The sequence below is a fragment of the Nicotiana tomentosiformis genome, chromosome 3 (genome assembly GCF_000390325.3).
Source record: "Nicotiana tomentosiformis chromosome 3, ASM39032v3, whole genome shotgun sequence".
Classification (NCBI taxonomy): Eukaryota; Viridiplantae; Streptophyta; class Magnoliopsida; order Solanales; family Solanaceae; genus Nicotiana; species Nicotiana tomentosiformis.
In genome coordinates, this window is record NC_090814.1 from 134,747,863 (window position 1) to 134,819,951 (window position 72,089).

The 72,089-nt window shown below is 36.6% G+C and overlaps 5 protein-coding genes across 9 annotated transcripts; 3 read left to right on the forward strand and 2 right to left on the reverse strand.

Annotated features, from left to right (window-relative positions):
• Positions 1–14,268: 14,268 nt before the first annotated feature.
• LOC138908534 (uncharacterized) lies at positions 14,269–15,063 on the forward strand. Its single transcript, XM_070199210.1, has one exon. It carries the CDS (start codon positions 14,269–14,271, stop codon positions 15,061–15,063), a length of 795 nt encoding a protein of 264 aa, XP_070055311.1.
• A 1,146-nt stretch (positions 15,064–16,209) lies between these two features.
• On the forward strand, positions 16,210–21,475 carry LOC104119363 (uncharacterized). Of its 2 annotated transcripts, XM_070197666.1 has the most exons (4): positions 16,210–16,314; positions 16,366–17,941; positions 20,631–20,806; positions 20,896–21,475. In XM_070197666.1, the coding sequence occupies exons 1-4, from the start codon at positions 16,210–16,212 to the stop codon at positions 21,316–21,318; spliced, it is 2,280 nt and encodes a 759-aa protein (XP_070053767.1). In that variant the 3' UTR covers positions 21,319–21,475. The 2 variants fall into 2 exon arrangements, with proteins under 2 accessions (XP_070053767.1, XP_009629148.2); XM_009630853.3 differs by having other exon boundaries at positions 16,210–17,941.
• Positions 21,476–21,829: 354 nt separating this feature from the next.
• On the forward strand, positions 21,830–26,091 carry LOC104119362 (U2 small nuclear ribonucleoprotein A'). The gene is made up of 8 exons (XM_009630852.4): positions 21,830–22,128; positions 22,245–22,285; positions 22,368–22,497; positions 22,611–22,816; positions 23,861–24,034; positions 24,908–24,958; positions 25,094–25,270; positions 25,788–26,091. The coding sequence occupies exons 1-8, from the start codon at positions 22,047–22,049 to the stop codon at positions 25,791–25,793; spliced, it is 867 nt and encodes a 288-aa protein (XP_009629147.1). The 5' UTR covers positions 21,830–22,046; the 3' UTR covers positions 25,794–26,091.
• A 230-nt stretch (positions 26,092–26,321) lies between these two features.
• LOC104119361 (chaperone protein ClpD, chloroplastic) lies at positions 26,322–32,815 on the reverse strand. Of its 4 annotated transcripts, none has more exons than XM_009630849.4 (12): positions 31,819–32,815; positions 30,756–30,913; positions 30,450–30,679; positions 30,192–30,300; positions 29,988–30,118; positions 29,789–29,890; positions 29,426–29,707; positions 29,216–29,322; positions 28,841–29,135; positions 27,300–27,533; positions 26,952–27,188; positions 26,322–26,808 (listed from the first exon to the last, which is right to left on the reverse strand). In XM_009630849.4, the coding sequence occupies exons 1-12, from the start codon at positions 32,514–32,516 to the stop codon at positions 26,482–26,484; spliced, it is 2,910 nt and encodes a 969-aa protein (XP_009629144.1). In that variant the 5' UTR covers positions 32,517–32,815; the 3' UTR covers positions 26,322–26,481. The 4 variants fall into 4 exon arrangements, with proteins under 4 accessions (XP_009629144.1, XP_009629145.1, XP_009629143.1 ...); XM_009630850.4 differs by having other exon boundaries at positions 29,216–29,319; positions 31,819–32,814; XM_009630848.4 differs by having other exon boundaries at positions 29,216–29,319; positions 30,450–30,682; positions 31,819–32,814.
• Positions 32,816–42,088: 9,273 nt separating this feature from the next.
• LOC104119360 (uncharacterized) lies at positions 42,089–50,430 on the reverse strand. The gene is made up of 12 exons (XM_009630846.4): positions 49,057–50,430; positions 48,695–48,829; positions 48,411–48,555; positions 47,547–47,846; positions 46,262–46,520; positions 45,632–45,798; positions 45,428–45,538; positions 44,432–44,483; positions 44,232–44,338; positions 44,018–44,146; positions 43,741–43,830; positions 42,089–42,949 (listed from the first exon to the last, which is right to left on the reverse strand). Exons 1-12 carry the CDS (start codon positions 50,262–50,264, stop codon positions 42,422–42,424), a joined length of 3,231 nt encoding a protein of 1,076 aa, XP_009629141.1. The 5' UTR covers positions 50,265–50,430; the 3' UTR covers positions 42,089–42,421.
• Between the last annotated feature and the right edge of the window lie 21,659 nt (positions 50,431–72,089).

Genomic DNA, 72,089 nt, shown 5'->3' on the forward strand with positions numbered 1-72,089 from the left:
TTATGATACGAAAGATATGTTATACTGGTACTCGGTTAAGTAAGGCACCAGGTACCCGTCGCGGCCCATCAGTTTGGATCGTGACAAAACATCCTTGAAATCAATTGCTTTACCTCCACGAATCCTAGCAGATCCTAGCCAAAAATGGAATAGATTGAGTGAAGCTTTCTGTTGAGTCCGGTTCTAGATTTTCGAGAGCTTCGTTTGAGTTTGTCGGCAAGGCTGTCCGGTCGAGTTTTGAAGAAAGATCCATGGCCATTATTTTCGTTGTATTACACATCCATCAATAAAGGTCTGATTTCTCCATATTTATCTCTTTGTTACGGGTTTCTTTAAGTTATTCTACTTTTGATATCAAACGAATGAAAGTCTTACTTTGAGTGTTCATTTCGATTTGTATTATGCTTGTGATTGTACCGTCTCTGATTGTTGAGTTGTTTATTTGTGAATTTATTAGGTATGTAGATGGACTTATTTTGTCTTTTATTAATACTTTCTGTTGATTTGAAAAAATTCATGTGGTTTACAAAGTTTCCTTGATTTTGGGTCTTAAGTTCTTGAAGTAAAATAATATTTTCCTTATTGTGGCAAGAATTTAAAATTGTTAACTTTAACGGACCACGATACTTGCAATGAACCGTAAAAATTGCATGGCGCGTCCTATTTGGTCGTCACATTTAATCTATATTCATATTTTTAAAATTACTTAATATATACTCTAATTTTAACAACTTCAGATCCTGCGACCTATGCACTCCTTTCTTCCTCCTCTTCTTTTTCTCTTCTTCTTCTTCTTTTCTCTCTCAAACATGTTATCCTGTAAGTTACATATGTTATCGTTTCTAAAAATTGAACAAAGCGACAAATCAAGAAGAAAAAAGGCTCGTCACTGCCTCTCAAATATTAATACATCCCAACACAAAGTACGTAAATAATAAAATAAGAGTTTATTGTCAAAATTCGAAGAAGCATCAACTGAAGTTTGGGACTGCAAAGACAAACTTCAGACATTACCAGGTTAAATTTTGTCTGAAGTTTGCAACTATCATGCCAGAAAAAATTATCTGAAACTCAAATATAACAAGATAATTTTATCTGAAGTTTGTACTACAAACTAAAGAACTTCAGACTAATTTGTCTGAAGTTTCAACTACAAACTGAAGAACTTCAGAGTAATTTGTCTGAAGTTTGCACCCCAACACAAAATGCATAAATAATAAAATAAGAGTTTATTGTTAAAACTCGAAGAAGCATCAACTGAAGTTTGGGACTGCAGGGCCAAATTTCAGACATTACCAAGTTAAATTTTGTCTGAAGTTTGCAACTATCATGCAGGGAAAAATTATCTGAAGTTCAAATATAACAAGCTGATTTTGTCTTAAGTTTGCACTACAAACTGAAGAATTTCAGAATAATTTGTCTGAAGTTTGCACTACGAACTGAAATTTTTTTGATTGCTTTTGCAAGTCAGGCCAAACTTCAGACGAAAATATCTGAAGTTTTACTTTGATAAGGTCACACTTCAGGCAAAAAATTCTGAAGTTCAAACTTCAGACATAAATTCTTGTTACTTCAGGCCCCGTATATCTAAAGTTACTCGAAACGTGGGTACGCTTGTAATTATTTTGCAAAGCGGGTATAAATTAAATTGTGATCCAAAAACTGAGTATAGATGCAAGTCCCCAATTAACTTGGTCTAGAATGATATTCGTTACTCTTGGGTTGTTTGATTGTAAATTGCAAATTGCTTATGTTTTTCTCGTGCTAATTGATTCATGTTACTGTGACCTTGTGATTTAGCATTTCTAATTCAAGACAAACCCTCCAGTAGTAACAATAAATACATAGATATTAAATAAGTTTGTCCTTTCTGTAAAAGTACACATAATTTGGATTGTTAGATAAGAATTAATATGCCATCAGCAACTAATGTTGTTGTAAGCCCTCCATATTCCTTGCATAGATAATCTTTAGATAATTCAATCGCTAGTTGCTTTAGGCACGTCTAATAAATATAATTGCCCTGGCTATGGATACGGTTTTCGTGGCATAGCCATGACACATAACTCCAAATTCAAGTGCACGCTCGCGTGACTTGATCTTACAACTTCAAATAATAATAAAATAAACATGTTGTAAATCGCGAGTTCATTTCACGTGGCGTGATTTGCAATATGTAACAAAATAACGAGTGCGCGACATCGCAACTTGTACGTAATTGTTAAAAGCGGTAACACATCAAGGTTTTAAACATATAATAAATCAGATAATTATGTCAAGTATTAATTGTTAAGCGATCCTGCTAAAACCACGGAACTCGGGAGTGCCTCACACCTTATCCCGAGTTAACAGAATTCCTTATCCGGTCTTCTGTGTTCGCAGATCATAAATAGAGTCAACTTTTCTCGATTTGGGATCTTAAAATAAACCGATAACTTGGGACACCATAATAATTATCTCAAGTGGTGACTCTGAATTAAATAAATAATTTTATTTCGAATAATGTTACTTTAATCGAGAAAACTCTCTTTTTTTCGAAAAAAAGAAGGTGCAACAATCACTTTATGTAATGACTTATTTGGTTTGCCTCTTACATGCAGCCAATTATGGCAATGTACAACTAATTAATGCAGCTGAGTGAGTGCTTTGGGCTACGCAGCTCGTTCTCCCTCCTTTAAGAAGCTCACCTAGGGATTATTGTTGAGTTCTCTCCAACGTGAAAAATAAAAATTCACATAGTTAGAGTTCAACTTGAGGACACACCAAGAATTAAAAGCGTGTCTCGGTTACTTTATTTTATTTTATTTGTGACTACAAAAAAATATGATCGACCCTATATTTTAGAGAAATTTTATTTTATGTTTCACACGCCACATCATAAGACTCTTTAGTATTTGACAATTGAACTTGTAGGTCCTATTTGTTTACTTTAAAGATATAAAACTAAAAAAGGCATTTTAAAGTTTCATACTTTTCCTATTTGATATCCGTAAAGTAAGGACAAAAAGAAGTACTAATAAAATAATAATAGTAATAATAATAATAATAATAAATAAATAAATAAAAATTGTCTTTTAGAAGCTAATTAACGTGTGCTCAATAGCTGCCGATGTGAACTTTGAGCGATCAAGTAAGACTTCAATATCTTGGAATTGTATTTAATTTACTACAAAAAATTTTAAGTGTGCTCATTGATTTAGATAATGATAAATACTTAATCTAACATATATAAGTGTACTCGGGCTATGAATTAGAACTAGTTTAGAATTATCAGAATATGGTTTTTCATTTATTTTTTTTGTGAGTTCTGAGATTATTGTTATACAAAATTTTGTTTTCATGCCAAAAATAAATAAATTATCATTTACCATAATAAGCTTCTGAAACACAAGCGCCGATCGGAAGGGAATCTATACACGTTAATTAGCTTCTAGAAGACAAATATTTTATTACCATTATTATTAGTAGTAGTAGTACTTCTTTTTGTCCTTAGGTTAAGGATATCAAATAGGAAAAGTATGAAACTTTAAACTGGCCTTTTTAGCTTTATCTTTAAATAAAGTAAACAAACGGGGCCCATAAGTCCAATTGTCAAATAATAAAGAGCATCGTACGAGTATGATGTGCCATGTGAAACATAAATTAGCACTCGCGTATATGCGCGGACACTAATCATGTCAAATATTTGAGTTATTTGGATTATATATAAATAATCTTATAATTTAAATATTCTCGATAAATATAGATAATCATTGAATATTAATTAAGAAACACTAAATAAAAAATATTAACCATTTCTCAAATCTCCTAATTATAATTCTATTTTTCTTTTGAGTATAATTCTTGTTGGTGTCATTGAATCTCAAAAATAGTAAGAAATTAAAATAATAACTCATACTTATGGCAAAACAATCAAAGGTTGAGACTATGAAGGACACATTGGATACGACTTGCCTCTTTTACTATTACTTGAACTCTTATTTGGTGTGTTAATATCTTTCAAAAAATATTTTTATTTTAAAATTTCAGTTTCTAAAACTTTATTTGTCAATAATAATTATTTTTATAATAATGTAAGTGAAAATATTATCCTTAATTCAAAACTCATTTTAGTACTCGGCTATCTAAAAAAATTTAAAAACAAAAATTTAGCCAATGAATTTTTTTTCAGTATGACTCTATTTTGATATTTGACATTAACCATTAAATATCTATGTTATTTGAATTATATGTAAATAGCCTTAAAATTTAAACCTTCTAAATAATTATAGATAATCATTAGTTATTAATTAAGAAACGCTACATGAAAAAAGGCTAACATTTTTTTCTAATCTCGTATTGATAATTTATTTTTGCATCATTCTCATTGGTGTCATTGGAACCTAAAGTTCCACAAAGTAAAATAATAACTCGTATTTATGGCAAAGCACAAAGGTTGACACAATATGAAAGATTCTTTGGTAACGACACGACTCTTTTACTACGACTTGAACTCTTATTTGGTATGTTATTATTTTTTAAAAAAGTATTTATATTTTAAATTTCAATCTCTAAAACTTTATATATTTCAATAATGATTATCTTTATGATGATGCAAGTGAAAATATTATCCTTAATTTAAAATTCACTTTAATCAACTATCTAAAAATTTAAATAATTCTTTAGTCGGTAAAACTTTATTTCAGTATGATTCCATTTTGAGTTTATCGATATCTCTAGCCACAGATTTTGAATTTTGAATATCATATATATATAAATTTTTAAAAATACTTTTTGTTACGCTTGAAAATCGTTATAGAAACTATCATTTAAAAATCAATATCTCTCTTTTTGAATTCGAGAAAAAAAACCTTTCATATAATCTAATGATTCAAAACTAATATTCTTTAATGAAAAAAATATTATACCCTTGCAATGTTGGCGTGAACCAGTTTCAACTTATACCCTTCAATTCCTTGAAGGTGCTAAATTGAAATTAATGATAGCAATTGTATAGCCAAAGTTTTGTTATTTGTTTGATGTTCATTTATGCAAATTGACTCTTTAAACAAATATTCTTCAAAAAGGAAAAAAATAATTTTTTTGAATATTGACTGATTTTTGTGATGTTTCTTTCTCTAGCATGTAGGTTTACTTTATTATATATGTAAGTAAACTTTTATTCTATTTTTAAACTCTTTTTTGGTTATTTGGATAAACATAGACGTGTACCCTATATATTACATTTATTTTAAAAGAAATTCACTTTATTCAAATCTAACTATAGTGTTTTAAAGAACTATAATTATATGGTTTTAAATATGAAATGATTTTATAGTTATATGTATTTTTTTTTATGCCAAAGGCAAAGTAGTATTTAAATAATTAGAAAAGATAACAAAAGCTTCTAACATGACTACACATGATCATTAACCGAATTAAGTATGATAACAAAATATTTATTTTTAATTTTAATTCAAATTAAAAAACTTTATCTATAAATTCAAAATTATCCTTTAGTTCAAAACTAACTTTTTTCTCAAATCTCGCAGTGATAATTTTATTTTTGCCCCATTCTCATCGGTTTCATTGGAACCTAAAAATAGCCACAAAGCGAAATAATAAGTATTTATGAAAAAGCACAAAGGTTGACACAATATGAACGATTCTTTGGTTACGACGCGACTCTTTTACTACGACTTGAACTCTTATTTGGTATGTTATTATGTTTTTAAAAAAGTGTTTCTATTTTGAAATTTCAATTTCTAAAACTTTATATATATTTCAATGATAATTATCTTTATAATGATGCAAGTGAAGATATTATCCTTAATTTAAAATTCACTTTAATCGACTATCTAAAAAATTAAATGATTCTTTATCCGGTAAAACTTTATTTCAGTATGACTCCATTTTGAGTTTATCGATATCTCTAGCCACAAATTTTGAATTTTGAATACCCAATATATACATATATTTTTGTTCTTTGAATCGTTAAATATTAAATTAGTTGATTGTTATTATATAACATTACATATATTGTCTTAAAATTGCCAAGTATTTTTTCTCGACACCATATTTGGTTTAACCTCATGGCAAACTACTCAAATTGCATTTAAATTCAAATTTGAATATCATAGCAGTTTGTTAGTAATAGTAATTTTTTTTTTAAAATGACACACAGTGTAAATTAAAAAATATATATTATGGGATATCCTTATCTTATAATCTATGTATTTGAGTTGAAAATAATATTTGAAATCGATAAGATCAGCTTCCAAATTTTTATACTCAATAAAGATGAAACATAAGAAGAAATGCGTTGTCATCTGTTATTTCTGGCTTTTAGATTTTTCATATATTTTTTCCATATTTATTTTCTTTTATCTAATTTTTGCTATCTTTCTTTCTTTTGTTACAAAAAAAATTAATTTATTTCACTATAAAAGGATGAGTTTTAATTGAAATTGTCTACATAAGTACTTTATTTATATTTTAGTCTTTGGTTGAAATTCTTTCATATTTTTATTTTGGCTCTATCTAATCAACCTAAATGGGTGTTCGCCAAACCACTTAAATTAAAAAATCGAATGATGTGTAACTTATATATAATCCATATATAATATGTGTATAATTATGTGTTGTCGATATATCATCTATGTATATTAGCTATAAAAAAAATAATTAATTTGGCCGGATATTTATGTAAATATTCCATAAGATTTTGTTTTTATTTTATTTTATCCATGATATGACTTCTATTATAATAATTGTAAAAACTCTCTACTAAAATTGAAAAATATCTTATCTTTTTATTTTTAAAATTACATTATATTTAAAAAATAATCCATTTCAAAATAATTTGTTTATATATTTTTTTTTTAAAATTCACTGTCATACCATTTTTTTTTTAAATATACTTTATGTTACACTTGAAAACCGCTATAGAAAATATCAATTAGAAAACCAATATCTCTCTTGTTGAATTCGAGAAAAAAACCTTTCACATAATCTAAATTCTTCAACGACACCGAGGGGAACTCAGTCCAGAGAAGAAAGCGTCAGTTAGGAAAGAGTCAAAAAAATATTATAGCCTTGCTATGTTGGCTTGACTGCAGCTAAATGAAGATGTTTCAGCTTATACCCTTCAATTTCCTGAATGTGCTAAATTAAAATATATGATAGCAATTGTATAGCCAACGTTTTATTTTTTGTTTGATGTCCATTTATACAAATTGACTCTTCAAACAAACATTCTTCAAAAAGGAAAAAAATAATTATTTTTTAATATCGACTGATTTTTGTGATGTTTCTTTCTCCAGCATGTAGGTTTATTTTATTATATATGTAAGTAAACTTTTATTCGATTTTTAATTTTTTTTTATCTGCAAAACATAGACGTGTAGCCTATATATTACATTTATTTTAAAAGAAATTCGCCTATTCAAATCTAGCTATAGTGTTTTAAAGAACTATAATTATAGGGTTTTAAACGTGAAAGGATTTTATAGTTATATGCATTTCTTTTTGCCAGAGGCGAAATAGCATTTAAATAATAAAAAAAGATAATAAAAGTTCCTAACATGATTGCATATATATATATATATATATATATATATATATATATATATATATATATATATAGAGAGAGAGAGAGAGAGAGAGAGAGAGAGAGAGAGAAAGATTTCTCTATATTTTAAATACATTGCAACATTTTAAACAGCACAACTAAACATGCTACTGGTGCGAATAACCTCACACCTTGAAATGAACATTACTTCTAATGAAAAACATTAAAAAGATTTTATTTGCTGTTTTACAAATTATTTTTTAGTAATATTAATACTTAATTGAAGCTCGTCTTCTCTCATGCTTTCAGCTCACGTTAGCTAAACGTGCGCTGGTTGCATCCGCCATGGGAAGGAGGCGAGGTAGAGGAAGACCAAAAAATATTCCTAAAACGCCGATCTCAACAACTGGAAGCTCAATTAGTAACAATTCTAAAGCTGGAAAGGCAATTCAAGGGGCAAGGTCATGAGCTGAAAATGCCATAACAACAAGGATTAGTTATGACCGGAAGTGATGAGATTACTCCTTCGACTAGCTCGGAGGTTAACAGGAAATTGACTCTAAGTACACCAGCTCAAATTGATCAAAGTGAAGCGAGTGTTAATCCCATGGTTGACGGAAACTCTAATGGAACAGTAACTGATGTAGCAACCCCTTTGGGAGGATGCTACTTACGAAACAAATCTAATTTACTACTTACAACATTAAGAAGATATTAATTAAAAAATATTCAGAATAATTTAGTAGCGGAAATAGGCCCATGCGATGAGGTTCAAAATGCAATATTTTTATTTTCGAAAATACTCTTCATAATTTTTATTTTATTTTTTTAAAATAAAATACAATGTCAAAATTTCAACATAAGGTGATATAACCCTTCTTGAATAATCAACACGTTAAAGCAACTTCCTAACAAAATTATACTTTCTTTCAAAATCACTGCAAGTTTGTATTGTACATAAATTTCAAACTATCGGGTATAAAAAGGAAAACTAGTTTTCTCCTTTGTACATATATATAAGACAAAGCGTAAATTTAACATATTACAAGACTTGAGTTATTAACACACCTTAAAACAGCAAAATAAGTTACCAAATTCAAGTTACAAGATTTTGGTCTTAATATCTAAGCCTCCAAAGAACATACATAAGTGTGACATATATATCATATACAAGTCCCAAAACTATACAAAACCATGGTGCATATGCAAATGTGATCTCTATAAGTGCTCCCAAAAAGACTACTTCATAAGGCCGTCTTCAAATTTCATCCCGTACATTACCTACGATAGAAAATAACTATCGCTAAGCATAAAGCTTAGTGGCGTATAAACTTTAGGGGCTTGGAGCCATTAATTTCTCCAATTCTCATTTTTAGTCATAGGTATCTCAAATGAAATATAATTTAAAATAAATAAACAAATATATCAAAAGTATCAAATATCAACCCTTGAAGTGTTTTCAATTATCAATAACTATGTTCAAGATTCAAGAGTTGAGAAAGTGTATACTATCAATCCAAGAAAGCTTGTCAAAAATATATTTTTTTCGCCCAATATGTATGTCATGCCATCACACTAAGCAAAATCAGATATCAAGATGGACCAAAATCCAAAATCAAGTAGGGTCAAAACCAACAGTCAAGAGAATCAAGAACTATATTAAAAATGGCTTCCTAGTTCGTACTTAACACGGACAAGTTCCATAATTTAAGACGAACTACAAATCCAAAGTCAAGATGGCAAAAGATCCAAATCAAGAGGCATGCCAAGATGAGTGACAACGTCACTGCCACAAGAAGGACAAAGTCCCAACAAGAATGCAAAATGATCAAATAATCCGTACGAGTGGGCGATTTAGCAAATATCTTGCAATACTTGATATAACACGAATACAATGCTATTAATTGAAGAGAAGAAAAATAAAATATCAGGTTATTTTAAAATATTCCAGCAAGTAAAGAGAGTACAAAGTTTATACACAACTCTTGGTATTTTATCACAAAATAGTTCAACCACAACTTGAGGACGTTCGAATCGTCTACGACCTAGATAAACCAAATCCGTCCACTTCCTCAAACACTTCTCCTTAGCTTTTATAAGGATGTATATACCTTAAATACATAATAAAATATCTATATAATTTTAGTAATTTAATATGTCAAACTAAACATGATATTGGTAAAAATTACAAAAAATGTTTGAAACAGAAATTCTGGACAGTATCACTGTCTCGTGTTGTGACTCAGATTTGAAGATTAAAAAGGACAAACTAGACTATGTGGTCTTCTTTATAGTTGTAGATATGTGTCTTAGAGTTTCAGAACATCTTGAATTACCCCCATATCAATTTTGTACAAAACGTTATGCTAAACTTACTAACAGTAGTACAAGGAGGGTTTGTAAAATAGAAAATCTGGGCAGCACCTGCCCTGTACTTCATCACCTATATTCGGGTAAATAAAGGACAAATCAGATTTTGATTCCTTCATAAGAGTTATATATCTATGAAATAGCTTTCCAGAAAGTCCTAGATCACTTAAAACGGATCTCTATACAACAAGATATGAAGAAAACCCTAATAGCTATCTAGTGTAAAAATGAGTTTAGTATCTTACCACAAAAGAGAAGAGCAACTTGAGCTTCACCAAGAACGAATTTTGCTGGTTGGTTTATTGAAAATTTATGGTGGTTTCCATGAAGTTTTCAGGTGATAAAAGGAGAGATGGTAGGGGTGTTTTTCCTTTTCTTGAAAGAATAAAAATGGGGAGTTTATGGAAGACTAAGTCAATCAAAGTTGTCTTTAAAATTTTTGGATAAATATGAAATAAAAATGGCTGCCCTACTACTAAATATCCTTAGATAAATACAAAAGAGTGACAATCCAAAAACTTAATTATAATGTATTTAACAATAATTCATCAAAATAATATTAAGTGTTACGCATAGCCACACCATGAAACTTCTTTGTCAGTATTAACATAACCTAGAGTAAGGAATTTTTATGTATTATAAATTTCACGCTTAGGAAGTGCGAAGTAAAAATATTTCCTCATTATAAAGATGCTCAATCGAAAATGCAAATATTAGTAAAAATTTGGGGTGTTACAACTGAGCTGAACACTAAGGACATGCAGGGGGAGCTAGGCAAAGAGGTTACGGTAGATCAAATTGAAGCTACTATGGGAGCTATTGAGCAGGTGGCTCTGGACTCTAAGGTGGTGAATCCTGTAGATTGAAAAACAGAGCCAAAAACATGGACCAAATTGTTTCAGCAAAATCGAGTAGCTACTCATAGAATGGCTCTCAGGTATGTTCCTCCTCAGACTATAGAAGGTCAAACTGTGGTGAAACTAGATTTGCAAGATGTGAAAGAAGCAGAAGAGAGATAGAGTGCTGCGTTGATAACCTATATTGTAGGTGATAATCCTGGATATAATGCTATGAGGAGGTATATTGTTCAGCATTGACTTGATGTTGCTGAGCCAGATCTATTTCTTCATGAGGATGGATATTATGTGATAAAATTTCAAAACCTAACTGATATACATCGAGTGTTTTATGCCGAGCCTCATTCTATCAGAAATAGACCAATAATCCTCAAGCCATAGTCTCTAGATTTTGATCTAAGTAAAGAGTTTCTATCTGATATACCACTGAGGGTGATTTTTCCTAAATTGCCAATGAGTTGCTGGGGTAGTAATGCCTTGAGCAAAATTGCTAGTGCTATTGGGAAACCCCTATTTGCTGATGAGTGCACCACTAAACAAACACGAATTTTCTATGCAAGGATGCTGATTGAAGTGAATGTTACAAAAGCAATGCCTACCGAGATTATGGTGATGGATCCTAGAGGAAGGGTATTTCAACAGGACTTGGTGTATGAGTGGAAGCCAGTATACTGTGACAAATGCCAGGTTATTGGTCATGTGTGTCGTACTCAATAAGGGCCAAGAGAACAGAATGAAGAGTAACTAAAGAGAAGAAGAGAAACAAAGAAAGTAACATATGAATGGAGGACTAAAGGTCCTATCACTAATGCAGCAGGTAACATAAAAAATGTGCAGAAAGAAGCAAGTGGTATAGAGATCTATAAGACAGATGAAGTAACTGATAAGCAAAATGGGATTGTCCAGGAGAAAACTCAACACTGTTTACCAGTGGAGACAAGGCAGTCCAATCATAATCAAAGTGAAGGAGGTATAGAGAACAATGGAGCGGCTGCAATAGACAAAGGCAAGAAGCAAGTGTTAGATTTTAGCCTTGAAAATTTTCCTATGCTAACACCTTTGTCTAGTAAAAATGGATCTAAAATTGGAACAATAGTTCCTAGTAGGAGCTTTACCTTGCCTCATGATAGGGGTGGGGGAATTAACTCAATCAATGAAGTGGTTACTATGGAATGTCAGGGGTATTAATAAGTGGTATAAGAGGAAGGAGCTGAAAAACTACTTGAAGACCAAAAACATCAAATTTGCATGTATGATTGAAACTAGAGTAAAGGAGCAGAAAGCTAAAGGAGTCAGCCACCACATTGCCCCTGGCTGAGAGATGCTATACAATTACAATGTTGCAGTAAATGGAAGAATATGGGTGATACAGGATACTAGTTACTACTCAGTCAAGTTAATCAAGGCAGAAGCACATGTTATCCATTGTGTTGTTAAAGACATCAGGAAGGACCACGAGTATGCAGTATCAACAGTCTGTGGATTTAACGCAGTAGAAAAAAGGAAGCAGTTATGGGAAAACCTGATAGAGATAGATCAAATGACATCCATTCCATGGGTGATTGGGGGGATTTTAATGATGTCCTACAATTGTAAGATAGGATGCATGGAAATCCAGTTACTATGGCTGAAACTCAAGACTTCAGCAGGTGTATACAAGACCTAAGACTTAGTGAATTGACTTGGGAAGGTGAGTACTATCCATGGTCTAATAAACAAGATGGCTGTGACAGGATATGGAGCAGAATTGGCAAGAGTTTTGGAAATTATGAATGGATGATGCAATGGAGGCATATTTCTACTTTATATAAGATGCCTTTCATTTCTGATGATGCACCTATGAGCTTAACTTTCAATGATAACCAAAGAAGCAGGAAAACTCCATTCAATTTCTTTAATGTCTGGGCAGACCATGAGAGGTTCTTAACTGATGTTCAGCAAATTTGGCAATAAAGATTTCATAGGCAGAAGATCCAAGATGTGTGGATGAAACTCAAAGCATTAAGGCCAGTACTGAGAAAGCTTAATGTTGAGGAGTTTAAGTTCATTAGACAGAAGATAGAGATAGCCAGAATTGAACTTGAAAAGGTACAAAGAAGCATGGATACAAACTGCTCTGTTGAGATGTTGCTGAAGGAAAATGAGATGGTACAAAATCTGGAAAAGTGGGATATGATTGAAGAAGGAATTCTGAAACAAAAAGCTAGAGCAAAGTGGATACAGCTAGGTGATTCCAATACTAAATATTTCTCAAATGTCATGAAAGAAAGGAGCCAAAGGAAGCAAATATTAGAGCTGCATTCTATCACTGGTAACAGAATAACTGACTCAGAAAACATCAAAAGGGAGATAGTAGAATTCTATAAGTCACTGATGGGCGTTGATGCTCAATCACTTCCTGCTATAGATAAAATGGTTCTGCACAAGGGGCCTAAACTTAATCAACAACAAAGGATTGAATTGTGTAAAGATGTGACTCCAGAAGAAATTTATGAGGGTCTGTGTTCTATTGGTGATGATAAGGCACCTGGTGTTGATGGGTACAATGTATGCTTCTTTAAGAAAGCATGATCCATTATCAAAGATGAAGTCACTGAAGCTGTACTGGAGTTTTTTACCACTAGAAAATTGTATAGGGCTATAAATTGCACAGCCATCACCTTGGTTCCTAAGGTTTCTAAGCCTAAAACTGTAAAAGAGTTCAGACCTATTGCATGTTGCACTATGCTATACAAAATGATATCCAAGATTCTAGCAGCAAGGATACAAGGCATCATTAGTACAATCATCAATGAAGCTCAAGCGGGGTTTATACCTGGGAGAAAGATTGCAGATAATATACTACTGGCACATGAGTTGGTGAAGGCTTATTCTAGGAAGAACATTTCTCATAGGTGTATGATAAAGATAGACTTACAGAAAGCTTATGATTATGTTGAATGGCCATATATGAGGCAAGTTATGGAATAGTTGGGATTTCCTCAGCTATTCACATCTTGGGTTATGGAATGTATACAGATAGTTAACTATTCTATTATTGTTAATGGTGAGCCAACAAAACCATTCAATGCTGCTAAGGGATTGAGACAGGGTGATCCTATGTCACCTTTTTTGTTTGCCATAGCAATGGAGTACTTAAGTAGGAACCTGGCTAACCTTAAGATGGTGGATGAGTTTAAATATCACCCTAAGTGTGCCAAGCTAGGGATCACTCACCTAAGCTTTGTTGATGACTTGTTGTTATTTGCCAGAGGAGATCTGAAGTTAGTTCAAGTAGTGCAACAAAAATTTTATCAGTTCACTCAGGTTTCTGGGCTCTAAGCAAACCTCAACAAGAGTGAAACATATTTTGGAGGAGTTCCTATAGAAGATAGACAACAAATCCTTTAACTTTTGGGCCTTTCTACTCGAGAACTACCCTTCAAATACCTAGGTGTGCCTCTATCTACTAAGAAACTGAGTATACTTCAATGGCAGCCCCTCATTGATAAAATGACTGCAAAGATTACTTCATGGACTGCAAAGACCTTGTCATATATAGGAAGAGTACAGATAGTTCAAAGTATATTGTTTGGTATCCAGGCTTTCTGGGCACAATTATTTATACTCCCAACAAAAGTGATCAAGATTGTGGAGGGGATATGTAGATCTTATATATGGTCCGGAGCAAATGAAATCACAAAGAAGGCTCTGCTGGCCTGGGACAGAGTATGTCTACCTAAAGCTGGAGGTGGCCTTAATATTACCAATTTTAAGTTATGGAACAAAGTAGCCATTGCTAAGACCAGCTGGGACTTAGCACATAAGCAAGACAAGCAATGGATCCGATGGATTCATACATATTACATTAAAAATCAACAGATGAACACAATGCCAATACCACAACAAGCTTGTTGGATGGTGAGAAAAGTAATTGAGGCAAAGGAGATACTGGAAGCTAGACACTTTGTACAACTTCACAACAGAAGCTTGATCAGACAAATCTACTTGCACTTGCTTGGTGATTACAACAGGGTGGAATGGAAAAGCTTGATATTTAATAATACAGCAAGACCAAAAGCAAAATTCATAATATGGCTTATGATGCATGGAAGATTGACGACATGTGACAGATTGAGCAGTTGGAAGATTATTGTTGATACTCAGTGTGTAATGTGCAGAAAACAAGTGGAAACCAGAGATCATCTATTCGTACAATGTGAATATACTAAGCAGATTTGGAGTAAACTGTGCAACTGGATGCAAAAGCAGTACCTGGGATTTATTGATTGGCACCAGTTCCTATAATAGGTAGTAATGTGCGCTAAAGGAAAATCTCAGCATGCACAGGTCTTTAAAGTGGTCTATGCGGAAGTTGCTTATCAAATTTGGATTGAAAGGAACAAGCGTATTTTTGAACAAAAAAATAGAGTATGGGAGCAGACTGCAAAGGAAATAGCTTATGTTGTTAGTGTTCGAGTTACTCCTAGAAACAAGTCTTTTGTGTATAGTAGGGGTGTTCATAAAAACCCGAAAAATCGAACCAAACCGACTAAAAAAATCAATACTTTTTAGGTTTGGTTTGGTTTTGGTTTTAAATTTTAAAAACCGATCAAATTTGGTTTGGTTTTGGTTTTAATAAAAAAATAACCGAAAAAACTGAACCAAACCGACTATAAAAAGTAGCTATATAAATTTATTATTACACCTATATATATGTTTATTTTTATATAAAGTTTCTGAAATTTTATGGTACATATTAGTCATTTGTATTTTTAGTCTAGTTCTTTGCTATTATAATAATCTAATTCTTTGCCTTCTAGTTTGATTGGTAGTTTTCTTTTGCTAAGTACAAGAATTTATTTCATGCTAAAAATAATCGATTTTTAATTGAGCACTTAAATTATTCATCACTATTTGAGTCAATTATCATCAATATATCTTGTTAAATGATATATTTCTCAAAGAGCAATTAGTTTGATAGTGCTATATTAAAAATGTAGTCGCCGAAATATATGTTTGGTAGTGTATGTCTATTTAAGAAAAACCGATAAATAACCGAAAAAATCGAAAAACCAACAAAAACCGAATCGATAAAACACCGACTTAATTGGTTTGGTTCTAATATTTGAAAAATCGACTTAGTTGGTTTAGTTTCTTTTTAGGAAAAAATCGACTCAAACCGAACCATAAACACCCCTAGGGTATAACTTATGTTTCTAGATAGTAGAGTATGAAATGTCCATAGTATGATAGCAAACTGTGTTTTGTAATTGCTATAGTTTTGTAATTGCTATTTGGTGATTAGTTACCAAAAAAAAATGAAGGCGAGGATTGCAGTAAGAAGCGTCCGTTTATGAATTGTGCAATCAACAATCGGAAACGGCGACGCATTAGGGGATTCTTATACTCCGTCTATTCTCAATTCTCCGGTTCTCCACTTCTAAACCGACGATGAGTAAACCGGTAAATATCGCCGCAACCGCCACGTCTCAGTCACAGCCACCGTTGGCCACTCAAGTCCAAGCACAAACAGCAAACGATTCGCTGCAGAATTACCTAACCAAACAATCGGAATTTCAGCAACCACCATTACATTCCCAGGATGACTCAATTTCCAATCTCCGCCAAATCTCCGGTGCCCTTTTGGCGGTCCATCGCTGCCTCACTGAGCTACAACAACACGTTGATTCCATCCGGACCTCAATCGACTCTATGCTACCCCCACATACAACTAATACCGCTCCTTTAACCACGTCATCACCACAAGCAGCGGCTTCCCCAGCCCCAGCCGCAGACACAACATCAACCCCAGTCCCAGTCCCTGAATCATCTTGGGAATCCGACCCATCTGAAGAAGAAGAAGAAGAGGAAGAAGTGAGATCCTCTCCTCGTTCAGAGCTGATATCCACTCATCGTTCAGAGCTGGAAACCCTCTGCGAAAAAGAGGAAGAGGAAGAGGAAGATGTGAGATCCCCTCCTCGTTCAGAGCTGATATCCACTCATCGTTCAGAGCTGGAGAGCCTCTGCGATAAAAAAGTGAAAGTAGAAGACAAAGAAGAGGAAGACGCGAGATGCCCTCCTCGTTCAGAGCTGATATCCACTCATCATTCAGAGCTGGAGAGCCTCTGCAATAAAGAAGTGATAGAAGAAGACAAAGAAGAGAAAGACGTGAGATGCCCTCCTCGTTCAGAGGTGGAGAACCTCTGCGATAAAAAAGTGAAAGTAGAAGACAAAGAAGAGGAAGACGCGAGATGCCCTCCTCGTTCAGAGCTGGAGAGCCTCTGCGATAAAGAAGTGATAGAAGAAGACAAAGAAGAGAAAGACGTGAGATGCCCTCCACGTTCAGAGCTGGAGAGCCTCTGCGATAAAGAAGTGATAGAAGAAGACAAAGAAGAGGAAGACGTGAGATGCCCTCCTCGTTCAGAGCTGGAGAGCCTCTGCGACAAAGAAGTGATAGAAGAAGACAAAGAAGAGGAAGACGTGAGATTTCCTCCTCGTTCAGAGCTGATATCCACTCATCGTTCAGAGCTGATATCCACTCATCGTTCAGAGCTGGAGAGCCTCTGCGAAAAAGAAGTGAAAGAAGATAAAGAAGAGGAAGACGTGAGATTTCCTCCTCGTTCAGAGCTGATATCTACTCCTCGTTCAGAGCTGGAGAGCCTCTGCGAAATGATGGATGGTCGCGGTCTGCGGAGGTACATGGTAATGCATCTCTTAGATATAAAAGGACTGCTTGAGCAAGTCCCTAAGGCATTGAGACTCTCCAGCAATCCAGCAAGGCTTGTATTGGAATGTGTCGGCAAGTTTTATACTCAAAAGGGCAAGGCGTTCGTTAAGGGCTCGCAAATGGTCCAGTCAAGGAAGGCTTCTGTATTGGTTTTGCAGTGCTTCTTGTTGATGGGAATCAGCGACGAGATTGAGATAGGGGTGAAGCAAGAGGCGGAGCAGGCAGCTTTAGCATGGAGAAAGAGGTTGATTGCCGAAGCAGGCATACTTAAGGCTGAAGAAATTGATGCCCGGGGTTTGTTGATGCTTGTTGGGTGTTTCGGAATTCCAGGAAGATTTAAAAATGAGGATATCAGGGATTTGATTTGGGTAATTTTCCACGGGCAGGGGAGAATTCGCAAAATTTTATTTTCTGGTAGCCTCAGGAGATCAAATGTCCTCGTGGCAAAGATTCCAGGTCCTTTTTTCATGAATTCAATTTGTCACTAAGCTACGTTTGCATTTCATCACTCGCTACTCTGGTACATGCTTGTTTGGTGACCATTTAACTAGTCTGATTGGACATGATTACCTAGAAGCAACAAATAAATACCTAATGATCTCATTTTCAAAGTTCTTTATTCCACAACATAAATTTCTTACTTTGTATATTTCTTCCTTTTATGTCAGTAGATGGATGTAAAACCTAAAATTAAGATAGGAAAAATGAAATGAAAGAGTGTTACGGAAGTGTCATGTGAGAAAAGGATGTCTAACAAAGTGGAAGACAAGTTCTATAGAAGGGTTGTAAGACCAACAATTTTATATGAGAACGAATGGGCCTTTAAGTACCAACATATCCACAAAAATGAAGAACGTAAAAATGCGGATGTTAAAATGAATATATTAACTCTATAAGATTTGATTAAGTTAGAAATAATCACATCCAACAGATGGTGCAAGTAACGCATAGAGGAGAAAATGAAAGGTCAAAATTGGTGAGTAGATCTCCATGTGCCCGGATGGTAGGTGTAATAATATGATGGCTGAATGTGATAAAATTGGACTTACCAATCATAAACCCCATGGAGGGAAGTTGTCTTAAAGGACCTAAAAACCTACAAAATCAGTGCATATTTGGCTTAGAACATAATAAAATGAGAGGATCCATATGGGTGATACCAACTGATTGAGATTAAGGCTTAGTTTTTGTTGTTGCACTTACAACAGGTGTAGGGATAAATGTATAAATTTGAAAATTCATAGAATTGGAATCCTAATTTGTCGTGGTAGTCAAATTATTTAGTATTGGAATGAAATGAACCTGAATAGCGCGCAATTGACGCAAAGTATTTTCATATAATTGTACCCAAGTACCCAACTAGGTTGAGATTGAGGCATAGTTGATAAAGTTGATTGTTTTATGTAAGTAGTATTTCTTCGATGTACTGAGGTGAGGTTCCCATACATTAGTTAGTGGCAAAAGTATAACATAATGTCTTGGTCGAACTCAGAAAGAAGAGACTCAAAAAAGGACAAACAAGTAAGAAATTTGGTATATATGTATTTTTTGCTTTAATTGTTGATTTGTAAAGTAAAATTGGTTTGCGTGTAAGGATTTGCTGACTTTATTCCATGTTTGATCCAACGAGAACAGTAATATAAATTATGGTGGTAATGGGTTAGGGGGCTTCAATTTTTTGATAATTATTAGAAGCCACTAAACCAATTGAGCTAATTGCTACTGCTCTAAATATGAAAGCGAAGAGAAAGCTTGCCAAATTAGGGGAGTTAATGTATTCCTACCCCGGTGGCTTGAAACTTGCTACACCTCTAAAGTACAAGAGCATTTCCTAGCTGGTTCACTATGGTGAAAAGGATGAAGGACCCATTGCTTGCAAAAAATAAAAATTCATATAGGAGTTCTCTCTTTCTTATACAGTTTAGCGAGGGTGGCCAGGAGATAATTATTGAGGATTCACTAACAAGCAGGAGAAGCTCTTGGCTTCTAAGGTGACGAACTTACTCCTTTACACTGATGACCACATCATCATTCCATCAAATCATGACTGAATTTGGTGACCTTCTATCTCGAAGGATGTATTGGATTACTGGTTTCGAAGAGGGTCTAGGCTTTGTGCTTATTTGAGTACTACTTCCCTGGTCCAATTTTTACTGCTTTTCCGTAATGGAGCTGAAACTGATGGTGACGGTGAAATAACTGCTGCTGCTGGCTGTGAAACAGGAACAAACAATGATCTAAAAGCTGGCATGCTGCATGATCTGACAAGTTTTGGAAACATTTCCAGCACAAAAATAAGTGAAGCTGAGGATCAAGTATTATCTAGCTTATCTTGAGAAGATCTGAACAGGAAGTTTGGCTCATGAACTTTTTCATAAACAGAAGACTGATATTTGCACCATTATGCACACTAGCGTACTACCTTAGAACCAAAAGTTGTAATTTAACTCATTGTTGTCTGGATTTCCTACCTTGAACCTTGATGACAAGGTTCTTATTGAGGATGTGAGTATTCTTGTGAAGGAGCAAGTGTACCAAGCTGACTATGATTCCACGACGGATGCCACGGATGAAATGCAAAATAACTTTGTGTGGGACATAGACTGAGCATGTGAAGTTGAGCAAAAGTGTGGGTGAGAAATTAGTTATAAACGTAGCAAAAGGGCTCAGAGCATTTTGGAGGTTGAAGTTGTCAATTGTTTGGCTCTGTTTTCTCATCTCCTTTCATCTATGTTCCTCATCCCCTTCTGGTTACTTATTTCTCTGTTATTTCCAGATTCTCTACTTAGTTGTGATGTGCTAGAAATTGTGTTGTTCCTTTTGTCAGTTGTAATTTAGAGTTCAGTAATCACAATATAAATCAGTGGTTGGTGTTGAGATTTGCATTTTTACACTTTCCAATTTAGGTAAACTGTAAAAGTCATGGACCTCTTTTCAAACCTCATATCTGCTTGGAGGTTACATTCCTTCTTATTTGTTTGTTTTCGTTGTTCGTGATTTCGGAGATGAAGCCTTATTATGTGATTATATCTTTATATGATTCATTTTACAGTTTTTGATACCTTATCTCAAATAATACATTTGACCTTGTCGTAGTTGCTAATTTATCGCTTACTTAACACTATTTTATGTAAATCTATGGCAGATATAATAGAGGGGATGGCGATGCAAAAGATGGAAGTTGACGCTGCTCATATTGCCTATACCTTTGGAATTGAGGACAGAGTTAGCCCTCAGAGATTTTTGACATCATTTTTACTAGAGTCAGAAGAGTCATTGAAGAAAATGGTGGAACAATCACAAGGTTCACTTGCTGCTGTGGTAATTTCTTTCCAGCACTGATAGCCCTCCCTCCCTGATTTCTCTCCTGATCTGCTCAAGTTAACCGTACATTTTGTTATTTTGTACAGGATCAAGCAAAAAGGAAGCACTTGTTTGATCTGAGATCTGTTATCAAATGTTTGGGACATCATGATATTGATCCTTCAGAACTTCTTCCCAGGTGGCAAATCAATGAGAAAATAATGAGCTTGGAGAAAGAAATTACCGTAGGTGAGAACCTTAACAAAAAAGAAATTGCCAGAGGTGCGAAGATGGCACAAAAGAGAAAAATTGATGAAACTGAGTCGTCTAGATGGTTCAGCAACAAAGAACCGAAGCACTCACATGTTTCAAATCCATGGCTACAACAGGAAAGAGTTGATAGTACACCGGGGCAAATAGGGAGTCATACTGGTCAGCTATATGGAAGGCTTGGAAATGCAGCCATGTATGACGGACTGGCCTCCTGCAGCTATACTCATCTTTTGTCCTACTTGTACTGGCCGAGATAGTTTGTCATTACTTTCTACCTTAGTTTCTATTTTTGTTGTATTTCACTAAGGTCTCTTAAGACGTACATAGTCTCAGAAATGTTTGCGTTTCATTAGCTACTGAGAAAACTCTAGCCAATATTCAAGGCTTAGATAATAAGATCTCAAATTTTATTTACTTGTTTATCTCATTCTCCTTAAATACACCAGATACATTTTATGTTTGCTCCCTTCCTCCTTGTTTCTTTATCTCATTTTGCTTTAATCCAAGAGGTCAAAGCTTCAATTCAGTGGTCCTATCAACTGACCCGTAAAATAAACAGAAGGAAAAAAAAGAAGAGATGATGGTGTCTTTGGTATTTAGTTTTCATGAAAGATGTTACATGTGCAGTTGTGGTAAAATAGATTAATTAGAAAACTTATTTGTAGGCCATATTTCGATATTCTGTTAGGCAAAAAGTAACTTATAGCAAATAGTAAATGTGAGAAGAGAGATTATAGAAGTGATGTATTTTGATAGTACTATTAATTTTGAGAATTAAAATTGACAACAATATATTTATGTATTCGCCGAAAAATGTAATGCAGAACAATTTTTGGACATATATACAGCCGAATCGTACTGTAATATAGTCCGACCAAGGGCAATATAGTAAACTTACTCTTAGTTTCTCCTCCAGGCTTACAAAAACCTTAAGCAGTGAGAATATAGGGGTTTTTCTTGCTTCGGCTGCAGAAGTGATAGAAAAATGGTGAGGCTAACGGCGGATTTGATTTGGAAAAGTCCTCACTTCTTCAATGCCATTCGCGAACGCGAGTTAGATCTTCGAGGTTTCTTCTTTAAACCCTAGTATTTCTCTTTTAGCTTCGAACTCCAACACATAACTTTTAAAGCGCGCTGTGGTAAAAGCTTAATGTTTAATTTTATAACTTTTTTTTGTGCACAGGAAATAAGATTCCTGTTATTGAGAACTTGGGTGCTACTGAGGTCAGCTTCTTTTGCTTCTTGTTTTACTTAAGATTTATATTTATTGGGAAGAGTTTCAGAAATTGCTTTTTTTGTTTAACAGGATCAATTCGACACAATTGATTTATCTGATAATGAGATTGTTAAACTCGAGAATTTTCCTTATCTTAATCGGCTTGGAACCTTACTAATGAACAACAATAGGATTACGCGTATTAACCCCAACATTGGAGGTGAGATATTAGGCGAATGAAGTGTTTATGTTCCATTCTAAGTGTCATAAATTTGATTTTGTTAGGGTTTTTATTTGATGAGAGATTTGTTTTTGTTTTTTGTGATGTTGCAGAGTTTCTGCCAAAGTTGCACACTTTGATTCTTACCAGCAATAGACTTACAAATCTGGTTGAAATTGATCCGCTTGCGTCTCTACCAAACCTGAAGTTTCTTAGTCTGCTTGACAACAATATCACAAAGAGACCAAATTATCGACTTTATGTCATTCACAAATTGAAGTCCTTGCGTTTGTTGGATTTCAGGAAAGTAAAGCAAAAGGTTAGTTTGCTGGTTCCTTCCGTCTCTTCATTTGAATGATGTAGGAACTCCTAAAATATGTTGATGGTTCAGCTTGTGGTTTTAGGTAAAATTGTCCTGCTGTACTTGTTATTTGGACTTGAAATACGGTGCCATCCTGAATTTCCTCAAACATGCTAGAAAAAGTATAACAATTTATTACGTATAAAAAGAAACAGAGAATGGGTTCCCAATTTTGAAACCATATGCATTTTCTTCTTTTATCCTTGCAAAATGCTCCTTTAATTAAGTGGGGGCTGTTCAGCATGCGGTCTGAACCAGTGTAGTTGCATAAGATAGCGTCAAGTTTGCACACATAGAGAAATGACAGACCTTGTAAATCTGTTTGCTAGAAAATTAAATGGAAATGGAGAAGACAAAGGTTACCCTCCTTGAATAGGCCGAACCCCAAGATAAGGTGCCTAAATGAAAAATACTTTTAGGTTTAGGGTGCTGTCTATTCTTAGTATCTTAATTTTATCCTTTTAAAGAAGTTTTAAGATTATATCTTAAAGCAGAGGACATAGCTGGTATAAATTCTATTACCCGTCGAAAACTTAATAGTATTTGGTTAGAAAAACTCTATTACTTGTCTTGGATTTAACTTGTAGTTGTTTGCTTTATGAGATTGCCAATAAGCATTATTTTATTGAGATATTCTGGGATTAGACACATGAACTCAGACCTTAACATATAATGTTACTACACTCTTTTACTTGTCTATATAAACATACAACTATTATGTATGCTTGCTCATCTCTTTATTCGCTGATGCTCGATGGTTGACTGGTTGTTTCTGGTTTCATGCCAGAATTTCTAGGGTATGTTCGTTAAATCTGTATTAAGTGATGTATGAAATCGAGCTTTTGTACTCCATGCCGTTGAAGCTTGTATTCCATTTGCGTTTATGATTAACCAATCCAAATGTTATATTTTCTCCTTTGGATTGGAGGTGGGTGAGGAAGCACCCAGAATTACTTTAAACAGCTGCATATTGAGCTGTCGGGCTTAATTTTGTTGATATAGGAGCGATTGGAAGCAAGTAATTTATTTGCGTCAGAAGAAGCTGAAGAACAGGCTAAAAAGGAATCTGTGAAGACCTTTGTACCTGGTGAGGTTCCGGCAGCCACCGAGGAAACAAAGGAAGATGAAGCACCTAAACCAGTTGCTCCTACACCTGAGCAAATTATAGCAATTAAGGTACAATATGTCATTTATCACTTACTGTTCCTTAGCAATTCTTCCTCTTTTCGATTGCATTTTAAGGATTAGGATGGTGGAACAGATTGTTTTGACATGTCTATATGTCGAGGGAATTTGTTGTTATGAAATATGGATAGGACCAACCTATTTACTGTCTGTGTAAAAGAGGTCAACTACTTACTATCTGATTTATGTTTTCTGTCTAGCCTTCAGTTGCAAGTGCCAATCATTCCACACACACACACCCCAAAAATAAAAAAATAAAAAAATACAGTACTCCTTTGTACAGCTCTGTGAACAGCACTTTGCCCATATAAAGCTTACAAATCAACTAGTTTCAGCAACACAACCAATCATAAAATGAAATGCTTTTTGAGAACGAACAGTGGTTAACAAAGCAATCTTCACTATATCAGGTCGTAATAGACCAGAACATTAGAAAGAAAACTATATATTGAGTCATAGAAGAACAGTACCTTCTTTGGATTGAGGCTACTTGTTTGAATCTTGTAAGAGAAGTCATCAGACTCTTCCAGTGACTTGTAGGTCAGAGCTCAACTAGTTAGCTCTTTTATTATAATAGGAGCATGTCATGTCCACTGAATTTGTTGTCAACATCAATGGACCGTTGCACAAGAGAGGCTAGAAGGAGTTTATACTTATTGGTCTTGATGCACTAAGCTTTTCTCTTTATTGGTAAAATTTGGTCTAAATATGGGTTTTCATGATTATGGAACCGCACCCAGTAGATTGAAGCATGCCGAATAACTCTCCTCATGGATTTGTGAAGAAGACACCACTCCAAAAGTGAATAGAACAGTCCTTTCCTTCTTGCTAGTTCAATTAATTTATTTCTTTTTGCATGTGCAGGCTGCCATTGTGAATTCCCAAACTCTCGAGGAGGTTGCTAGACTTGAACAGGTGATACATAAAGTTTTGATTTACTAAATTAGTATATTTGTCAACTTTTTCCTTTATGAAGAAGACCTTGCTCATATCCCCTTACTTTTTCTAATATGTTTTGGGAAACTTATGGTGACGTGTAAAATTGTGCAGGCATTGAGGTCTGGCCAGCTTCCTGCAGATCTAAATATTGGTGATTACGATATTGCTGCTAAAAAGGAAGACGCCAAAGAAGACAAGATGGTAACAGATGGCGACGATAAAGCTTACAAGACGGAGGAGGAAAATATACCTGAGCAGAAGACTGACGGTCCTACAGATATGGAGCAGGTGCAAATTATTCTAATATAAAACTTGATGACTGTCTTTCTTTTTTCTTATGTTATACTGCCTCTTGTTTAAGTTTTCTGGGTTATCATCTGGAACTGGTTGGTACTTGCATTAGCTTACAAGAAGAATATCATTTTGGTCAACGTACTGAGTTACTTAACTGTTGCATGCCTAAATTTTGGAACAGTGAGCCAAAGTGGTAAGGTTGCGTACATTTTACCCCTCCGGACCCCACTTGTGGGAAACTACTGGGTTTGTTGTTGTTCTTGAGCCAAAGTTTTGAGAATCACTCATAGCATTACTATACCTTCCCTATTCATTGCGGGTTGGTTATTTGTCAGCACCGGTTTAGCTGTGTTAAATAAATCATCTAGCTTAATGCGTAAATGCATTAGTAGACTTGTCTATTTGTTTATGCCCTTTGACTTTCACAATGTATTCCAGAAAACTGCATTGTACTGTTTAAGTCGCCTAATTTCCTCTGTTTTTTTTTTTTTTTTTTTTTTACTTTTTTCAGGAGTAGACACCCGGAGTTATCATGTGTGAGGTGGAACATTCCGATGCCAGTACCGTGCCTCTAGTCATGCACGGTTGATCTGCAGATTCATTTTTAAGAGATAGGGATTAAATTGTATTCTGCTGTGTACTAAGACCTTTTCTTGCATTTTGATCTTAAAAGACTGAATAGCTGCCAAGTTTATATCTTTAGCTTGAAAGCATCAAGTGAGAAAGCTGAATTAATGTGTCAAAGTTGTATTACTGTCGGTTGGATGAGAGAGAATGTAGAAAAAACAAAAAACAAAAAACAAAAGGTTTGGTTAGTCGTGTCTTTTCTTTGTTCTCTTCTTTCCCTCTGATAAACTAAATGAAAGTTCGTGATGATTAACCAAGCGCATCTTCCGTAGAAAGAATATCCGACAACCAAACCCGTCTTGGTTGAAGCTTTTCATTATTCACATGATTAACTAATTCTATCTTCATAAAAAATAAGGTGAACTATGGTTAGCTTCTTTCTCTTTTTAGCAGATAAATTGTGGGTTAAATACAACGATCATAAAAGTTACACATTGTTGAAAGAATAATCTGCGGCATGTCTTTACATGTATGAATCAGCTATCTAAAACTATACAAAAATTTACTCTCATACAGGGAGCTGCATCGTGCTGTTATACCTTACAATACAAATGTATCAACCAATGAATACACTGGTTTCACCTGTTTGTGACAACTGGATTTCCGTTCGCATCAGACAAATGGATACTCTGGGTTGACTTGTTAGCGACAACAGGATTTCCAGACTCATCTAAATTAATTATAGCTACATCACCAGGCTTGAGATCCCCAGAAAGTAAAGATTCACTCAGGAGATCTTCAACCATTTGAGTAACAGCCCTCCTAAGAGGGCGTGCACCGTAGTTTCTGTCAAATCCTTGTTGGCATATAAGCTCCATTACTGCTTCTGACACCTCCAAGCTTATTTCCAATGAAACAAGCCTAGCCCTTACCTCCTGCAGCATCAGGTCTAGTATCTGGAGCATCTGAAACGGAAAAAACAAAGCAGTAACTCACAGTATCCGACTGCTTTCTAAAGAGATGTGAGAGAATAAAAGACCACCCCAGTCCATTGAGTTATCAGATCAATGCAACTTTTCAGATCAAACTAGAGGTATATTATACGAACCTGGGGCTTCTCTAGAGGACGGAATACTACTACTTCGTCTAGCCTATTCATCAACTCTGGGCGGAAATATGTCTTGAGCTCTTCCATCACTATTGCTTTCATACCAGCATAGGAGGCTGCTGATTCGTCATCAGCAAGCAAGAAGCCAATAGTATTCTGTCTACCCTTTACTATGGCTGTAGAACCCACATTAGAAGTCATCACTATCAGGGCATTCTTAAATGATACTCTTCTTCCCTGTTGAATCAAGTTTTCATAATTAGCAACGACAATCTTCCAAAACAAGTTTTACACCCCACCTTGTGGAACATTTTAGAACAATAAGCCAGATGTAAAAACGGATCTAACCTGAGAGTCTGTTAGGTGACCATCTTCAAACAACTGAAGGAGAATATTGAATATGTCAGGATGAGCCTTTTCAATCTCATCTAGCAGCACTACAGTGAAAGGCTTTCTTCTGATAGCTTCAGTAAGTGTTCCTCCTTCTCCATAGCCTACATAACCAGGAGGCGATCCAATTAACTTGCTCACAGTATGCCGCTCCATGTATTCACTCATATCCAATCTTAGCATGGCAGATTCCTGTGCAACACAAAAAGATACTTCGCTGAGTACATAGAAATTCACAAAACCAAGCGATCTTTAAAATGAAACAGAACCGAAGATAACAAATATAACTCTAGCAATTTGATGATGAACTTTTAAGAAAAGTAGAAGTATAATTCTTGATGATGAAATTCTTTTTAATGAAATCTTAGCCACAATTTTCATCTAAAAGGTTGAACAGAGAATGTCGTTCAGATGAATTTGATTTGATTCAATCTCTGCACTTAAGTCACAAACCGTCTAGGACCAAGAGATCCAAATTCAGTGTGATGACAAGATTAAAAGCAGTGCTAACTATACGACTAAGATCCAACTTTTAGACGAAGCATACGCATTATCAAAGCTCACTTAGTACTTTTCATTTATTTTGCCAAATTACGTGCCTCCCACCATAGGTGATCAGAGACTTTTTCTGTTCTTTCTTTTGAGGCGGGCTGAGTGGGGTGTAAGATGCAAGGATCTAGTAAATGTAGCGGACTTATCAGATGCATAGACAATGCTTGACTTCATTTCTCATTGAAATGGATGAAGGAATAATCTGATCCTGGCAACAGGAAAAGAGATTTGAAATAAGCCAGTAATAGAGCACTACCTAGTACCTAGTATGTCTGAACTTGAAGTACTTATTAGTGGCCACCAATAATCAGAAGTCGTTCTCCGACAAGATTAATTGGTGGTGTTTCCAACGCTTCATTTGACCATGCCGTAATAGCCATAGAAACCTAGAATGGACACACAGCACAGCCTCCGGTACCCTTTCCTTCTCTCTTTCCGGTTTTTATCATGTGTGTCCACAACCACCTAAAACACAGTCACCATATCTTACTATCATAGTATAATACTTTCTTTACCCGAATCACCACTACCAACAACATAGAAAATTCCCAAGAACATCAGAACCAAAAAAAGTCCTGAGAACACCAGTACTATTACCAGTGCCTAACCATTGTCACTGAAGTGGCTGGATTGCAACTTCTTGAACAAAACTAACTTCAGTGGCAAAACTCGGGGACTGTCTGGTGAAACAATTAAGGCATCTAGAATGAAAAGATGAAGCACATTTCTTATCTTACATAGTTCTTCTCAAATTTAGACAAACTAATAAGAGCAAGATTTTGTTTGTGCAAAATAATGCTGCCAGAAATCTTGGTCAACATGCTCTACATTTAATAACCAAAATTGTGGGGAAGCAATATTTCAATTTAAGAGTACCACAATTGCTTAATCTGGAGATGCGTCTTTGGATGAATAATGCAAAACAGCTCATTTTTATTAATACTTACAGAACCAAAATAAGACGCTGCCAAAGCTTTAGCTAGTTCAGATTTTCCAACTCCAGTAGGACCACAGAAGAGCATTGCCGAAATTGGTCTATTTGGGTCCTTAAGGCCAGTTCTGGATCTCTTAACAGCCCGACAAATGGCTGTAACAGCCTCATCCTGACCAACAACCCTTTTTCTAAGCTGCTCATCAAGACCAACCAGAAGCATTCTTTCATCAACAGTAAGCTGCTTAAGGGGAATGCCTGTCCAGAGTGAAGCAACTGCTGCTATTTCCTCAGGTCCAACTACCGGAGGTCTAGAGTAGAAATCAAAGAATTTAAGTTAATTTACTTATGATTTAAATTTATGACTTCAGACAATCTTTATTCTACGTACTCATCTTCATCAGATGTAGAAGACGATGCTGGCTGTAAATGAAGTTCACTGTCATCATTCAAACGAGATGCATCATCATTTTCTGTCAGCTTGCTTGCCAGGATCTGCTATAGAGGGGGCACAGGTTATTGTATTTAGACAACATAAGGTAGTTCAAAATTTTCAAGACTGCAAAATCTAGAGAGTTTGTATAACATTGAGTACTATTACCACTTCATGCATGGCTTGGACAGCTCTAATCTCCTGCCAATAATCACTAGGTGATTGTGAGAGTACAGATACCTGCTGTTCCTTTCTTCTTTTGTGAGCTTGCATACGAGATTTACTACCAGCCTCATCAATAAGATCAATAGCTTTGTCGGGAAGATACCTATCCGGTATATATCTTGCTGACAGTTGCACAGCAGCATTTATGGCATCCAAACTGTATCTACACTTATGATGTGACTCATATTTCTCACACAATCCCAACAGTATCTGGACAGCATCCGCCTATATAATTTAGGAAACAAGAATATCTGTTAGGACCTTAGATACCCACTTGTGCATACAAATGCATAGAGTATTATTCACCTGACTTGGTTCATTAATCAAGACGGGCTGGAACCTTCGGGCAAAGGCCTTGTCCTTCTCAATGTGCAATCTGAACTCATCCATGGTGGTAGATGCAATACACTGTTACAAGAACAAAATTTAAGCACAGAGTCCATAAAATCCAACATTATGAATGCAACTACATAGAGTAATGCATGGAACCAGAATAGGAAATTACCTGCAGTTCACCCCGCCCAAGTGCTGGCTTTAGCAAATTAGCAATGTCAAGACCAGAACCCTTATTTCCCCGTCCAACTGTGCCAGCACCAACAAGGGTGTGGACCTCATCTATGAATAGAATGATATTGCCTGCAAATTATGTCACCAAGCTAAGCCAATGATCTAAAAATTTGACCAAATTTTACTTCCATTCTATGCTCACCTGACTTTTTTACCTCCTTAATTAATGTAGTCACGCGCCCCTCTAGTTCACCCCTCTCCTTTGCACCTGAAATCAGTAGTCCAATGTCTAAAGACATTACCCGCTTTTTCTGTGTACGTAGCAAATAACCACTAGTTAAGTTGGTGCAGCAGTTAGTGGAACAAGAGTATAGGAGATGCATATTAAATTACAAAATGGTTCAAGGAATCCCCGGAAAAATAAAAAGAATACAAAATATGAATTCATTGAAAAGCCCACCATTAAAAATGCAGGGATATTTCCCTCAGCAATGTTTATCGCCAGCCCTTCGGCTATTGCTGTCTTCCCAACCCCAGCTTGACCAAGCAGAATAGGATTGTTTTTGGTTCGACGGCAGAGAATCTCGATAATTCTCTGAACTTCAGTCTCTCTGCCAATTACTGGGTCTATAAGGCCCTCACTTGCACGGGCAGTAAGATCCACACAAAATTGCTCCAGAGCATTTTTCTCTGCTGGAAATGAAATGCATTTGAGACAGCGTGCCGAACTAAACACTAACAAGAGAGTGAGAGGAACTGGCCATACCATTTGCTTTCTCAGCGGATCTGTCGATAGTTATTTTTCCAGGAAAAGATTTATCGCGCGACCTTTTGAATGAAATTGGCTCTCTACCATCTTTAGCAAGCTCTCCTTGAAGCCTGGAAACTGCCTCAGCTGCCAACCGATTTACATTTACTCCTAACCTGAAATTAGGTCAGTTGACCATGCCATTCTTATATAAATTACTTGTAATAGATGACAGAAAGATAATCATATTGCAAGAGAGCATTTGTTTTTTTATTTTTTTATTTATTGACAAGTATATCAGCATGCTTTGTTTAGAGCACAATATGCGTTCATGCATAGCGCACCATCAGAAAGACAGAAACAGAAATTGCTTATCTACAGGAGGTCAAAATATTAAGCTACGGTTGTCAGGCCTACAACTTGAAAAAGAATATGCACATACATGTACACACAAGAAGACAACCCAAATAAAAATAAAAAGAGGCAGATATCATTCATAAGTTAAGAACAGAATACTAAGGTAAGCAAACAAACAAATATCTCTTGGTATTTTGTATACGCTTGGGAGGCAAAACAACACTAAATGTAATATATGGCAAGCAAGGATAAACGAGTGAAGGATAACTTCTAGCAATAAGTTCATTGCTTCCTAGCAACAGTCGGAGACAACATCTCATTGCTCCTCAATTGTAGAAGCTGTTTTGGACTCAAAATAAGCAACATTAGCTTATCTATTCGTGATCCGAAGATTGTTTCAGCTTTACCAAAAGCCTATTACTTTTGCTCTTAATATACTCATCATCCACTACTAGAGGCAGATGTAGTGCTTTAGTTAAAGGTTCATCTAAACCCAATTAACTTTGGCTCAAACATGTATATATGTTAAAATATGCACCAAATAAATACAAATAATAGATTTCAAACCCAAAATGGACTGCCGAACACATATTCAAATCGTGTATCCGCCTCTAACTACTTGCTTGCTCTACCAAAAAAACCAGCAGTTCCTATACTGAAAACAAAACTACTTGCCAAAAAATGAAAAAAAATAATAGCTTTCTTGACTGACTATCTGTAATACCTCTTGAGCACACGAGTAGCGTTACCATCATCAACGGTGAACAAACCAAAAGCAATATGCTCAGGAGCAATAAAATTATGTCCCATGGTCCTTGAATACTCAACCGCCGCCTCAAATACGCGCTTTGTACTTGAAGAAAACGCTACATCAGTAGCCGACGTAGCAGAACCGGAGTCCTGAGAAGCCAGTTTCGCTTTATCATCCTCCACGTCATCATGCCATATGCTCCGAACAGCTTCGCGGGCTTTATCAATAGTTATCCGAGAACCAAGGAATCCACCAGGGCTACGATCCTCTGCGATCAGACCCAGCAAAAGATGCTGTGTATACACCATATCTTTGCCCAAAGCCTTTGCTTCTTTCTGTGAAAACATCACAGCTTTGATCGATCTCTCAGTAAATCTCTCGAACACTCCAGAGACAATATACAAAGAGCGCTTGATTTTACGAGGAATTGAATTACAGGGTCGATGAGAAAGGGAAATTCCAAAAAGGGACGAAGTAGAACTGCTAGTAGCGGTGGTGGCGGTAGTAGTAGTAGTAGTAGTAATATGAGAGGAGGAAGAAGGGCAATATGGGAAAAGCGAAAACACGGTTTGACATCTCTTGTGAGGGTAAGCAGAAACATAGCGACGAAGCTGAGAATTGAAGCTGATTGTTGAGTTCACAGAAAGTGGAGACGAGCACGTTAATTCCATTCAAAAATTCTTCAGCAAAAATATATACAATTAATTTCAACAAAAATAGGAGATGATGAAGAAGAAGAAGAAGAAGAAGAAGATGATGAAAGGAAAAGTCAAAAGGGGAGGGTGAAGTACTTTTAAGGATTTAGAAAGAGTACATTTATATAAAGTTCTGAGATTGAAAGATTCTTTCTGGAATTGGAGAAGACTACACGTTAAAGGCACGTTTTGGTAAAAATGGGGGGAGAAAATGTGTTAGATATGTTAAATTTCTGTTCAAAAGAGTCTGTACCCAGAAAAAATGTGACTTTTCCATGAAAATGCCGAAACCTGTCATTTTATGCCAAAAAGAAAAGGAGTACAAGTTGTGCTTTCCTGTTTAGAGATTATCCTTTTTGTCTTAATTATGCAACAAAAAAATAGATATTATTATAAAATAAAAACTGTAAAGTAAAGACAAGTAAAGAAACTGATATATTATTCAAACTTCAAAATTATGTACATAATCAACTAAAAAATTCTCTATTTATAGAAGAAAGGAAGCAATTGCGAATCTTTTCATGAAGCAACTGCAAGGCTTTTCTTTAGCTGCTTGTAAGTTGCCTGCATGAGCTGCTTGCAACCTGCCTGTTCAATAAGAAGCTGCTACAAATCATTTCATTGAGCTGTTTGCAACCTGCCTACATCAGTTGCTTGTAGATAAACTTCAACAGAGTATTAAATGGATAATCTTCTTCAGGAAGATTATCTATAGCGGAGTAATAAATGGACATCCACAATATAATTATTTTCATAACACTCCCCCTTGGATGTTCATTAAAAAGTATTGTGCCTCGTTAAAACCTTACTAGGAAAAACCATGTGGGAAAAAATCTTAGTAAGGAAAAAAGAGTACATCCCGTATTTTACTCCCCTGATGAAAACTTTGTTTCAAATATTTGAGTCTCTACATTCCAATCTTGTATACCATCTTCTCAAAAGTTGAAGTTGGCAAAGATTTAGTGAATAAATCTGTCGGATTGATACATGAACGGATTTGTTGCACATCAATGTCACCATTTTTCTGAAGATCGTGTGTGTAGAATAATTTTGGTGAAATGTGCTTCGTTATATCTCCTTTTATAAATCTTCCCTTCAATTAAGCTATGCATGCAACATTTGTTTTCGTATAAAATTGTGGATCTTTTATCACACTCCAAACCACATTTTTCTTGAATAAAATGAATCACTGATCTCAACCATACGCATTCCTTACTTGCTTCATGAATAACTATTATCTCAGCATGATTTGAAAAGGTAGCAACAATTGACTGCTTTGTGGAGCGCCATGATATGACAGTACCTCCACATGTAAACACGTACCCGGTTTGAGATCGAGTTTTATGTGGATCAGATAAATAACCTGCATCTGCATAACCAACAAGATCTGCACTACCTTTGTTAGCATAAAACAAACCTATATCAAGAGTTCCCTTTAAATATCGCAAAATATGCTTAATCTCATTCTAATGTCTCTGAGTAGGAGAAAAGTTATATCTTGCAAGTAAATTAACAGAAAATGCTATGTCAGGCCTTGTAGCATTAGCAAGATACATAAGTGCACTAATTGCACTAAGATAGGGTGTTTCAGGACCAGGAGAGTTTCGCATCCTCTTCTGGAGGTCGGAACATGTCCTTATTCACTTCAAGTGATCGAACAACCATTGGTGTACTCAATGGGTGCGCTTTGTCCATGTAAAAGCGTTTTAAGACCCTTTCTGTATAGGCAGATTGATGCATAAAGATCTCGTTTGCTAAATGTTCAATTTGCAGTCCAAGACAAAGTTTTGTCTTTCCAAGATTTTTTATCTCAAATTCTTTCTTAAGATATTCAGTTGCCTTTTGGAGCTCTTCTGGAGTTCCAACAAGATTTATGTCATCAACATAAACAGGAAGTATAACAAATTCTGATGTCATTTTCTTTATAAAAATATATGGACAAATAACATCATTTATGTAACCTTCATTTCCCGAGATTTTGAATATGCTTTATGCATTTTAAATCCTTCAGGGATTTTTATGTAAAACTCATTATCAAGTGACCCGTATAGATAAGATGTAACCACATCCATTATATGTATTTCAAGCCTTTCACGTAAGGCTAAACTGATGAGATATCGAAATGTTATGGCATCCATAATGGGTGAATATGTTTCTTCATAATCGACTCCAGGTCGTTGTGAGAATCCTTATGCGACAAGGCGAGCCTTGTATCTTTCAACTTCATTTCGGTCATTCTTTTTTCGCACAAAAATCCATTTATGACCAACTGGTTTTATACTAGCAGGTGTTTGGACTACTGGTCCAAAGACCTCTCTTTTAGAAAGTGCGTTCAATTCTAATTGAATTGCCCCTTGTCATTTTGGTCAATCAAATCTTTATTGACATTCTTCGACAGATCGGGGTTCACAATCCTCACTATATTGCATAATGTTAAGTGCAACATTATAAGCAAAAATATTATCCACCACTATTTCAGATCGATTTAAATTAATCCCATCACCAGTAGAACTTATTAAAAGTTCCTCGCTCACTTGAGTCTCGGGTTCAGTGAGTTCTTTAGGAATCTCAGAACTAATCAGATCATTTGTCTCTTCAGGAGATCCCTTTATAGTATCATTTTGATCATTTGTCGATTTTCTTTTTCGAGGATTTCGATCCTTAGAACCCAAAGGCTTACCATGCTTCAGGCGTGCTTTAGGTTCACTAGTTCTTATGCTAGTAGATGGTCCTGCTGGGACATCAATTCGTATAGGCACATTCTCTGCAGGGATATGTGACTTAGTTATCCTTTTCAAATCAGTAAATACGTCTGGCATTTGATTTGCTATATTTTGCAAATGGATGATCTTCTGGACCTCCTGATTACATATAGGGGTACGTGGATCAAAATGATATAATGATGAAACTTTTCACACAATTTCTCTTTTGATTTCCTTTTTCTCTCCCCCTATCATCAAACCGACAATCTGCAAATCGAGTAGTATATAAATCTCATGCCAATGGTTCAAGATAGCGAATAACAGAGGGTGATTCAAACCCTACATATATTCCTAACCTTCTCTGTGGGCCTATCTTACTGCGCTATAGTGGTGCTACTGGCACATATACAACACATTCAAAAATTCGCAGATGGACAATATTTGGTTCATGACCAAAAACTAATTGTGACAGAGAATATTTATTATAATGTATCAGTTTGAGATGGATAAGTGATGTTGCATGCAAGATAGCATGGCCCCAAAATAGTAGTGGGCAATTTTATTTTCATAAGTAGTGGTCTTGCTATCAATTGCAGGCATTTAATAAATGACTCTGCAAGACCATTTTGAGTATGAACATAAGCTACACGATGTTCAACTTTTATCCCAACTGATAGACAATAATCATCAAAAGCTTGAGATGAGAATTCTCCAGCATTATCAAGGCGAATAGCCTTTATAGGATAATATGAGAATTGCGCCCTTAATCGAATTATTTGGGCTAATAGCTTTGCAAACGCCAGGTTGCGAGATGATAGTAGGCACACATGAGACCATCTTGAAGATACATCTATTAGGACCATAAAATATCTAAACAACCCACTTGGTGGGTAAATATGTCCACATATATCCCCATGTATACGTTCTAAAAAGGCAGGGGATTCAATGCCAACCTTCATTGGTGATGGTCTAGTGATCATTTTGCCTTGATAACAAATATCACAAGAAAATTCATCATTTGTAAGAATCGTCAGGTTCTTTAATGGATGCTCACTCGAATTTTCAGTAATTCGCCTCATCATTATTGATCCAGGATGGCCCAAACGTCCACGCCAAAGCACAAAAGTATTTGAATCAATAAACTTCCGGTTTACGATAGAGTGTGCTTCAACTGTACTAATCTTTGAATAGTATAAGCCAGAAGATAAAGTTGGTAATTTTTCTACAATGCACTTCTGGCGAGAAACATTTTTTGTAATACAAAGATATTCCATATTCATTTTATCTATCATCTCAACATGATACCCATTTCGGTGGATATCCATAAAACTCAATAAGTTTCTTAAGAACTTGGAGGAGAATAATGCATTGTCTATAATAAGTTTTGTTCCCTTAGACATAAATACAATAGCTCTTCCGGAGCATTCAATCAAACTTATATTACCAGAAATTGTAGACATATTTGCTTTTTCCTTATGCAAATAAGAAAAGTATTTCTGATCTTTGAATATGGCATGAGTTGTTCCACTGTCAATTACACAAATATCTTCATGATTGGTCTTTGATCCAAACATAATTTGAGGATTATCCATATTCTTCAAAATGACATAAACAAAATAAATATGATAGAAAACCTTATTATCAAAGCATAACTTTTATTTATGTACAACTATTACATAACCATACTATATACTACAAACAATAAAAATTAAAATATTTACATCTCTACAGATTCAATACCGATCACATGCCTTGTTTCTCCTTCTGGGAGTGCAAAGTAATCAGCTACATCCAAATGCATGAAGTCTAAATTATCTTGAGAAATAAAATTTGCTTCAGCATTTTTCTCTGTCTTCTTCAGGGAGGCTTGATACAGCTCAACCAGGTGCTTTGGCGTACGACATGTACGTGACTAGTACCCTTTTCCTCCACATCTATAGCATGCATTTTCTGGCTTTACTGCTTGCACCGCTTCATGCTTTTGTTCCTTCCTTTTCCACTGCTGGTGGTGAGAAAGGTTCTTTGGTGCATTATTATTACCATGATTAGAGTTTCTTCCCCGACCACAGCTATGACCACGATTGGGGCCACGTCCTCTTCCACGCTTAGCTTGGTGGAAGTTCGTCTCATTCACTTCAGGGAATGGACAAGAACCAGTAGGTCGGCTTTCATGGTTTTACATTAATAGCCCATTATGTTTCTCGGCTACAAGAAGATGTGAGATAAGTTCAGAATACTTTTTGAATTCCATTTCTCGATATTGCTGTTGCAGGAGCATATTCGAGGCATGAAAAGTGGTAAAAGGTTTCTCCAACATATCATGATCAGTAATATTATCACCACATAGTTTCAATTGGGAAATAATTCCGAACATAGCAGAATTATACTCACTGATAGATTTAAAATCTTATAGCCTTAGATGAGTCCAATCATAACGTGCATGGGGAAGAACGACCATCTTCAGGTGGTCATATCTATCTTTCAAATTATCCCATAGTATGACTGGATCTTTAACTGTAAGATATTTCATTTTCAGGCCCTCATCAAGGTGATGGCGTAGGAATATCATTGCTTTGGCACAGTCTTGGTTTGATGCCTGATTTTTGTCATTGATGGTGTCTGCCAGACCCATCGCATCAAGATGAATTCCGGCATCAAACACCCAAGACATGTAGCTTTTGCCCGATATATCCAGGGCTACAAATTCAAGTTTAGAAAGGTTTGACATTATTTAGAAAAAGAAAGTTCGTACCTGTGATACTTTCAAAGTATTTGCTCGAGATGGCAGAGTTTCGTGCTGATAACGTATTATAAAATAAAAACTGTAAAGTAAAGACAAGTATAGAGAGAAACTGATATATTATTCAAACTTCAAACTTATGTACATAGTGAACTAAAAACTCCTCTATTTATAGAAGAAAGGAAGTAGTTGCGAGACTTTTCATGAAGCAGCTGCAAGGCTTTTCTTTAGCTGCTTGTAAGCTGTCTGCATGAGCTGCTTCCAACCTGCCTGTTTAATAAGAAGCTGCTGCAAATTATTTCATTGAGCTGCTTGCAACCTGCCTGCATCAGCTGCTTGTAGATAAACTTCAATAGAGTACTAAATGGATAATCTTCTTCAGGAAGATTATCTATAGCGGAGTAATAAATGAACATCCACAATATAATTATTTTCATAGCAGATATTGTTTTTCTAATAATTTACACTACACTATTCAAAATCTACAAAATTTAAAACTTCTTTCCTAAGTAAATTTTAGACTTTGATATAGTATTATTTTTGTCTATTAAGTTTACTTTTTAATTATATTTTGATAACTGTGGCAATTGGACAAACTTGCGCATATACAATCCAGCGCATTTGCTTTCTCCTGTCTAGTATGAATATATCTGATTGTCAAGACTTATAGCCTGTTTGGTCAAGTTTCTCCGAGATCAATTTTTTATTTTGTAAAATATTTTTTTTCTAAAATCGAAGTATTTGATCAAGATTTTAAAAGAAAAATATATATATATTTTTTGAGTAGAAGCCGAAGCAGAAAAAATTAGCTTATTCTTATAAAAAATTTTTTGAAAAATATATTTGAGAAAAAATACGCTTAAAAGTAATTTTTAAAGCTTAGTCAAATACCAATTGTTGCTCAGAAGTGATTTTCAAATTAATTAATCAAATACAAATTATTTCTTACCAAAAATATTTTAAAAAAAATTCACTTTTCAAAATAAGCTAATTTTAGGAGTACTAAAAGAATTGCACCATAGTTTTTCATAATTTTCATTTCTGTTTCATGGATCATTAGATCACACTTTTACCACTAGATGACACATTTTACTTTTCAACTACTATTGTTTTAATTTTTTTCCTACTACAATTATTATAAAGCATGTTTACAATATTCTAAATTTGATGCCTAATCAAATATGACGAAGTAATGGTTAAATGTAATTATTCGTCTGGGCCCACGGAAGGAGAGGAGGGGGGAGGGGGCAGTGATGGAAATAATAGAATGCAGAGGGAGCACGCAATTCCTTGGACGGAAGACAGGAGAAAAGAAGCTTACGGAAAGGATGGATTCATTACTACTTAGAGGTCCCTTTGCCTATGAAGTATGAATGAACGAATTCCCATTTTCCAGAGTGGCTTTGGCTTGTGGACAAGACACGTCATTCGCCACACGCCGCCTCTTTTGTAATATCTTGAAGATAGTAATGATCAATTTAATTTGGGTACACTTATTAAAAAAATATTAAATTTTAGATAAAAATAATTAGTATAACTAAATTATTCTTAATTAAATGTTGTAGCATATTTAATGTGATGAGTAAAAATTTTTTAGGAATACGTACATAAGATTAATTTTGAAAAAATAAATTAAATTTTTTCTTGATTATATAAATAAATACTTATTTTGGATCAAATAAAAAAATAAATTAATTACTTATTGTGGACCGGAGAAGTAGCGTTATATTCTTTAATTTTTAAGTGCTTCTTGCAAATTTAGTTTTCCAATATTACTTGTTTTTTTCACCTTTACATTCTCTTGCAACACCCAAGTGATTTGGCAAAACTCTTGTACTCTCGTTTTCTTTCTTTTTTCTCTTTCTCAGCACTAAGTCATAATTTTTTTAATTTTTTTTTGATAAGTAACATACAAATTAGACATTTTGCATTATAATAATTCAAGAAATAACAGAGAAGCAGCAAGTAAAAAAAGATTTTAGTGTCAAATCCTCTTTCTCAAACTTCATCTCTCTTTCCATCCTGTCATCCCATTATTGGTCTCCTCCGAGCCAAAGGGAAAACAGATTGCTTTCTTTTGATTCGACGAATTCAGACAAAAACGCCTGCAGGATGCTTACGGTGATGTTTTTCGTTCGTTCGAGAAGTATTGGCTTAATTATTAAAGTTACTGTCATGTAATCAGAAGCCGGGCGGTTCAAAACCGAACCGAACCGATGACTAGTATTATCAGGATAATGGATGGTGAACGGATTGATATTTTATAATTAACGGCTTAACGATTTGGGAGCAGATTACTCAATTTTCTTATCGGATAAACCGTTAACCCGTTAAAATTTTTTATATTTACACTTTTCTATGGATCTTAAAGTAGCAAGAACTCGTAAGACTCGATGTCCATTCCAATTTATAACTTTTCCACCATTATTTTCAATTCTATCCAACTCATCAGGTCTCTCAGGATGCGTACAATAAGTCCGTCAACAAAACCACCCATAAAAAAAAATCCATTTCAATATTATACCAAAAAATTTCTATTTGGTTTAGCCGATAAACCGTCCGATAATCGTTAATTCGATACCAATCCGCCTGTTATCTTATTGGATGGCTAGCGGATTACTATATTTATAATCCGATAACCGATAAGCCGAACCGTTAAGCATAATTATCCGCCCGATAAGCACCCCTAATCAGAAGATCGCCAGTTCGAACCATAAAAATAACATCTTGCAGAAATACAAGGTAAGACTGCATACAATATGCCTTTTTAGTCCGGTTCTTTCCCATACCCCACACATAAAGGAAACTTCTGCATAAGGTACTTTTTGTACCGCTCTAAAGTTTTTGTTGAGGTTTTAATTTTTAAGATGAAATAGTCTTAAAATGAGGGTGAATGGGAAATGGAGGAAAAATGAAATTTTGAGTAAAATTTTAAGTTTCCCCCTCTTGACAATGAGACATTGTCCCATATTGGAAGAGGAAGAGATTTTTGGTGGGTATATATATATAATTGCTCTTCTTGTAGCTCTTAAAGAGTTAAGAAGAAAGCAAGCCTCGCGCCGTCGTCGTCGTCGCTCGTTCGGATTCGGATTCGGATTCGGTCAAATGATTGATTGATTAATTTTTTGGACCAAATTTATTTGTTAATAGTAAATATTAACGTAAGATTATCCGCATTTGTAACGGATATTTTCCAATTCGTGTATTGACCATTTGGCAGCCGCCTAATGCTCTTCCCACCATGAATGTGCTTGCTTCACAAACATGAATGTGCTTGCTCCACAAACAAACTAATGCTTGCTCCACCATGGAGGGTGGACGTTTGGTCTTCTTCAACACTGGCTGCTATATATATATGTGCAGCAGATGTTGAAGAAAGACACACAACACACAATTCGCTCAACAAATTGGCTATACATTGCACTCCTTCCTCTCAGCATTTCCATACGATTTTCTGAGTTTATACTCCTTCGTTCTGCATTGTTTTTAACTTCAAACAAAGCAACTGTAAGTGTGATTTGCTACCGAACTTTGTGTTCGCTGAAACACTGGGGTTTGAAGTACCGCTACACCAGTGTGTTATTCGTTCTATCCTGGGAGGAAATAATCCATTACCTTGGGTACTAGGAGGGGATTAAATTCCTTAAGGAAACACTGTGAATTCAGTGGGCTCGAATTTATTATTGTTTCATTACGTTAATTTATATTTTGCATAATTATTATTTACAAATACAGCAATATTGACGGGAATAACAGTTTTTACTTTATATTTTAAGACCATAAACTTTTCCATCTATTAATTGCATTTACTGTCGACTTGCCGAAATTCCTTTACGTCTTAGACCATTCCCTCACTTGCCACAAGGATCTCCTTTTCCTATTCATATTTTTGGTCAATAAGGAAAGCAACCAAAATCGGAGTTTGTTTCTTATACTATATCACTGGTGCTGAAAGTCAACTGTAGCGAACCAGTTCAAGAAGCTAAAAACACTAGTCCTATAAAATATCTCCATGTTTTTAATGTTACTGAAAATTGACGAGTTCTGGAGGATCAAACCTAACGAAGCAATGTGCCATATTTTATTTGACAACCCAAAGTCAATGGTAGAACATTCAAAAGAAAGAAGCTGATGTCTCATCTTCCACGAGATTCTTATTTCTTGTTCATAAATGACTTGTACATTGTCCTTATCTTTACCTTTACAATTACAATCACAATCATACATACATTCTCACCAAATCACCGAAACTATATTTCTATAAAACTAAAGAATGTTCCCTTTCGACTATAATCATAATACAATTTAAATCCACACCAGTGCCGGGGCCCTAAATTAATGAGGCATCAACTCAGAATCATTTGCACCAAATTCAGAAAGGCCGTCCCAGTATATCTACTCCTACATTACTCTACTTGAATGTGTTTTCCTATTAGATTCTAACAGTTCTCCGAGGAATCAACTTGATTCCATAGTTTCTCAGCATAAGCCTTCTCATCTTCTCTCTCCTTAACAACATAGTAGTCAATAGCCTCAATTACTTCCTCCACAGGTATTTCTTCCTGTATCCACTCGTCCGCCTCTTTTGCTGTTTCATTTACCTCTCTCCCCCACTCAGTTTGCTCAAATAAGGCCTCCCTCATCTCCTGACCGGTTGCAGGTTTGTCTGCTGGTCTGTATTTTGGTGCAGGCACAACGAAGGGTAAAACAATATCATCTAAGTTTGTCTGCTGGTTTATTTTGCAATGAGCATCTGGAGGGGGAGAAATGAATAAGATACCTAGTTCATAGTTGCAGACATGAAGTCTCGAACCTAAACTAGAATAATTTGTATTTCCATTAATTTTCTTGTCATGTAAACCAGAAACCGGACACCCCCATGCAGCTTCACTGAAGTTGTGTGATCCACAATAAACCCATCCGAAGGGGGACGCATCTTTCTTCAACTGAAATCTTCTTCGAGCAACCTGCTCACCTCATACAATATTTTTTTTTTTTTGTCATTAGGACTTCTAAGTGAAATACTGAACATGAATAAGAACTCATTATCTAAGTAGTGACTAACGCTGTTCAACCAGAGAAATGAAGGGAGAGAGAGAGAGAGAGAGCAATCAAATGTATGACTCTCTGACAGATAATGATGATTAATGTAAAAGAAAAGCACTCAAAATTATTTTGCTCAAATCTAAAGTAATTAGTGTCCACTGCTGTATAAACCAAAAAACATGGAAAACTAACAAGTCTTCTGATGAAGGACATGTCCATTTGTACCGGAAAAAAACAATGCGGGTTAACAGAGTAGACAAGATAAGATCAGCATAAACATCACGTAGAAAATCGGTGATGGCACATGAACCTCCATAAGGCAATAAAATCATTAAAGGAGAGTTATGAATGCAATTAGCGTCGGGGTTTTCCAAGAAAGTCGCACGAGAGACAAGCAAATAAAAATGACCTCCAAAAGCAATTTAAAAGTTGGGCATGAAACAAATTAACTCAGTTCTATATCTCAAAGGAATTTATCTGCAAAGCAACAGCATCATATAGTGAAGCAGCAAATTGGATCATTTGTATAGAACTGGCCCAAAACCTGAACAAGTCTCGAACAGAAGCAAACACTATCTGTACTCAACTCATCACATAGCATGTTAAAGCAGACACCGAGTTTTGATAAGAACCCTTATCATAGGACTTAACAAAATTAAATGTCAGACCGTGTAGTAGAACACTTATGCAACTATGTTCTGACAGCTTTTACCTTGACATGCATGGGATAACCAATTCTGTAGCCAGGAAAAGGAACCGCATCATGTAGAATGCCCATAGTTTTCAACCGATACCAAGTTTTCTGAGAAACAAAATATTGGGTAAAACTTTTTAGTTAAATTGCAGTAAATGATTGCTCAATAACTTGATAAGAAAGAGGGAATCCATTCTTCCAGTCGTCAAACACAGTCAGTTTTAAAATAAAAAAAAATAAAGAACTCAAGGACAAATATTTTTCAAGAATTAAGGGAGAGATCAAATTAATCTACCTGTGAAAAGCACAATATACGCCTGGATGCCAAAATTCCACTGCTCGCATTTTTCACTCTTTCAATGGTAGGAAAAATAATTCTAATGGAAGGGTTCCTCAGCTCTTGGCTCACACTCCAGCAGCCCCACTGCCAGAAAAAGTAAGGGCAAAACTTGAACCTAGCAATAATATATTACTCAGCTAAATCATAAAATTTAGTGGTGGCTACTCACATCTGGATCAGATTCCTCTGATTCAGAGAGCCTCAATGACCGCTTCCCACCTGCTGCTGAAAATGCAGCTAAAAATTTTGCATTGATGGACCCAATTGAGGATGCACCTTAACAGAACGGCAACAATAATCATATATGATAATTCTCAATATATTTTGAAGGGCAGTATGATAATCATCAAGTAGTCATAGAACACTCACTAAATACAAAATCAGTTTCTAAATGTTCCGGCCATTTGAACTGGCCCAAAACCTGAACAAGGTGCAATGGAAGGAAAAAAGTCAGGATTCCAGTTACTGTTATAAATAAAAATGTTATTTATCAGAAAAATGAAGTCTGTCGAACTTTACGCTCTGGCTGGTTGTTCCAACTCACACATAACATACATTTTGAATCACTACTATGACTCTTTTGCATGCTTCTTGGTAGTGCTCCAGTAACCAAGAAACTACTGCTCTTTTTTCCTTAATAACGGTGGTGTCCGGATCACTTGCGCGCACCTCGACTCCACTGGGTACCTGCTACCTCCCACCAACATAGGTACCACGTAACTCTATCAACCAAGGCGAGAAATCACCTTAGCATCAATCTCACTCAGGAACCACAAGATAGTTCGAAAGAAAATTGAAAAAATTGTGAAAGTGATGGACAATGCATTAAGAATAAAATTGGCTTTCTCGAAAAATTGGTGAAAGTGATGGATAATGCATTAAGAATAAAATTGGCTATTTCGTGTCTAAGCCCCATAAGCTCTTAGACTCTGCTATCCAAGGTAAACCATCACTTGAATCACTCCATGGTCCAAACAGAACAAGATGGTGTACACAGAAAATATTCTGTTTAGTGAAGTTAATCATAGTTGTTTTATACTTTTAACTTTGATTGAGGTCTACACAATTGCTACACTCAAATACAACTGAGAATAAGGGCCTGTATTACTGTGGATATCTCAAGTCTTCTATCTGCTTTTAGGCTGACAACATGAGAGGGGTACAAAGCATGGCTCTTAAAGGTAAGAATTTGCCACAACTGAAACGCAATGCCCATAAGCCCACAGCTGAGAATTCTATGGTCTGACACCAAAAACTGGTGACTAGTAGTCCACAGGCCCAAGACATAGTCATTATTCTTAATTGCACCAATGTGAAAATCAGTTTAGGTTTGAAAAATATGTCCAACTGTTTCAGAAAAATTACCTCTTGAAGCCGCCAGATTCCCCAACACCTCTGAAGCGATGCAATGAGTGTGCAAATTGCAGAAATATGTTCACCTCTAATAATTTCTGAAATGGCTGAAAAGGATGGACCCTGCAAGGTTATGATCTCAATATGACTACTAGACACAAGACAAATATGTTCAACAGCATTGTCACAGATGAACCCTACTAGTGGTAGGCATACCTGTGATACATGCAGTACTAACTGTACCTTGCTGCAGCTTCCCTCTAAAGCAGCACTAAGAACTTCACTTGGGAAAATATAAGCAGAAAACATGAAAAGACCACTGTCCGAGAGTGGAGCAACCCACTTCGCAAAATTCTTTGGAAGAAACCCAAGTTGAACACATTCTAGCACACAATAAAGCAAAAGAATTGGTTCAAAATGAATAAAAAGAAGAATAATTTTGGCAACAGAAGATAGCAAATGAATATTCATGCATACTTATTTTAGTATATGAGTTAATAGTCTGCCACTCTTACAAAGTGGACAAAAAGTAAGATGCTAACGAGAACAAGACTGAGCTCCTTTTCATTGGGATGAAGTAAAATACAAAATTCAGCTCTTATTCCTGTTATCATAATGTTGAGTGATTACGAGTTCATCTTCCAAGCTGCTATGACCATTAGTATGTCACAGCCACCACCACTGGCATTTATAGACCTCTAATTAAGGAGTCCGAAAATGCATCAAATCAAACTGACCCTAGTAATGAGACTTATCATTACATTTCAATACAGATATTATAGATTATAGTTTAAATAGCCAATCTTCCTATTCAAATATGTATATTTGAAGGGGAAAGTAATTTACCCCCTAAAGAGAGATTGTCAGGATTAGGTACGAGAATGCTAACAGCATTTGCATCGGCTTGTATATTTGGGTCTCTCTTTAGAATAACCTCTGATATTCCATATACATTTTCACCGCATTTCCGAAGGTAAGTTGCAAGTTTCTTCAGCCGTGCTCCATTAAGATCCACTGAAGTACGGAAGAGATGACTTAGACCAGCCACTGATGCTTCAACAGAACCGACTGACTTAAAGTGACATAACTCTGGCACACAATCACCCTACAGCAGTAGTAGTAGTGCACTTCAAACTTCAACATTACCAACCACACCCCAAGAAAATGCCTCCAGGCTGTCCCTTATTAATAGAAGTGAAAAAAGAGAGAAAACAATGAAAGAATACACAACTATTTGACCATATATAAGAGGGTATTCACAAAGCTGCACAGCTCATCAGATATGAAAACCCACAAGAACAGACCTTAAGCCTCCTATTATTAGAATTTTAAGGGTGGATTCACTCATACAACTGGAAGATACATCTTCTTAACATAAAATCAGAATGTAATGGGTGGGATTATTTAGATAATCTTCAAATAAATACCTTTTTCACCCTCAATCAACAGGTAGCTGTTCCAAATTTAAGATAATAGAACAAGTAAAGTCTTAACACAATTGTCGGGAATATATAGCTTAGAAACTCAGAGAACTCTACAAATATCTGTTCATTCCCCAAGGCAGATGAGAAAACTACTCCTCTTTCTACAGTTTTTTTGTAACAACTCTTTATTTGAGATACTTTATATTTCTCAAATCTCGGCCTTAAGATGTACTTTCAACTTGTTCTTTCACCAGAATTCCTACAAAAGCTAGAACCGAATAGTCACAGAACCATGTCTTGGTGAATGTGGCAGCACAAACCTTTACATCGTTTTGGGGGAAAAAAGTAAAGATATTTTGTTGCCATTCAAGCAAAAGCATCAGTAATTAAATTTCTTAATTTCATTTCCATATTGATGTGCATAGATATGTAAGTGCATCTTTTTCCCTTGCACTTCCACTTGCAATATTTTCTCTTACTGGTACTGTTTGATAACACCACAAAGTGTAGTCTAAATTAGGTGCAAGCTGACAGATCACTGTACTTAGGCTTTTATCTTTTCTTTTATACAACAAACAAACAGGTAATTCCTTTAGAATCCAATGCAACACTAGGAAAATATCCTCAGTTTGACTGAAAATAACCGTTCGAATATGCAACTGTATCAGGCATGACACCATGAATTCACAAGGACAGAGGTTACTGACCCCTAAGAAATGTTTTGGTTTTGATATAAAAGGAATGCGACTTGAGTGGATTCCAGGTACAGAAGCGACCAGATAGCCATCACTTTCTTTAAAATCATAGTTTGTCAGCTCCAGGATCCAATGGGCCTGACTAGGTACATCAGCTAACAAGGAGGCCATAAATCCAGCTAGCTGAGCAGCAAAATCAGATACCAAATGTCCATTTTCCTCTCCAGATATTGCTGTGAAAAGTGAGAAGTAGTCTGGTACATCCAGGCGAGGAAAATCCTGCCACCATATTGTATTCGTCACTCTGCACCACTGCAGCATTTGAGGAGCAGACAACATCAATACATCTGGACAGAAACAGTTCTTAGTACTAACAGATAGATGATTAACAAATTCATATAAAATATTGGGTCCTTCTAACCTACTACTATAAACCTCATAAGGGATGGAACATGAGAAAGCCTGATTACTCCTCTTCAAAGTTGAGGACCATGTCTAATCTACTTTTTTCTTGTTCACAAGAATATATCATGGACTCTTAACTTCTACTTGCAGCAGAACACGACGTTGCAGGTGTCAAAAAAATTCTATATGCTCTACCAGGCAAAAATTGAGCATCCAACCTTACTACGAGCACCACAATCTTGTCCTCTTTTCCCTTTCTCAAACTTTTAACAGGTTATCAAGATTAATAAGTATACTGAGGAAATGGGAAACACAAAGAGAAAAAAAAAAAAAATTGTTCAGTGCATGATTCCAAAAAGGAAATGTGTTACTTTCAAGTTCACAAATTAATGAATATAATTTAAAAAAAGATCAGAGAGAGAAAATGAGCTTCATACAAGACTAGAGAGAGAAAGGTGATTAAGCAAGCACCTGTCCTGCCACCAAATTAGCAGATGTGACCACTACACGGAGACTATCTCTCCTTTGCAACACAAGCAACTTTGGGTGATGGCAACCAATGCCTGATTTCCTCAGGTCTTGACCAAATGCTATCACCTCAGGAAATGGAGGGTAACTGTTACCATGAATTCACTTGATCAAAAAGTTGTTCATTGTTCCATTCCAAAGCAAGTTGAGAAAATCAACCATTTCTAGTGCATGCTCGTGACCATTTGGCAAAACAGAGTGAAAAGGGGGGAAATATGTCAACTTACACAACAACTAGGTTTGGAAAATCTGGGTAAGGCTTGGAGGCTCTTTTATCAGGGCTGGAACTCCAACACCGTTCAGCATTGTGGCAAGCGATGGTAACAGGTAGATCAGCTGGAATCTCACAGTAGGACAGAAACCTATAAGAAAAACTCCATTCAGAATAAAATAAAAACATAAAAGCTACATATAGTCTGGACATAGACATTTTGAACTTTGTAATTGACTATGTTGACTGTATTAGTGAATCTTCAGTTTTTTCATAAGGTCATTTTAGAATTACCTTACAAGTTTCAAGAATGTCCAGCTTTTAGGAAAGTAACAAAACAGAAGCTAATCAAAATGCAACAAAACAAGTCTGACCTACCATGGTATGTCAGCAGTAAATGTTGCAATAAATAGCTGTTCAATATTCTCAATTGGATAAAGAAGCTCTGGCAATGATACAACATTAGGATCTTCTGAAAAAATTGGCCCTTCACATGCCAGTCGATTCAAAACGAACTTCTTTCCTGGAGGTGGAACAATGCCAATTCTATTCTTTTCTTTCATTACATCATCAATTTGACCAACAACCTCCTTCCTCATACATCCCAGAGATAAAACTTCTTCTCTGCCATTAGCATCGGACCCATTCTCATGAGATGCCCCATCGTTATTGACTTGTTCTGCACCCTTCCCATCGAGATGGCATGTTTCCACCTCAAAAGCAAGTGCAGCATCATTGTGGAAATCACATTCCCGATTCTGGCCAGGTGCATCCTCAACAATCGATACCTCTTTCCTACAAGCTTTTTCACCAGAATGTACTCCAAGAACACTAGCCACTGGAAACTTAAAATCCTTATTGACTCCAATTTTACCATGACATCTAACTCCCTTTCCATAATCAAGAATAACACGTTTTTGGATACACGACACAGGATGATTGCTACTTAATACCTCCCTACACATATGTAACAACACATTTGCTTTAGCAATACGCTTATAACTTGCATATCCAATTGGAACACAATCTGTGGATGTAACATCATTATCTCCAACTATATTTCTATCGACAACCTCCTGAACAAAGACAGCCTTTTGCAAACAAAATCCTAACCGTAACCCCATACAACAGGTCCTTTGACTTCCACAGCCAAGCGAAACTTCGTCACCAACATAGATATCCACAACCTCGCCTTTTGCAACTCTAACCCCATTAACAAAAACCCCATTCAGCGAAACCCTAGATTTACTTGAACTAAAAAATAACCCGTCAGACAAGTACAATTTATTGTTCAAGGGGTCAAAAAGAATCTGGCAATGAATATTACTGACTCGGCAGTCTTCAAGTATGAAATCACAGCGGCTGCAGTTACGGCCAATAGAGTAAGGTTTAAAGGGTTGGAGATGTATAGTATCACAGGAAGAACCAGTAGTTTTTTGGATTAAAGGAATTCCAAGAGGTTTAATTTGTACATATGCTGTATTTAACGCATTTGATCTAGGTTTCTTGCATGGAAGAAGAGAAAAATCGAGTCTATGGCGTTTGGAATTTGTTATGTGACTACAAGAATCTGAATACAATTTCATGAATGAATATACGATAAATAGTTATAATTCTAAGAAAAAACATGTGTAAGGGAGGCGAAAAGAATTAAGAGTACACAGAATTAGAAAGAAAGAATTGCAAAAGAATCGAAAGAATGGTGAAACCTGAGGAGTACAGAAGAAGCCAGGAAACTGTTCTTCCTTGAAATGCTCTAATTGAAAATTTTCCCTCCAATTTGATATATATATAGATGTATTTTGGGCTTTCCTCTAATTACTGGGCCTTCAAATGTTTTTAACTTGGGCTTTGTGAACGCTAATACCGCGTACATTTCCTCCCTCTTTTTAGCTATTCCAGTTAGTCCTTAAAATCGGGAGCGGCCCATTTTTACCGCCACTTGATTGGGCTGACATAAAGTTAGCAGACGGAATAACCTAAATAGGCAAATAGCCCAAATAGTCATTTATCTAACTATTTAAACTAAAAATAGTCGGTGAAAGTATAATATATACATAATTTATGTATTATATATGTATAATTATATATAATGAATATATAATCCATATATATGTCTAGAAAAGGTAAATAATGAATATAACGGGCTATTTGTGTAAAGATCTCATTACCTAATCTAACATAAAAATTGACTCAAATAGTCACTGGATCAATTACATAAAGTAGCTAGCGGATATAATATATGTATAATCAGGAGAAAATGGGCCTACATGGCTATTTACAATGTTGAAATTAAGAAAGTATACTTTTTAAATCTCTTATGTGTAAAAGATATATTTCTTATGTGTAAAAGCAAATCTTCATGTGTAAAAAATATATATATATGGTCATAAAACTAAAAATAAATTTGTAAAGACATACACAACCATTTGACCCGTTAAATCAGTATATAATATATGTATAACAACAAGGAAAAGTAAATTAAAAATTCGGCCAATTATTTATGTAGAGATCCCAAGAATCCACAAAGTGACAACACCATAACACGTCGATCAATTATACATAAAAGTAAATATTTTAGAACAGTAATAGCTCGAGTAGACTCTTAGGCAGGCAACTATTTCATGCCCTGTATTATTGATATATAATCATATTTAAATAAACAAGCTGAGTTTATGAAACATGTTTTTAATTAGATAAACGTGAGAAAATATGGCACGTAATACCCCTTCTTTCTCTGTTTTTCTTCTCCTTTTTTCCCCTCCAACGGTCTACTACTTGTCAAAAGTATCAACCAGGTGGGACATGTAGTAAGGAGAAATTCCAGTAGTCTGAACACTTATCTTTCTTATCTTTTGCTTTGGAAAAGCTCTTATAGTTTTTGCTTCAATTTCATTTGCATTACTAAAAAGTGTTCCTTTTGGATAAAACATGTGTTTAGTTTGTCGCTACGTAATGTAGCAGAAATTACCGAACTATGTCTGTACTAGTTTGTTCAAAAAAGAAAATGTTTTCCACCAGCTTTTGTGTTTCAAATTGACTATCTATCGTCCAACAAAAACACTTAAAATTTGTACCTTCGGATCGATATTGTGAGTCACCTAGCAGTACATCATAGTCAGGGCTAATGTAGAGTATTCTTTACGTGTTAAAAATTAATTAATAAGTACAAATAATAAATTTTAAACCATTAATCAAATGAGTTGTAATAGAATATTAATTTCGAACTCATAAAGGCAAAATCATGGATAGGCATATGATAGTTATACATTGGAAATTCTTTTAAGCAGGGGCGGATGCACCTTTAATGAAGCGGTGTCACACGACATCGCTTCGTTGGAAGCTTTTACTAAGTATATGTATCAATACTATGAGTAAACAGATAAATAGAAAAAAATGACACAACTTTATAGAAATTGTCTCTTGGTGTGTTGTTTGTGTGTTTGATTTTGTTCTAAGAGGTCAAAGGTTCAAATCTCAACTAGCATATTTTTTTTGTAAATACTTCAGAGAGCCTCTATGGTTAAAAATTATGATGAAATAGAATTGAACTCGTGATTTTTTCTAACTTAAAACTCAACAAAACCAATAGACTAAGGCTATTTTTTATTTAAAAATATGATAATTAAAGTTATTATTCTTGTTCTTTTATAAATTTCGACACCGCTTATAAAAATTCTTGCGTACGCCCTTACTTTTAAGCACGTATATTTCCATATATTAGTATTAGTTATGCATATATTGATTGGTTCTCAAGAGTTGGTATAAAGAGCAAAATACATCTATAATTGTGTTTGTTGACGCGGTCACATCATGCAATGAGCATTAATTAACGTCATCAGTCTGAAAAGAAAAAGTGAACGTTACTTTCCATTACAGAATTGAATTACAAGAATAATGGAACTGTTCAATAAGAAGAATCCTTTAAGTCACTCAGCATGAATGGCGGGATCGAAATCCTTATAATCTTAAATGCAATTAATAGACCAGAGACAGAGAGCATTAATTGCAATGCAGAAGCTCTGATCTAGTCTAATAGAGCAAATTGACCCCAAATATTCAAATATTTTTTCTCCCTCGGGTTTGTTCTCCTCGCAATTCCAAATTTTTACCTATTAAATGCATAGAATTAGTATACTTGCTATTCTTTGTATATTTTCGCCCAAATAGAAAGCTTTTTGGCAAATTCGTGGTTAGTCATGAGCTGTAAGAAAAGATAATAACGAATAAGAAGAGGTTTTTCTAGCTAATTGCACAAGGGGACATTGAAAACATTTCAGTATATAGAATGTAATACTGTTATCAAAACAAGCATTATATATATAAAGGTCGAGCAGGAAACTATCATCGATGGATATGTCGGACGGAGTTTTATGCATGATCAGGCAACTATTATTTTGTAGAATCCAAATGACATTTTTTTTTATAATACTTTGGCAACGTAAAGTGTTTCCGCTATGAAAAAGATACTAAACTTTAATACAATAAAGTAAAAATTGAACGTTTATATGCAAAAGTATTGCGGTTTGGGACGGAAGCTGTGATAACACTTAACAGACATGATCTTTTAGGCATAGGATTCTCACAAGTTCGCTTTAGTTCTAAGTTCTAACATTAATATTTACCAGATTTGGAATACAGACATTTCAATACAAGAAACCGCGTTTTAGCGAGTATTTTTAGGCCTTATAGAGCAGCAGCCCAAAGTCAAATCTCTGTTCGTTGACGAGTCTATCTTTTCATATTTGGTCAACCTTATAACCCAACAAAGGTAGAGAAGAAATGGTAAGGCCCGCCCCTTTATGAAGAAAACGTATACTAGTAATTTTTCCTTTGCTTCTTTTACAGTTAAAGAAAGTGATCCATTACATTTAACAAGGGTCGGTGTTGCACTTTTTGAATTTGGAAATAGCATACAACAGCGATCAAGTACTGTTTTTGTGAGACATTAAGTTGACCTGTTCAATCCAACTACACATATTTGCATTGTTAAAGTTTGTTTTCCCTAATTCTTATTATTGCGAAGTCTTTTAATTAAAAGTAGTAGTAATTGTTAAGCATTTAATTAACCTTTAAAAGAGTTTACAGAAAGTGCACAACAAAATTATTGACCGGGAATTAAAGGTCGATAGCACCTTTATAATGTGATTTTTAACTTTTAATAACTTTATCACTAAGTTACTAGCTACACGATTATAAAAAAAAGTCACCACTCAATCCCACTGCAATCTCTAGTAAAAGAACCGACTTTACACTTTTCGCTTTAAATTGTATTCCTAATGAACAACGTATTCTTTCTTGATTAATTCCTTTTCTTTTCGCCAAAACTCTACAAATGCCTTGCATTTCACACATTATAATAGTTAGCAAATTGCATTTTTATTTACATTATAAAGAAAATGAGTCCACTTCTCAAGTAGCATTTAAAATCCATTTCATACATTATAGTTGTGAATATGAAAAATCTCCATCTCCGCAGTTTTTTGACACACAAAATTACAGTTGCCTACGTCAACCTTGAGGTTGGTAGGATACTCTAGATTCGTTGCTAGCATTAAACGTAATCTCATATTTGCATATCACATTATTTTCTTATTTTTTTCTATTCGATGTGATGCCTAATTCATACCAGAAAATTTTACAATAGTGTAAAGCGCTTTTAGCAAATGTGATTTTATATTCAAAACTCGAATCATATATTACTGCTCAAGGATGATGGTTAAGAATATTGAACTATCATGTCAAATGATACAGTAGACTACTACTAGTCTTTCAGTGGCAACGGCTTCTTCGAAAGAGCCCCAAACGCTTCTAATTCTAAGGTCAGCTTCTTCTAATTCTGGTCAACGGTCAACCCAATAAAGTTTATACGTATAGTCAACTTTTTGCTTCAGTTAGAAAATACAAGGATACATAAAAGTCAATTGGAATTAATTGTTTAGGTATTTTTGCAATAAGAGATTAGAAACAAAGTAAGTTTAGAACTTCTCTCTTTACTTCTTCTACTAATTCGACTACACACGAGTAGATAGATCCCTAGAGATTTCCTGGAAATTCACCAACCAGCACTTTTGTCAATTGTGTCCAACCTTTTCAAAAATAGACATGATAATCTGTCGTAGAACCTTTGTTATTAATTAGCTAAAGGTGGTAGAAAAGTAGTATTACTAATCTAGATAATATTGTCATTGATGTATACAGTCTGGAAAATGACCACAGCTAGCTACTAAAGTTTAGGGGAGGGAAATGTTCTCAATAGTTACCGCACTAGCTATTAACGTATTAATAAATGCTTGATCTCATAAACTACTCGTGTTTCATTTTTTAACTATATTCTGATTTTGTATTGAAAAGCAACAAAAACTGGATAATGGATAGTCGTCATATGATATCGTGGAAGAATGAAAAGAATTATTTATATGATATCGTGGAAGAGAAAGTTTAGAGTCCACTGTTCCTTATAATTCTCATTCTTGACCAAATAAAAAGGTATATTATTCATACAAGATTTTAAGTTATATGCATCGATAAGGCAAGTACTTTTAATTTAACAATGTAATTTAACTTGTCATCTCATGTTAATATTATTTTTATCTGATTATTAATTATTATTTATCGATCATCAATGATATTTAACCTGTAATTTACCTTATAAGTGAGTGATGTGTAGTTTGTTTTTATATTGTTAGTGAATAAAACTTAACTCAAATCAAAATAGATGGAGTTTATGCATAGAATGATCTAGGCCAATAAAGTTGCAGCTTTTCGAATAATTGACTTGAACTCTACAAGAAAAACTTAATGAAGGATGGGTAGCCTTCGTATTTCCAAAATCAGGAGAGTTGTTGATACTTGATACAATAGTACTTCCAATTTTACTTGATTGTAACCTCGTCTTCAAATCAATGAGAAATTCGAAATACTTGATAACGTGCTTTAAAAAAAAAAAAAATCTACCTCAAAATGTCCTTTCTCTAACCTTTTCTTTTTCACATTTTTATCTTCCAATGAAGAACTGATAAAATTGAAGTAAACAACAGCTTGTTTACTCGTCATAACGAAATACTGGGTAATACTCGAGAGTCAAGAGATAGGATCGAGGAGTGTACCAATATCTGAACATGGTTTAGGACTATCTAAGAATTCTTTTTAGTTTTTGCTAAGATTCCATTTACGCCGTAAATGAGTACTAACAACAATAACAATATACCCGGTGTACTCCTACAAGTGTAGTTTGGGGAGGGTAGTGAGTATGCAGTCTTACCCCGATCAGCTCTGTATACGGTCAAAATCGAATTTTGTATGGTTAATCGAGACCGAGAAGGATAGAGATCTAGCGAGATCGAAGGAAGCCTGCTAAGTCGAATAACAGAAAGCCGAGGAATCCGTGACCAGGCGAGGATTGTGGCGGAGATCTCGGCATGTATCAAGTCAATACCAGTTGATTAGCCAATTAGGAGATTTCCTTCTGTATTTAGAATTGTACCACATGTAGAACTCCTCTACTATATAAAGGGATTCCAATAATTTGTAAAAAGAACATTCACGCATAACAAAGCAATATATTATGTTTTCTCTCTTAAGATCTCTTATTCAGTTGTTCAGTTCTTGCTTTTCAATAATATACTCAGTTGGTTCGAGGGCGACCTAGCTCGAGGGTCAAAGTTGCGCGTTACATTAGTTTGCTTCATTTTACAGTTAATTTCTAACTTCAATTCTCATATTTCTGAGTTTGTGCCAAGTGAAATCACATATCCTTAAAACCACTCACAAATTTAATTGTTATCCGATTTTAAGGGTAAACAGTTTGGCGCCCACCGTGGGGCTAAGGATAATAGTGATTGCCTCGTGCTAATTTTGATAACACACATTGCTTTACACTTGTTCTTGTAAGCATTTTTGATTCCAGGATCAGCATGTCGAACGCTCGAGCAGTACCCACACACAACGATAATGGCCTTGGTTTTCATGGCAAAAACGACAACGTAGCCACCACATGAAACAAAGTGCTTTCAGTTGACCTCGAGGGAGTACGAGTTGCAGACCCCATCGACGTTAGTTCCCATGTTGCCCTGAATGCAAATATGGGCGTCGACTCCGAAAATAACATCCACAGAGACGTTTGATCAGCCGGTCAGAACGCACAGGGCGGCGAAGAAGGCGGAATCAGCCTTCGAATAATATTCGAAATGCTGCAGGCTCAACAAGCTGCAATAGCAAAACTTCAAAATTAGAACCAAGCACCGAGTAAGGTCGAACCCGAGCTATCACAGGAAGTTGTTCACAGTGCCGAACCAGTATAGTGTAGGGGAGGTCAAATATGAATGAGTCAAGGACCGACCCCGCTATCTTGAAAATGTTCGAGGAGCTGACAAAGCGAATTGAATCGAGGGAGAAGAAGATTGAAGTTAATGACAAAAAAATGGAAACATATAACTCCCGAGTTGATCAAATTCCGGGGCACCATCGATTTTGAAGTGTTTGGATTCAAAGAAGTTCGTACAAAAGCCCTCCCCCCCCCCCCGAGCGCGGCTCCTAAGCCCATTCCGAAGAAATCCCGTATGCCAGAAATTCCCAAGTATAATGGAACTACCAACCTCAACGAGTATGTCACTTCTTACACATGCATAATAAAGGGGAACGATCTAGAGAACGATGAGATTGAGTCCGTACTGCTGAAGAAATTCGGAGAAACTTTATCAAAGGGGGCGATGATATGGTACCATAATTTGCCACATAACTTCATTGATTCTTTTGCCATGCTCACAGATTCCTTCGTCAAAGCACACGCCGGAGCGATAAAGGTCGAGACTAGAAAGTCAGACCTCTTCAAAGTAAAACAGAAAGACCACGAGATGCTCAAAGAGTTTGTATCTCAGTTCCAAATGGAGTGTATAGATCTGCCCCCGGTCGCCGACGATTGGGCCGTTCAGGCTTTCACTCAAGGCCTAAACGTACGAAATTCGGTAGCCTCACAACAGTTAAAGTAGAACTTAATCGAATATCCAGCTGTAACCTGGGCCGATATGCATAATCGGTACCAGTCAAAGATTAGGGTCGAGGATGACCAGTTGGGGGCTCCTTCCGGGTTCGTTTATCCAAACAGGACCATCGACAAAGTTAAAAGGAATATTGACCGGGAACCACGGTCAAACAAAGATTGATATCAACTATACGGTGGAGATTAGAGAAACAACGGGCCTGGACGCACCCTCATTCGAATTGATAGAAGAAATGATCGAGGACAGAGCTCTCGAGGGCTCTGAGTAAGAGCGGTTTCGACAGAAATGTCGAACCCAAAGAAGCACCATGACTATCGGAATACAACTTCAACATTGATGCATCGACTATTGTATCGTCCATTGCACGCATCAAAGACACCAGGTAGCCCCGACCTCTGCATACTGATCCGACCCAAAGAAATCCTAATCAAATGTGCAAATATCATGTCACCCATGGTTATAGAACAGGAGATTGCAGACAACTGAGGGAGGAGGTAGGCCGTTTGTTCAACGAAGGGCATCTTCGAGAATTCTTAAGCGATCAGGCTAAAAACCACTTCAAGAATAGAGATTCAAACAGACAGAATGAGAAAGAAGAGCTGCAGCACGTGATCCACATGATTGTTGGAGGGGTCGATATTCCTCATGGGCCCGTATTCAAACGCACCAAGGTGTCGATCACGAGGGAAAAACGGACTCGAGATTATGTATCGGAAGAGACTTTGTCTTTAAATGACGAGGATGCATAGGGGATCTTACAACCCCACAACGATGCAGTGGTAATATCTGTCCTTATGAATAAAATTCAAGTTAAATGTGTTTTGATTGATCCAGGTAGCTCGACCAACATTATTCGATCGAGGGTCGTAGAACAGCTCGGCCTACAAGATTAAATTATGCCCGCAACCCGAGTACTTAACGGCTTCAACATGGCAAGCAAAACCACCAATGGTGAAATTACTTTGACAGTGAACGTGGCGAGGACCATCCAAGAAAAAAAGTTCCATGTGATCGAGGGTGACATAAGGTACAACACCCTGCTCGGAAGGCCGTGGATCCATAACATGAGGGCAGTATCCTCGACCCTTCACCAAGTTCTGAAGTTCCTGACATCGGAGGGAGTTAAAAAAGTGTACGGGGAGCAACCCGCCGTCAAGGAGATGTTTGCATTCGATGAAGTGATACCGGTATCGGCACTCTTATCAACGAAGGGATCGAATTCGAAGGGAAAGCAGGAGCCAAATAGCAACCTTAGACACCGGCCTCGACCCAATTGCAGGAGCAAGGGATCGACGAGGATGGCGGCTATTGGATCCCTCGATCCTTCATAATTCCTGATGAATCCGACGCCACCAAGTCAATGGTCGAAGAGCTAGAACAAGTCACACTGGCCAAGCATCAGCGCGAACGAAAGGTATACCTAGGCACAGGGCTAACCCCCGAGCTCAGGAAAAAACTTATTCATTTTCTTAAAGCTAACACAGATTGCTTTTCTTGGTCCCACCTTGATATTACAGGGATCCCACCAGAAATTATCACTCACAAACTGAGCCTGGACCCTAAATTTCGCCCGTTAAAGCAAAAAAAAAAAAAAGGCCCCAATTCGAGGTCAAACATGCCTTCATCAAGGACGAGGTAACCAAACTTCTCAAAATAGGATCCATTCGGGAAGTAAAGTACCCTGAATGGTTAGCAAACGTAGTGGTAGTCCCTAAGAAGGGAAACAAACTTAGAATGTGTGTAGATAATAAAGACATGAATAAAACATGCCCCAAGGATTCTTTTCCTTTGCCTAATATCGATCGTATGGTCGATGCCACAGCCGAACACGAGACTCTCAGTTTTATCGATGCCTACTCCGGGTACAACCAGATACAGATGAACCCGGAGGATCAGGAAAAGACCTCGTTTATCACTAAGTACGGTACCTACTGTTATAATGTAATGCCATTTGGTCTAAAAAATGCTGGCGCAACTTATCAACGCCTAGTAAACCGAATGTTCGAAGAACAAATAGGAAAATTAATGGAAGTTTATATTGATGACATGTTAGTTAAGTACCTGCGAGCAGAGGACCATTTAAAGCATTTGCAGGGAGACTTTCGATATACTGAGGAAGTACAATATGAAGCTCAACCCCGAAAAGTGTGCATTCGAGGTTGGCTCGGGCAAGTTTCTTGGTTTCATGGTGTCCAATCGGGGAATTGAGATCAACCCCGATAAAATCAAAGCTATCAAGGATATCACTGTAGTGGATAATGCAAAGGTCGTACAGAGGCTGACGGGGCGGACAACTGCCCTAGGACGATTTATTTCAAGATCCTCAGATAGGAGCCACCGATTCTTCTCACTGCTTAAGAAGAAGAGCAATTTTGCATGGACTCCGGAATGCCAGCATGCCTTGGAGGAACTAAAGCGGTATTTATCGAGCCCGCCGCTGCTTCACACCTCGAAAGTGGACGAAGAGCTTTACCTGTACTTGGCAGTCTCGGAGATAGCGGTAAGTGGTGTCTTGGTCCGAGAAGAATAAGGTACGCAATTCCCTGTCTATTATGTTAGTCGGACCTTAGGTGAGGCCGAAATTAGATATCAACACTTTAAAAAAATTAGCGCTTGCTTTAATAAGCACCTATAGGAAACTAAAACCATATTTCTAATGTCTTCCAATATGTGTTGTAACAACTTATCCTCTTCGAAATATTTTGCACAAACCCGAGCTTTCGGGTCGATTGGCCAAATGGGCCGTAGATATCAGTGGGTACGATATTGAGTATCGACCCCGAACTGCCATCAAGTCTCAAATCTTGGCGGACTTCGTGGCTAACTTTACGCCGGCCCTCATACCCGAGGTTGAAAAAGAACTACTGATAAAATCGGGTATATCTTCGAGAGTTTGGACCTTCTTTACGGACGGTGCTTCGAACGCGAAGGGGTCTGGACTAGGCATCGTACTAAAATCACCCATATGTAATGTAGTTAGACAGTGTATCCGAACTACAAAATTGACTAACAATGAGGCCGAGTATGAGGCCATGATTTCAGGTCTCGAAATAGCTAGAAGCTTGGGAGCGGAGGTCGTGGAGGCTAAGTGTGATTCCCTCCTCGTGATAAACCAAGTTAACGGGACTTTTGAAGTCTGAGAACAACGAATGCAGAGGTACTTGGATAAACTACAGGTGACTCTACATCGATTTAAGGAATGGATTGCAACATGTACCTCGAGAACAAAACAGCGAGGCCGACGCTCTTGCTGACTTAGGTTCATCGGTCGAAGACGACGAACTCAACTCGGGGACTGTAGTACAACTCATGAGATCAGTAATCAAAGAAGGTCACACTGAGATAAACTCCACAAGTTTAACCTGGGATTGGAGAAACAAATACATAGAGTACTTAAACAACGGGAAGCTTCCATCAGATCCAAAGGAGTCGAGAGCTCTGCGCACAAAGGCAACATGGTTCACTTTGTCCGAAAACGGAACGCTGTTTAGAAGGACGTTCGATGGACCGTTGGCAATATGTTTGGGACCAGGAGATACCGACTACATCCTATGGGAAATTCACGAGGGCACTTGTGGAAATCATTTCGGTGCCGATTCGCTGGTCCACAAAGTAATCAGAGCAGGGTACTATTGGACCGATATGGGGAAGGATGCAAGGGAGCTCGTTCGAAAATGCGACAAATGCCAAAGGCATGCGCCCTTGATTCATCAATCCGGGGAACTACTCAACTCGGTCATGTCCCCATGGCCCTTCATGAAATGGGTAATGGACATCGTTGGCCCCAAGTAAGGTTCAGTTTATTTTGTTTATGACTAATTATTTCTCTAAATGGGTTAAACCACAAGCTTTCGAGAAAGTGAGAGAAAAGGAAGTCATAGACTTCATTTGGGACCACATCATATGTCGATTCGGGATGCCCTCCGAGATTGTATGGGATAATGGAAAACAATTCATCGGCAGCAAAGTAACTAAATTTCTCGAGGATCACAAGATCAAAAGGATCCTATCAACACCTTATCATCCCAGCGGGAACGGACAAGCCGGATCAACCAACAAAACCATCATCCAAAATATTAAGAAGAGATTGGCCGACGCCAAAGGAAAATGGAGAGAAATACTACCCGATGTTCTATGGGCATACCGCACAACATCGAAATCCAGTACCGGAGCAACACCATTCTCGTTAGTTTATGGCGCCGAAGCTCTGATCCCGGACGAGGTCAGAGAACCTAGCATCAGATATTGATATACAATAGAGGAGTCGAATAACGAGACCATGAATACGAGCCTAGAATTGTTGGACGAAAGACGTGAAACTGCTCTCGTCCGATTGGCCGTCCAAAAAATAGCGGATCGAAAGGTACTACAATCGAAAAGCCAATCTTTGATGTTTTAACATCGGGGACTTGGTGCTAAAAAAAGTCACCCTCAACACCCGAAACCGAATGAAGGGAAACTGGGTCTGAACTGGGAAGGACCGTACCAGGTTCTCAAAATCATCGGAAAAAGGATCCTACAAGCTCAGTGTCACGACCCCAAATTTCCTCCGTAGGATGTCGTGATGGCACCTAGTCTCTACGACTAGGTAAGCCTATCAATGCGAAATAATAATAGAAATATGAAATAAATAAATCTGCAATTCACTTAATTACAACTCCTAAAACCCGGTAAAAATAAGTCATAAGCTTCTAAAAATTTATCCTCAGTGTATCTATATATTAGTGTCTAAGGAAAAATAAGGAAGCAACATCATAATGATAGAAGGGGACTCCGGAGTCTGCGGACACTGGCAGATATACCTCGAAGTCTCCGTACACAGGTAGATCACTGATGTCTGGGCTGGTAAGATATACCTGGATCTGCACAAAAAGATGTACAGAAGCGTAGTATGAGTACATCACAGCGGTACCCAGTAAGTACCAAGCCTAACCTCGGTAGAGTAGTGACGAGGTCAGGTCAGGCCCTACTGGAAAATAAATAATGTCATGATAAAATGTTTATCAATATAATAAGATAAAATGACAATGGAAATGAGTCAAGTAGTATATCACCATTTAATTACACCAAATAATGGCAATTAATACCTCGTGGAAACAAAATAGAATTCTTCTCAACTTTAAAAAAATCACAACAATAATCAAAGGCAACTGCGACCATAAATCAATATCAACAAGGGCACTCCCGAGGTACCGCCTCGTAGTCCTAAATCATAAATAAATTCACAATATCTCATTTTCTTATATCACCGCGGGAGCCTTCACAATTTATTTTAAAGAAAATATTTTTTCCGAAATAGCATCCCGCGTTTTAGCCATCCTTATCACACCGCATGACTTCTAGTAGTTTTCGCTACTAGCCACGCGTATCAAGCCACCCTTATCTCACCGTATGCGTTTCAATACCCAAACCTTATACCACTGCATGCGTATCAATATCATAATATATCACAATTTATACCTCAAGTGCCCCAAATATTTTAATTTGCCAAAATAAATCAACAACAATATTTTTTCATAATAAAGAGCTCACGGCTCATGCCAAAATAATTCATGATAATAGTTTTCCACAATAAAGATCTCACGGCTCCATCACAATTAGTACGAGAATCCCACAAAATATTCAGCAAATATAATAATTCACAAATTTAATACCTTGTTTTAAATATCAAATTTTAAAATGTAAAATACTTGATTTTTAATAATATTTGAAATTAAAGAAATTTCACCTTTAATTAATACACCGAATAAAAGAAACCAAGTTTTAGCTAACAGGTAAAAACAATTAGCAGGAGAAGGTCAAGCAAATTTAAAGTATATAAATCAAATCAATGATGGAGAATATAATAAGATTTAATAATTTAATTAATATGCAATAGTGATCTACAAAATTTAAAAACATAATCTTTCACATTTAGCCCGTGTACACACTCGTCACCTCGTGTACAGGACTTTCATCACATTACAATTATCACATTAATACCAATCCTAGGGGAAATTTCCCCCACACAAGGTTAGACATGTCACTTACCTCGACTTGCTCTAATTTAACCAAGTAGTATGCCTTTTACTCGACTTTCTGACTCCGATCGACTCGTCTCTAGTCATAATTAATTCGATATAGTCAACAAAAATTATAGAATCAATTCCATAAGAAAATACTATATTTTTCAATAAAATCCGGAATTAACTCAAAAATTATTCGTAGGGCCCACGTCTCGAAATCCGATGAAAGTTACGAAATATGAACGCCCGTTCAACTACGAGTCTAACCATACCAAAATGACTAAGTTCCAATAACAATTTGACCCTCAAATTCTCAAATCTATCGAGGAGGGTTTTCAAAATTTTCCAACTTAAATCACCAATTAATTGTTAAAAACAATGATGAATTCAGGTAATCTAACCAAGATTGAGTTAAGAACACTTACCTCGATGTTTTTATCTGAAAATCTCCCAAAAATCGCTTTAATCCGAGCTCCAAATCGTTAAAAATGAAAAATGGAACGAAGTCCCATTTTCAGAACTTAAACTCTCTACCCAAGCTTTTACTCTTCGCGATCGCAAACATTCACACGCGATCGCGAAGCACAAATTTTCACTGCCCAGATTTAACTCTACGCGATTGCGGATATCTCCACGCGATCGCAAAGCACAGAGTTCCCAGCTCTACGCGATCGCATAGAGCAAACACGTGACCTCTACTTCTGCTCTGTTACTCTACGCGAACGCGACCTTCTTCACCCGTTCATGAGTCACAAAAAATCAAAGCTACGCGATCGCATTCCGCTTCACGCGATCGCGAAGCACAAAACTCAGTAGCCCTAAATTAACCTTACGCGATCGCAAATAATGCAACACGATCGCGATGCACAGACTGGCCCAACCTACACGATCGCGGTTGACCTTACGCGATCGCGAAGAACAAAATCAACACTGCCTCAACTAAGCCTACACGATCGCGTCCCAATCTTCGCGATTGCGAAGAAGGTTTAAAATACCAGAAATCAGCAGCTACTAGCAGTGCCAAAATGAAGGAAAATACTCTCAATACCATCCGAAACACGCCCGAGCCCCTCGGGACCTCAACCAAATATAACAACAAGTCCTAAAACATCATACGAACTTAGTCGAGTCTTCAAATCACATCCAACAACACTAAAAACACGAATCACACATGGATTCAAGCCTAATAAACTTTGAAACTTTTAATTTCTACAAACAACACCAGAACCTGTCAAATCAAGTCCGATTGACCTCAAATTTTGCACGCAAGTCATAAATGACATAGCAGAGCTATGAAAATTTTTGGAACTGGATTCCAACTGCGATATCAAAAAGTCAGCTCCTTGGTCAAACTTCCAAACTTAAATTCCTATTTTAGCCATTCCAAGCGTAATTTAACAACGGACTTCCAAATAAAATTCCGAACACGCTCCTAGGCCCAAAATCACCATACAGAGCTATTGGAACCGTCAAATCCCTATTCCGGGGTCGTTTTCTCAAAATTTTGACCGAAGTCAAACTTAGCATTTTAAGGCCAACTTAAGGAACCAAGTGTTCCGATTTCAACCTGAACACTTTCAAATCCCGAACCAACCATCCCCGTAAGTCATAAATTAATAAAAGTACATACGGGGAGTTTTATTTAGGGGAACGAGGTTCTAACAGTCAAAATAATCGGTTGGGTCATTACACTCGGCACGATGAACGACGAACAACTGCCGAGCAATTGGAATGTATCGCACCTAAAACGATACTATTGCTAAGGTACGACCCCTCCCATTTTCCTTTATATTTTAAACTAACCCTTGCAGGTGTTCGACCAGAAACAACGATAGATGATTCGACACGAAGCCTTTAGGGCTGAAAACACGCGTTGCACTCTTTTATCCTTAGACCGGTTTTGTCCCAAATGGGTTTTCCGGTAAGGTTTTTAATGAGGCAACCATTCATCATGCTAACTTAGAACAATTCAACAGTATCTGAGGCTTCTTTACAATTATCCTCGAATACTGGAGGGCATTGCCCTCGAATATCAACTTTGATGCGAGGAAGTTACTTCATGGCAGCATGGTCTCGATAAGAAAAATTTGTAAGGGCCAAACGGTCAAACAAACCGTGCTCGCATAGTTTGCTCGAGCCTTGGCACAGAACATGTACACATGTATAATCATTTATAAAGGGAAGTATTTTTCTTTACTGATATCCCATGCCTTAGAAATTGTTTTCTATTTTATAATTCCATGCTCTCGATCTATTATATAAACAGGCTTAAGGGCCGACCATAACCAGAGTTCGGATAACTACCCCCATGCTCGGGGAGTGCCGTCCGAAAAATAAACGATATCGAATTATTAAAACTCCAAGATCATAAGACCTTTTAGGCAACCCTCGATTTTTATAGGCCACGGCCACCCTACTCGGGGACTGACACTTCGGGAAAGCTCAAAGTAAAAAGGTAAAATAAGCCCAAGGGGCAAATCCCGAACTAAAGAGGCTACGACCGAATTAACACGGGCTGAAGACATCCGAATTTTGTAACCAAACAGGCCTTCAAATTGTTTCATAAACTGGTCAAAAAATGCTACCCCCGGTAAAATCATAAAAGGCTTTAATAATATCAAGCCTCGAAAACTCTAATGAGTACAAAATTGTTCGAACTCTCGAACAATTCCTTATTTCATGCTAAGGCATTACAAGTTTTGCAAATATAAATGATAAAAAACTTTTTCAAGCCGAAAAGGGGAGAAAGCCATAAACAATCTTTTTACAAAAGGCTAAGGGCTATTTTTTTGCTTTGAGTTCGAGAGGACATCCTCGCTCCAATAAAAACCCTAAGGGTTACCTTACTTCGAGTTCGAGCAAGCACTCACGCTGAATATAATAGCTTCAGTGTCGGATCGGTAGACGGCCACCATTGCATCAACATTAGCCTTGGCCATTTCGACCTCCGATTTGGCTGCTGCAAGTTCTGTGGCTAGCCTCTCTCGATCGGAAGTTGCTGAACCTAACCGAGACTGGAACTCCTCAATTTTCTTGGCTTGCACCAAGGCCTTCTCTTTCAAGCTTTGGAGTTGGTTCTCAGTCGAGGCCAGTTGAGCTCGGGCAGCCTCTTTTTCTGAGGCACGGCGGTCCATGTTCTTCTTCCATGCCTCGGCCTCCGCTTTCACTGCATTCACTTCCTCACGAAGCTGCCCGATCACATCAATATTTAGCTGGACCTGTGGGACCGAACTATTAGCCTCCACGTCCGAGTCAATGTCATTAACTTCAAAGATTCTTTTTACCTGCTCGGCTAGATCAACTTGTTCATTCTGAGCTGCTTCTAGCTCATCCCGAAATCCTTTTGCTTCCCCTTCTCTCTGCTCACTGAGAAGCTTGAAGGTATCTCTCTCCTCAGTAAACCCTCGGATTTCGGTTTCTACCTGCTCATCTCCCCTCGGGATCTGAAGAAAGCCTCATGATGAAGCACAAAAGCCTACAAAAATAGAAAAAAGGAATTATACAAGGGGATAAAAGTACAAGTATGAAAATTGACAAAGAAAATATGAGCTTACCCAGTTCAGGGCCTGTTAGGCTTCGTTGAAAAGACAAGGTGCTCCCACCTCGTCCATCTGGGCTTGGTCTTTTTTTGTGACTAAACATCGGAGGTAGCTAGCTACCCCTACGGGGTCAGCAAGAACCCGGGCATCCTCCAAGACCGTGATAACAATTGTTCGCTTACGCTCGGGATTGGCATTAGGGGTCGAAAACTGATTGGTCGGTTTAAAACTTAAGGAAGCCTCGCCCGAGCTCTTCTTCGGAGCCTCCAAGTCACTCAGACCGGTGACATCTTCTACCCTAACAAAATAACCACGGAAAGGATCTTTATCTCTGTGGGCTCACTCCCCGTGACAAGTCTCCACGGCCTGAGCGCCGTGTAGCATCGATTCGGGAAATGAAGGAAACGAGGGGGAATCCCCAATCTCTATTGCCCCAAGTGGGTCTTTTGGGGCGCCGCCTCTGTCTTAGGGAGCCTCAAGCCTGATTTTTGCACCGGCATCCACCGCCTATTCAACGGTATCCTCGCCTCGAGATAAAGTATCTTCGATTCCTCTCGGCTGGGGGACTTAGGCCGAAGTCTCCTCCTCGACCTCATCAAGCCTAGACGGAGCAGTATCAACTCCCACCGGTTCCGTAGTTCTCTGAATCTCGATGCTAGCTCGCGCACGGGCCACCATCCCAGAATCATCTTCTTTCTCCTCTTTTTCTTCTTCTTCTTCTTCTTCTTCTTCTTCCCTTAGTCTTTGGACTGACTCCCTAGTCAGTGGGATTGTGTTCCCCTTGGGTTTACGGGTTGTTCTCTTCTTGGTTTTTTAACCCTCGGAGTTCGAGGCCCTTTTTATCTTATTCTCCTTTACCGGTTTCGAGATAGGTGTGAAACTTCTTCATCACCGGACGGGGGTCTCATAGTCGCCTCCTTTCCGAGACCTACAAAAAGAGAAAGTAAGTAAACTCATGTTTGAAAAGATGCTTGAACGATAGGCAAATCGGTAAGTTAGGAATAAGGCTTACCATGAGTACGAGCCTCCCACCGCCCCTTTGACAAATTGCATCATGCACGCTCAGCGTATGTTGACGTAAAAACCAGGCTCCTAACCCAGTTCTTGAGGTGGGTAGCTGCACCCGGCATCTAAGCAACAGCTGCATCGAGAAAAACACTGATAAGAAAGGATGAAGAAGTAAAAACAATGAAAAGAAATTAAAGACGGAATCATACTTATGTTTCATATTCCATTTCTCAGGAAATGGCATGCTCTCAGTCGGGATTAGGTCTGTGGTCTTCACCCGAACGAACCGGCCCATCTAGCCCCGATCTTTTTCTTTATCTATACTCGAGATGAACGCCTTGGTGGCCCAGCGTTGAAGCTTTATCAGCCCACCTCGATAGAGTCGAGGGCTATATAATCTTATGAGGTGGTCCAGGGTGAAGGGAAGCCCGTCGATTTTGCTCACGAAGAAACAAAGCATTATCACGATCCTTCGGAAAGAAGGGTGAATTTGGCTGAGGGTCACCTGGTATTTCTTGCAGAAGTCTACGATGACCGGATCGAGGAGACCCAGCGTGAAAGGATAAGTGTAAACACTCAGGAACCCTTCCACGTGGGTGGCGATCGCTTCTTCTGATGCCGGTATCACAACCTCTTTGTTTCCCCAGTAGCAATCTTTCTTCACCTGGTCACGGAGGCTTTTGGATATCGAGCATATATATCTTGATACCAGCTCGCATCGACCAGGAACTGATGAGGGTTACTCGACCTTAAAGTTGGAATCAATTATATACCCTCGGGAATAAGTTCTTTAGGGCGTGGCTCCACCGCTGGTTTCTCGCCGGCCGGCCGAGAAGAGGAAACAACCTCTTTCTGCGGAACAATTTTAGATGTTTTGGCCATTTAGTTTTTTGTGGGCAAAGAAGAATGGAGATTGAAGTATTTCGTGTTTTAGGAAGAACAAGCAAAGAAACTTAAAAATCTGAAGATAGGAAGCTTTGGAGAAGGCAAAGAACTATAGAGATTGGAATGAAAAAGATTTGAAATAATGAAGAAGGGGGCTATTTATCGATTTCACAATGACGGTTAAAAAATGGTAGTGACCGACCGTCAACTGACGCGCATTAAATACCCGAAAAATGGTACCGACGAGACGTTTCGATCACTCATGCTGCTTATGTCACGACGATTACGTCATTATGTACCGAGGTGAAGATCGAAGGCTCAAATCGTTTATTGTCAGTACTCTCCAAAAGACGAGGGGACTATCTGTATACAGTAAGAATCGGGCTTACCCCATTTTGTATGGTTAATCGAGACTGAGAAGGATGGAGATCTAGCGAGATCGAAGGAAGCCTGCTAAGTCGAATAACAGAAAGCCGAGGAATCCGTGACCGGACGAGGATTGTGGCGGAGATCTTGGCATGTATCAATTCAAGACCGGTTGATTAGCCAATTAGGAGATTTCCTTCTGTATTTAGAATTGTACCATATGTAGAACTCCTCTACTATATAAATGGGGTTCCAATCATTTTGTAAAGAGGACATTCGCGCATAACAAAGCAATATATTATGCTTTCTCTCTTAAGCTCTCTTATTCAGTTGTTGAGTTCTTGCTTTTCAATAATATACTCAGTTGGTTCGAGGACGACCTAGATCGAGGATCTAAGTTGCGCGTTACATTGGTTTGCTTCATTTTAAAGTTAATTTCTAACTTTAATTCTCGTATTTCTCAGTTTGTGCCAAGTGATATCACATATCCTTAAAACTACTTATAAATTTAATTGTTATCCGATTTCAAGGGTAAACATGCTCAAAACTAGCATGCATAATCACAACAATATAGAGAAAAATATGTATTAGTAGAGAAGCCATAGAAGAGAAAGCTAGCAGTAGCAATTACAAGATAATAGTAAAACCGAATTATAAACAATGTCATCTAGTAATAGAAATCTAAGAATATAAAAATACCTCCCCCAATACTTCTAATTCGCCGTACCTCTACCTCTCATCATACCGAGCATTATCAATCTCTCACCTTCTCACTTGGGCATCTCCTCTTCACATTCCCAAATTATTCTTGTCTCGCTTTTCACATCTTATCCGCTACGGAACTTACGCAATTGAGAACACAATTTAAAATTACCAAAAATATTTGTTTTCGGTGCCACACTATTCAATAACACTGACATGAAGCATATTCACAATGACAAGTTAGTACTAGATATCTACATGTTTTTTAGAATTGATTCAATTTTTTTTTTGGCCCCATACTCTAAAAAGCTGGATATATTAAAGTATTTACCCCAAGAAAAAGGGATCAATAATTCCCACTAAATATATTTTTTTTTTCTCTATTTTTAAGGGTGCATTCATATTCTAAAAATCCTAAATCTGCATTTGTCTATAGTATTTCTTAAGAACTTCCAGGGAGCTAATTTGAATTATCTCCATTATCTTGGCTTATAGGGTGGCGGACAGTGGCAAATTTTCACTAAAAAATTGTGTTCATTTGAACTTATAACTTTTAATCTAAATTATGATTTATTTGTGTATTATTTTAAAAAATTATTAAAAATATTGAACTATATATAAACTCAAAACTCATATAAGGTGATAAAGGTCATGCGTTAAGTGACCTGAACCTGAATTTTAAACCCATAATATTAAATTATGAATCTGCCGATAATGGCGAGAAAAATGTCGTTACACAAATGCGTACACATTATTTGACCCTATAAGCCAAGTTGCAATCTTGCCTCCGTCGATTTGTCTTCCTCCACTGATACGAAACTAACCAGGATGCGGTCCTACTTGTAGGTAGTTTCAACTTTCGAGAAGCATTTCTATTTTGGACTTGTCACTTCTGGATATAAATTTTTCAGTTTACATGCATGTAAATGTAAGCCATTTGTTTTAATTAGCATTCCATTATTTTATTTGGATTCATCTCTTTATTGTCTAATTTTTCAAATTACTAATTCTACTTATTATGAACTTTGTATACGGTCAAAACCGAGTTTGCCCTTCGAATGAATAATCGAGATTGGAACACGATGGACCAAGGTTCAACTTCGTGTAATATCAAGCCATGATGCGAAGTTAGGTTACCGAGCTCGAGATCCAGAGGTCGAGCAAAACGGAGACCGGTCAAGATCGAGATCGGCTAAGATCAAGGTCGAGCAAAACAAAGACCGGTCAAGATCGAGATCGGACTAAATAAAGACCGATCGAGGACGAGATCGGCCTCGGTCGAAGAAAGCTTATCGAGCCAAAAACCTGAAAGCCGGAATATCCGCAATTGGGCGAGAATCTCGACGAAAATCACTGCACATATCGATGAGAGAACAATTAATTAATCTATCATGGAATTTCATGCTATATTTAATAATTATATTGAGAATAGGACCCCCCTCCCCCCACTATATAAAGAGGGGTCTAATTATTTGTAAGGGACATGGATTCAGATTTATTGAGATTGATAGAACATAAAGCAATATATTATCTTTCTTCTGGTTTCGATATTTGGTCATTTTGTTCTTCTATCAGCTACTCTCCATTCAGTTTGAGGGTGATAAAACTTGAAAATTTAGGCTAATTAATGCATTCGGTTTACATTCATTTTCTTTCACAATTAATTTCGATATTTATTTATATATTTTCTCAATTGTACCGAATTATACCACATATCCTTAGAACCACGTATAAATTCAATTGTTATCCATTTTTCGGGTAAACAGTTTGGCGCCCATCGTAGGACTAAGGATAATAGTGGTTGTCTGATACAAATCTCTGTAAAACACACTATTTTACACTTGCTTTTGGAAGTATATTTGATTTCAGGCTAAAAATGCCGAATTCTCAATTAATAGCCCTAC

Excerpts from the sequence above, each read along its gene's own strand:
- LOC138908534 (XM_070199210.1), top strand. The coding sequence starts at position 14,269 with ATGACTGCAAAGATTACTTCATGGACTGCAAAGACCTTGTCATATATA.
- LOC104119363 (XM_009630853.3), top strand. The coding sequence starts at position 16,210 with ATGAGTAAACCGGTAAATATCGCCGCAACCGCCACGTCTCAGTCACAG. Across the intron at positions 17,942-20,630 it reads CCTCGTGGCAAAGATTCCAG|ATATAATAGAGGGGATGGCG; the intron begins GTCCTTTTTTCA and ends AATCTATGGCAG. Across the intron at positions 20,807-20,895 it reads AAGGTTCACTTGCTGCTGTG|GATCAAGCAAAAAGGAAGCA; the intron begins GTAATTTCTTTC and ends TATTTTGTACAG.
- LOC104119362 (XM_009630852.4), top strand. The coding sequence starts at position 22,047 with ATGGTGAGGCTAACGGCGGATTTGATTTGGAAAAGTCCTCACTTCTTC. Across the intron at positions 22,129-22,244 it reads ACGCGAGTTAGATCTTCGAG|GAAATAAGATTCCTGTTATT; the intron begins GTTTCTTCTTTA and ends TTTTGTGCACAG. Across the intron at positions 24,959-25,093 it reads AGGTTGCTAGACTTGAACAG|GCATTGAGGTCTGGCCAGCT; the intron begins GTGATACATAAA and ends AAAATTGTGCAG.
- LOC104119361 (XM_009630847.4), bottom strand. The coding sequence starts at position 32,516 with ATGGAATTAACGTGCTCGTCTCCACTTTCTGTGAACTCAACAATCAGC. Across the intron at positions 29,891-29,987 it reads TTGGGCGGGGTGAACTGCAG|TGTATTGCATCTACCACCAT; the intron begins GTAATTTCCTAT and ends TTCTTGTAACAG. Across the intron at positions 29,323-29,425 it reads TCCAAGCCATGCATGAAGTG|CAGATCCTGGCAAGCAAGCT; the intron begins GTAATAGTACTC and ends CCCCCTCTATAG.
- LOC104119360 (XM_009630846.4), bottom strand. The coding sequence starts at position 50,264 with ATGAAATTGTATTCAGATTCTTGTAGTCACATAACAAATTCCAAACGC. Across the intron at positions 47,847-48,410 it reads CTAATTTGGTGGCAGGACAG|TGGTGCAGAGTGACGAATAC; the intron begins GTGCTTGCTTAA and ends CAAATGCTGCAG. Across the intron at positions 45,539-45,631 it reads TAGTACTGCATGTATCACAG|GGTCCATCCTTTTCAGCCAT; the intron begins GTATGCCTACCA and ends ATAACCTTGCAG.